We start from the raw sequence: 72089 nt of genomic DNA on the forward strand, positions 1-72089 counted from the left end.
GTACTTCACGATTATGAGTGCCTGATACATTGTGTCTCACACCTCAGTGTCAGACCTGTGAGACGAGCTTGTAATCAGGAGGGAGGGCCATAGCAATTCAGCAGAAATTGCATTCACCTTTTCCCAATGCAGTCTCACATGCCATTTTCTCACATGCCATGCTCAGAGGGTCATATTTTTAAAATGGTACCGTAAAATGTCCTGAAGTTCAGGATTTTGACAGTCTGTTATATTGTGTCTCACACCTTGATGTCAGAAATATGAGACGATTCTAAAATCAGGAGGGAGAGCCCTAGCAATATAGCAAACATTGCATTTACCATTTGACAATGTATTCTCTCATGCCATGTTCAGAGGGTCGTATTTAAAAAACGGTACAGTAAAATGTCCTGAAGTTCCATTGTCTCTCACACATCTGTGTCAGAATTTTTAGACATTTTTATAACCAGGAGGTAGGTTCACAGCAATAAGCAGAAAGTGCGATCACCCTCTGCTCATCCTCAGTTAACCATATATTCTCATATGCCATGTTCTAAATGTCCCATTTAAAACTGCTATATTAAAATTTCTTGCAAAATGCAAGAGTTTGAGATTTTTTATGATCAGAAGGCAAGGTCGTGGAAAATATGCAGAAAGTTCCAGTGAATTTACGTTTTGCCTTTGTCTTATTTACTCGTGGTATAACATGCCAGTTTGTTTTATTGTGAGTTGTGTTTCTGAAATGTGTTTCATACAAAAATGCAATTTGGACAGTCTCTACTTACATATTCCATTTTACTGAGGATATGTACAGTAATACATCTGGATAAGTATTTTTAAAAATGACTGTAGAGAGCCATCTACAGGCGAAAGATGACATAACATCACAGCAGCAGCATTTAAAATGGAATGAGAAACGCGAAGCAGCAGCTGGTGAATAAGAAGCCAACTCCAGCCTCGTTAATGCAATAGCATTAGGTGAGGTGGAAAAATATTTCTTACTCTGAATCTTAACATTTTTATAGGAGGTGTTCTAGGACTTCTTGCCTCAGAAAAAAAACAAACTGCCAGTACATCACTTATTTTTACTCCATCAATAGCAGCAGTGTTATCAGTACTGAGCCCTAAATGTAGGTCCTGTCATCATATAAAAAGTCGAAAGTATCGACTGTATTCAACTGATAAAATGTATCTTCTATGAGAGTTATATCTTTATCCAAAATACATCGGAAACAAATTTGCACATTTTTTTGGGGATCCTGAAGACTGAGAATCAAAACCTTTTTTTCCCTTCTTTCCAGGACCAAGGATTATTCAGATGCAAACATTGTCCCAAAATCAATGTACTTTCCTATCGCTGTTGCTTCTTCAAATCCTTCATCTGAACGTTGATATTGAAATATGATATCGTACAAATTGTGGTTTTCTTTTTAAAGCAAATTTTATGCTTCAAATTAAATAAATGTTATTTATTATGAATATGCCAGAACTTTTTCTGTACTTAAGAGGGTTCTGCCATTTTAGATGTTATGCTGTTCATGTCTGATTTATCAAATGTTTCATTTAAATCTCCCATCATTTCTGTATCAGTCTGAAGGCCTTGCAGTAAAGATTGCAATTCATCCAAAAATGCCAGGTTTCCCACTTGTGATAACAAGGAAGGAAATGTACAAGGAAATTAATGTACATTTTCCCCCCAAATCAACAAAGTTAAAATCAAATACCTCCCTCATCTGCAGGTGGAGAGAATTATATCAGAATAAATACAGGTTTAAAAGTCAGGAGCATTGATAGTCCTATTTTAAAATGACACTAAAATGCTCACAATATATTAAAAAAGCACTGTAAAATGCAAAAATAATTTAAAAAATATTAAAACAAGGTAAAAAGTTAAAAGTTAAAAAGAAATAATACACAGTTATAAAGCTCAAGAATTATCAATGGGAAATTACAATGGGTTGATTGTGTTTCATATGATTTAAAAACATAAAATGTTTTGAAAAAATCCCCTTACAATATGCTAAAAATGGCAAGAATACTTCAAACTGGTGTGTAATTTTTTTTAAAAAAATAAAACAAGTTAAAAATAAATACTAAATGAGTTTAAAATTCAGGAATGTGATTGGTCAGATGCTTATGATGAGTGATGCTGGTGTTTTGTGCGCTTTAGCGAATTCAAAAAAATATTCGATTTAAAAACGGCAAGAGCTCGTATGAAAAAAAAGTTAGTAAGTATCTTTGTTATAACAGCTGCGCCAGATATTTCAGATACATCAGAAAAGTACCTGAACTTGACTGGTTTATATTCAGTTATGTGCATTGGGAACGAAAGGGAGACTTACATGGATTTTATTAGGTTTTAGGTTTTTATTGTCCGAGTTGCCCACTTGACAGATAGATATGTCCTAATTCATGAATTGAGAGAATATTTATTGGCATGGGAACCACTGGTTTTAGCTAGAGATTTTAATTGCCTTTTAGAAAGAGAAGGCAGAATGAGGTGTGAGAGACGGGTCCAATTTGATAAATCATCAATATTATTGCAAACGGTATGTAAAGATTTTAAACTGAAAGATGCCTTCAAACTTCATAGTCAGGGGAGGGCAGGTTTCACATGGCACAAGTCTAATGGGACCCAAGCCTCACACATAGATTTTGTTTTGATACGTGATTTTACTTGCACAACCCCTGTTTTTTTTTTTCTCTGACCATTGTCTACTCTCATGTACACTTTCTATTCCAAAGGCCATTACTGTGGGGAAGGGTGTGTGGAAGCTGAATTTTTCACTTCTGGAGGATAAGGAAGTGACGAGCAGGTTCAGGGAAAGATACAGTGCCTTGCGAAAGTATTCGGCCCCCTTGAACTTTTCAACCTTTTGCCACATTTCAGGCTTCAAACATAAAGATATAAATTTTTTATTTTATGTGAAGAATCACCAACAAGTGGGACACAATTGTGAAGTGGAACGAAATCTATTGGATTTTTGAAACTTTTTTAACAAATAAAAAATTGAAAGTGGGGCGTGCAAAATTATTCGGCCCCTTTACTTTCAGTGCAGCAAACTCACTCCAGAAGTTCAGCGAGGATCTCTGAATGATCCAATGTTGTCCTAAATGACTGATGGTGATAAATAGAATCCACCTGTGTGTAATCAAGTCTCTGTATAAATGCACCTGCTCTGTGATAGTCTCAAGGTTCTGTTGAAAGCGCAGAGAGCATCATGAAGACCAAGGAACACACCAGGCAGGTCCGTAATACTGTTGTGGAGAAGTTTAAAGCCGGATTTGAAAACAAAAAGATTTCCCAAGCTTCAAACATCCCAAGGAGCACTGTGCAAGCGATCATCTTGAAATGGAAGGAGTATCAGACCACTGCAAATCTACCAAGACCTGGTCGTCCCTCTAAACTTTCAGCTCAGACAAGGAGAAGACTGATCAGAGATGCAGCCAAGAGGCCCATGATCACTCTGGATGAACTGCAGAGAACTACAGCTGAGGTGGGAGAGTCTGTCCATAGGACAACAATCAGTCTTACACTGCACAAATCTGGCCTTTATGGAAGAGTGGCAAGAAGAAAGCCATTTCTCAAAGATATCCATAAAAAGTCTCGTCTAAAGTTTGCCACAAGCCACCTGGGAGACACCCCAAACATGTGGAAGAAGGTGCTCTGGTCAGATGAAACCAAAATCGAACTTTTTGGCCACAATGCAAAACGATATGTTTGGCGTAAAAGCAACACAGCTCATCACCCTCAACACACCATCCCCACTGTCAAACATGGTGGTGGCAGCATCATGGTTTGGGCCTGCTTTTCTTCAGCAGGGACAGGGAAGATGGTTAAAATTGAGGGGAAGATGGATGCAGCCAAATACAGGACCATTCTGGATGAAAACCTGTTGGAGTCTGCAAAAGACCTGAAACTGGGACGGAGATTTATCTTCCAACAAGACAATGATCCCAAACATACAGCAAAATCTACAAAGGAACGGTTCACAAATAAACGTATCCAGGTGTTTGAATGGCCAAGTCAAAGTCCAGACCTGAATCCAATCGAGAATCTGTGGAAAGAGCTGAAAACTGCTGTTCACAAACGCTCTCCATCCAACCTCACTGAGCTCGAGCTGTTTTGCAAGGAAGAATGGGCAAGAATTTCAGTCTCTCGATGTGCAAAACTGATAGAGGCATACCCCAAGCGACTTGCAGCTGTAATCGGAGCAAAAGGTGGCTCTACAAAGTATTAACGCAAGGGGGCCGAATAATTTTGCACGCCCCACTTTTCATTTTTTTATTAGTTAAAAAAGTTTAAAAAATCCAATAGATTTCGTTCCACTTCACAATTGTGTCCCACTTGTTGGTGATTCTTCACATAAAATAAAAAATTTATATCTTTATGTTTGAAGCCTGAAATGTGGCAAAAGGTTGAAAAGTTCAAGGAGGCCGAATACTTTCGCAAGGCACTGTATAAGGAATGGCAGTCTTTGTACGACCTGTTTGGCACAAGAGCACAGTGGTGGGAGGAGGTGAAGGAGCGTACAAAAACATTCTTCATAGAGATGGGGAGGAGAAAACAGGCTAGGATACGAAGGGTTGAAAAGGGATTACAAAATAGATTACAGAGGTATGTTAAGTTATTGCAAGAGTGGTGGGACTTCAGTGAGGAAATTAAATAACTAAAGAATTAGCTTTTAAATCTCTAGAGAAAATATTTAAAACATGTTTCAAAGCAAAGTGAAAGAGCTTGAAGAAGGTGAAAAATGTACAAGATTCTTTTTCAAGAAAAGGGTTGCAGGGAGGGGACTAATGTCAGCATTGAAGGGACGAGAGGGGGTTTAGCAAACTTCTACGGAAGACGTAGCTTCTGTAGCTGAGGATTTCTATGGGGAGTTGTTTGGCAAGAAACAAGTGTCTAAGGATTTGTTAGAAAAATTTGTGAAAGTGATTCCAAAGAGTGTAAAAGATTATACTGTTTTATCAAAAGGCCTTTCTGTAGAGGAGTTAATGGAAAGTTTGAAGACCTTCAAAATGGGCAAGACTCCAGGGTTGGATGGTCTACCCATTGAGTTTTACAGGGCCTTTTGGGACATTTTAGCATTAGATCTTTTAACGATTTTTAAAGAATTTGAGGTTTTAGAAGAAATACAGGACAGCTTTAAGAGGGAGTTGTGATTTAACTATTCAAAAAGAATGATCGCACAGACCTGGCAAATTGGCGACCGATAACTTTATTGAATTGTGATCTTAAACTGCTCTCCAAGTGTTTAACGCTTTGACTAAAATCTGTCCTGGGGGGGAAGTCATTCATCCAGATCAAGCTTGTGGTGTGGCAGGGAGGAGGATCACGGACAGCCTGATACTGATTAGAGATACCATAGGTTATGTGAGAGAGAGGAATATTAGATTAGCTGTCCTCAACTTGGATTTTGAGAAAGCTTACGATCGTATCTCTTATGAGTATATGTTTAGAGTACTACAAAAAATAGGGCTTTCAACCAGGTTCCTCACTTGGGTAAGGTTATTATATAAGGGTATAGGAAGTAGAATAATGATTAATGGAAGCATGTCAAATGTGGTTAATGTGAATTGCGGTTAAGGGGTGTTGGCGTGAAAGTATTAAAGTGGGTCTGACTGAGCTCATTACTGACTTCCGTCACGTAATCTCTGTAAAGGTTTATGAGTTTACGAGTCTCCGTCAGTGGCTAAGTGAGTTGAAGGAAGAGCTCCCCCTTGTGGTGTATCAAGAATACACCTAACCAACCATTTTGTTTAAATACTAAAATGGAATTTGAACAAGAGCAAGTAGAGCACTGCTGGAGTTTATAAACTGTGGTAAGAGTAACTGGGAGAGGAAAGACGGTAGGTCAGGAGGGCTAGAGCTCTGCAGGAGCACATCCCTTCCCCTCCCTCGTTTCACTCTCACACCAGGGTCTGTTATACCCCAGTGTGAAATCCAGCCTCCTGCAGTTTAGCTGATCTAGAAGACTATTGATTGAGCTTTTAAGAACCCAGCTGAGCTACAGGGTCAGTCCTGAGAATAAGGGGTAAATATAGGAGCCACACCAGATTTGAGGGAGGGTCTTTAAACCCAAGCGATAACTTGTTTTACAACAGCAGACAATGTACAGAAACACAATCCCCCCATCTCCTGGTTCTACTGGGAACCAGAGGGGCCTGAAGGTCATGAACACTAATATGGGTTATTGCTCCAGGGGGGAGCTGGAGGAAGTGAGATGAAAAGTGTCCAATTTTGTTAAGGGCAGTAAAGCTCATTAGATCTGACTGACTAGTTAAAATGAATTGATCTGCTTTCTAGACAGAAGCCAGTGCTCTCTTCTCGATATCTGGGAGAGTCAGTCAGTGTCAACAGCTAAGCAGTACAAACAGTCCCTCAATGTGTTCTATGATCTGTTTTGTTTCCTGTTACCACATCTTCCAAAGATGACAGTTCAATCCAACCTGGAGTGTCTTGGACTGCTCTGTCTGTGTCTGTGTCAGTAGGAGGTCTCTTGTCCGGCCAGCATATAAGAGATGGTGACCACTAAATGCAGTAAAATTTAGCTTTTGTAGCTGATTACAGCATCTACAGTAGCAATGTTAAGGTAGCTTGGAACCCTTAGTGTGCCCACACTCATAGAGACTCATAGAGACACTGGCCAGTCAATACCAACCTCCAGTCAGCACAGACCCGACACCTCTTGTCTTGGAGAGAAGACCTGGGTGAGACAATAAAAAAGACAGCTCACAGGAGGCATCTAGACTAAACAAATGGCTGGGTGAGATCCCTAAAACAATTCACAAGGAATGACAGCAGCCAAAGATTGAGAGAAAGTAGAATTGTTTATTGAGATGTGAAGACTCTTAGCTGAGGGCCAACCTCCCATAAATGAACCAAGTGGGACCCCAACCAGCAGTGCAGAAAAAACAATGGACATTGACCTAAGTTCATCTGAGGAGAGAAAATGCTTGTTTGAGGATATCAGGATTGGTTTTAATATATGCATGATAACCTTCTGAGGACCAGCGGCCGAGTTGTTTGATAAGATACTCTGGGATGCCTTGTCAAGCAGCTGAGGAAGAGGCCCTGAAGCCAGAGAATTAATCAGGAAATCCAGCAGGTGTACATTGTGATGGAGAAACCAGCCACGGGTCCCTTCTCATTCACAAACAGAGGATCAGTAGGCAAAGCTCTGGTGTGAAGTTGCACATAATGGGATAGAGACTCATATGGGCTGATGTAAGAATGGATTTTGAAATAATATGTAAGGGTGCTAGACCCTAACTGATCAGTTTTGCTTTTCTTGAGATAGAAGGTTAACGTATTGGGAGATAAGTTATTGATCTTGGATAAACAAGGCTTGGAAGAAGGATCAAAGGATGCAGAAGTAGCAGTAAATTCAGAGCATCTCAGGAAGCCGAAGAATGCTAGCATAAGTAAAGATTCGAGTGTGCTGTCAACCCAGGGTGTGCGATAATCAGATCTGAGAACATAAATGCAGGATGCCAGGATGTCTTAGGTAAATGGTGTGCATTGATTTGGAAGGGGTTTCTCGGATCGTTGGAAGCATTTTAGAAAGAGAGTGATTTGAGGGTGAATAAGAGATGGACAAGTCATGCCAAAAAGGAGTTTGTGGAAGAACTGGATGGAGGTATGCCTTAGTAGTGGATACCTGCATTTTGAGCAAGTTTCTATAATGGCAGATAAAAGTGTGAGAATATCAAAAGATAGAAACTTTGTTTGTTTAGAGGTGGAAGGATTGGAAACTTTTCCAGGCAGTCCAGTAAGAGCCGAGAGTGTGAGGAGCAATCCCTGACAGGACAGGATGGCCCAGTGCCAGCTGGAGATAGTGATGGAAAGGATGATTGAGAAGAATGAGAGTTCTGAATAACGAGGTATTGTACAAGGTTTCAAGTATGCATCTGGTTCCCAAATTTCTTTTAAAATTTGCTGCTGGAGTAAGAGAGGAATGGAAGGAGGACGAAACACCAGTGTGTTAGGAGGAGCTGAAAGAGGAAAAGCTGTTCGGAGAAAAAAAAAATCTCTGTTAAGGGGGAATGAGGCAAGAGAGATGGAAGCAGGAGCATGACCAGCAGGTGGTGCGGGAGGGAATGATGGGATAGATGAAGTAGAAGGTAGGGATTGAACAGTTGGAGCTGCCACTGAGCTATATTGGATGGCAGGAGATAGGAGTGACAAAATATTTAATAGGACACCTGCAGGTTGGGGCTGAGGTAAGAGGCTGAGGCACTATTAACTTCTCATGTATAGCATTTGGTCTGTTGCAAGAAAACACCCTCTTTCGAATCCCAGTTAGTGCTTAGGGAAAATCTTTTTCCAATTAATGAGTTGTATACTCTTTAGAGTTTTAATAATTTTAAACTGTGTATTACAGCATGTTAATCATTATACATTTAAAAGTCTGAATATTTTATTAAAGCAAGATTGCTAAGTAGGACAAAAGTACACAACCCTCCACCTTCATCAGAAATATTTTAATTATGCATGAATATTTTATGCATCTGTTACAACCTCAAATGTCTAGGGGTAAAGGGGTGTAACATTTAGGATAATTTTTGGAAGCAGGTCGGTTCTGGTGAGGGACTAGGAAGCGTGATATTAAGGGTCGGTAAAAAAGTGATGATTTTAAGTTGAATAAGTGACTGGTATGAAATAAGACAATAACACATAGGGGTCAGGAACTAGAGTGGTGCCAAAGAAGAGAAAATAACAAACAAAATGGAGCTGGCTAGGAAAGTGAGGGAAAGCTAACCTGACTACAAAAGAAAACCCAAAACACACGGTCTTCGGCATCTTCAACACCCTAGTTAACCTCCACTGTCTGCCCAAAACCATACAAGACAAACAGAACTCACCCGTACTAAACTAGTGTTACTAATACAAAATCAACTAAGTTTGTAGAATTTACTCAACAACCTAAACTAACCTTATACACAAAAGCTCACACAAAAACATGAGTGAACTAGGAATACAAATAAGGGAAAACGAGAGTAATCAACAGGAACAGGGTACAAAGGAACACAAAAGGTGAACATATAACACCTTAGGGCAAGGTAATGGCAAAACAAGGATATACACACAAACAAACAAAAGTACAAAGAAACAAACAGAAACCAACAAAGCCAAAGCAAAATCAAAAGTGAAGCGATAACCAAAGCCAAGCGGAATTGAAGTCAAACGAAAGGCCTCTTCCTTCTGAAAGCCACCATGTTTTATACTGAATAAGATGCACTCTGATTGGCTGAGAAGCTGATTGATGATGACATCATACTGAAACAGTGGTGTAATGGTGGGCCAATGCGGGAGGGAGAACAATCAAAGGTCAGCAGTGTGGAACATAACAAAAACACACTGGGACGTATCAGCATCAAAGTCTTTAACTTGGTAACTTACATGGGTTCTGGTTTTAATGTGTTTGTTCTAACATTATTAATCTTATATTCTGTACTTCATAAAAAGCTATAACGTTTTATCCTTTTCTAAGAATACGTAGTAAGAACACCAGTTTTTGTTATTGTAAAAAGATAAATGTTGTAGTGATTTAACATCACTTGATTACTTGATTGTTATATTAATATGGAATAGTATAACTAAGCAGCTAAAGTATTACAAGTGGACATTTAGGAAACAGTTTGACATTCGTTTCTTTTAAAAAAAAAATTATATTGTCCTTGTAGTTGGTAATGTAGTGAGCTGCACCCAGACGGTTCAAAGTGCGATCAGAGAATTACTTTGTTTCTTACATAGCCGAATATATAAAAATAGTCCACTATTATAGCATGATGTTGGTGTGAGTGTGTGTATCTGGATTAATTATTAAAAGTTATGGTTTTGTGATTTAGGATTTCTTCATGCAATTCTTTAAGTTAAAGGAGGGACAAAGGTTATATATATTTCTAAAAACATTCCAATTTAAATGCAATACAGAATATATTATTAATAACATTATAACAAATTCAGATTCTTGGGCTTGTGCCTTCAGTGCTCCTGCCCCAGTTCACCCTTCAACACATGGGCTCAAACCCAGGTCTCCTGTGTTGCTTAACAGAAGGTTTTTTCAGCTGAGCTACAGAAAACATCCTTCAGTACTAGTGGCTGCAACCGGCTTGTACCATTTGTATGCCTGTCGTTTGTTACAATATTAATAATGAACGACCATCGATGAACTGTAAACTGAAGAGTTAGAGACAACATGTTGAGTCTTGTCTTTTCAGCTTGGAATTTAACCTTTGCAGCGATCCTTTTGGCCATATTTTTTCCATAGCCGGATTAGTAAAAATAGATCGGATTAATAACTGGAGTAAGACGAGATATTTCACACATACTTTGAAACCATACAGCTTTGGAACAGCAGGAGGCGAGATCCATCTGGGAGGGGGGGAAGGTATTTTGTTTTTCCTGCGCAAACCGTATTTGCTACAATACTAAAATGAGTCCCTGAGGCATACCATTCAAATTTTAGAATTATAAAAAATATATCTGTGTTGAGTTTGCACGAGAGACAAAAGGTACCTTTTGAGAAGTCGTGTACTGCTTGCAAAATAGCAGATTTTGACGAACAGCTAATTTTGCTTGAAGAATTTAAAATCTGTCTGTACTGTAGCTTTATTTAGTTTAGAAGAAAGTCACCTTTCTCTTACAAGCGGCTCTGTTAAGCAGAGTTTGTGTTAACACACCACTCCCTTTTGAATGATTTTTAATCAACTTCGTCTGTCAGTGAAAAAAAATGACAGCGGGCACTTTTCCTTCCCCCCTGGTGCGAGGTGATAATGTGGAAAACGTTTTTTTTATTTTACTGGGAGTGTGAACATTGAGTGAGCACTGGGGCGTACAGTGAGACTAACACAGTGAGATTGCTGTGATGGAGAGTTTTAGTAAATATGTTGACAAATATCACAATTTTTGCAAGACAAAATTATATCCAGTTTTGAATGAGCTATGTGACCTTGCCCTGTGAAATTGTGGGAAAGAGGTTTAGTGAACAGCATTACTCACAGTGTAGTGACCATAAACTGTTTTATTACACTGTACAGTATAACAGTGTAAAGCAATGTTTTTTTAATGTTTGTAATCGTTATTCTTGCAAGTACATTTTGTATTCAGTTTGGTTCTGTGTGTCAGCTGGTGTGTCAGCTGGTGGGCAAATATTCAAGGTGAAAATTCTTCCAAAGCAAAGAACACGGCACCAAACTTTTTCGGCTCTGTATGTCTCTCAAGCCTTTTCTCTTTGGCAGTTTAGTCATAAAGGTGGGAAGACGCCTCCCTTCTCCCCCCTCCCCCTTCCCTCTGCCTGCCTGACCTGTTCCCATTTTTAACCATTCTGTGTCTGAATCATAGTGGGTGAGAGAGAGTAGCAAGAGACAGAAAAAAATTAACCCTGGTTTAATTTTATATTATATTTTACCTTCTTTTTTATTTTATAAGTTAATATAGTTTACTTATTTTTATAGTCGGATTTAATGTATATTTGAACACAGTTTTGCAAATTAATGTTTTTACAAGATGCGGAAGTGTAACAATTTGTCACAGTGAGAATTTTAATACTAATTATTGATTACTAATAGTTATGCACCTGATGCCTGACTTTTAGATGTATATAAAATATTGAACTGTGACTTAACATTCAGAAATACAATCCAAAATAGTCTGTGATATTCGTATAGATTAAACTCTTCTAAAATGTATTTAAAAAAATAAAAATGATTAAACTGTATCATCTTTCCATGTGTAATGTCATTAGAAAGTACAACAATGTTTTGTTTAACGATGGTTTCAAATATAAAACTAACTGGTAAGAAAGCTGTTTAATGACAATTAAAAGATTTCAAGTTAAACTAAATGATTGACATTCCTTTTCTATGTTTTAAAGGCAGACACACTCAGTGCCATAAACACTGCAAGCTGCAGAACAGTCTTCTTACAGCACCACCTCTGCTCTGACTGAGCTCAGTGGGTGCACTATTTTCTCAGCTACCTGCTAAGTTAGGTGGGTAGCTGCGTCAGCATGCGTAGGCTGCAAAGGAACAAGTAATAGGTTTATTCCATGCTGAAAAAAAGAAGAAAGAGAACACAACGTTTCGGCCGTGGAGCCTTCTTCAGGTGTGAGAGAGACAGGGCAGTAGGCAAAGGTAAAGTAGCGGGAGAACAAAGGTTGGGAGAGAGGAGGAGTGAGAGGCGGGAGCAGGGGACAGAAAGAGAGGCCAATCAAGAGGTGTGAAGTCAGAATGGGTGCAGAGAGGTGTGAAATGATCTCTGAACCGCTTCAGAGAACACGTCAGGGCTGTGAAGATTAAAGATCTCTCCAAGCCCATTGTTTCTCATTTCACCTCTGACGGCCACGACCACACTAATCTCTCCGTCTGTGTTCTCAAAGACGGTTTTCCGAACTCATACATCAGAAAGACCACCGAAACTAAAATTATTCTGCAGTTAGGATCACACATTCTCCCTTCCCTTAACGACAGATTACTGTTCTTTTAAATTTTCTCCATTCATTGGAAGTTTCATTTCACACCTCTCTGCACCCATTCTGACTTCACACCTCTTGATTGGCCTCTCTTTCTGTCCCCTGCTCCCGCCTCTCACTCCTCCTCTCTCCCAACCTTTGTTCTCCCGCTACTTTACCTTTGCCTACTGCCCTGTCTCTCTCACACCTGAAGAAGGCTCCACAGCCGAAACGTTGTGTTCTCTTTCTTCTTTTTTTCAGCATGGAATAAACCTATTACTTGTTCCTTACCTGCTAAGTTGCTTCATACCATGGGAAGAAATGAGAATGTGATTGTACTGTATCTGTATGAAATGTGTTTAAAATGTTTAATTCAAAAATTTAAAAAATTGCATCTTACACAAAGATTCTAATCTGATCACAAGGAAAATCACCCATTTTTGGATTAAGTGTTTTTAGCTATTTAGATTTTAAAATCATGCAGTGTCTGTTTTAGGCAGACACGTTTTTTCTTATTTTTGATTTTCTTTAAAATTAAAAGAATCAGTTGCCCATCATGCCACACGATATTATGTTACATTTTTATGTTTTTTAGAGACTTCAGAAGGCTTCAACTGATGCATAAAAAATATAGCATAATGCCTTCTCACGTTATGAAGTCACTTGCACCTGGGATCCGGTTTATTCAAACTAAGGTTTCTAAAAATGCAACCAGGTACCGCTTTGTTATTCTCGATTTTAATTACAATCTATATGATTTCGTGTTAAGACTTGAGGCGTCTGTTAAATTGCCCCACTGAATAAAATGTTTTGAATTAAACTGGTTGAACAGTTGACAGTATTCACGTTTCCTTATTCACATTTTTATTCCATTATTAATATAATTTAACATTGAATATGTTATAATAGTTCAGGTGGGTAGCTGCGTCAGCATGCGTAGGCTGCAAAGGAACAAGTAATAGGTTTATTCCATGCTGGAAAAAAGAAGAAAGAGAACACAACGTTTCGGCCGTGGAGCCTTCTTCAGGTGTGAGAGAGACAGGGCAGTAGGCAAAGGTAAAGTAGCGGGAGAACAAAGGTTGAGAGGGAGGAGGAGTGAGAGGCGGGAGCAGGGGACAGAAAGAGAGGCCAATCAAGAGGTGTGAAGTCAGAATGGGTGCAGAGAGGTGTGAAATGAAACTTCCAATGAATGGAGAAAATTTAAAAGAACAGTAATCTGTCGTTAAGGGAAGGGAGAATGTGTGATCCTAGCTGCAGAATAATTTTAGTTTCGGTGGTCTTTCTGATGTATGAGTTCGGAAAACCGTCTTTGAGAACACAGACGGAGAAATTAGAGTGGTCGTGGCCATCAGAGGTGAAATGAGAAACAATGGGCTTGGAGAGATCTTTAATCTTCACAGCCCTGACGTGTTCTCTGAAGCGGTCTCCGAGTCTCCTTCCTGTTTCCCCAATGTAGATGGCTGGGCATTTACTGCAAGAGATACAGTAAATAAGGTTGTTGGAGGTACAAGATGCTGTCTGGGTGATCCGGAATTGTCCTGAGGGGCCTTGAATGAGTGTGGTGGTGGCTGTGTACTTGCAGGTGATACAGCGAGCTCTGTTGCAAGGGAAAGTGCCTGGTGTGGATGGTTGCTGAGGGCGGTCAAGGGAGCTGTGAACAAGGAGGTTACGCAGATTAGGTGGTCGGCGATATGAGATGATAGGTCGATCAGAAAAGAGGGCCCCAATGGAGGGATCATCCTGTAGGATGGAAAAGTTGTGGTTAATGGTCCTGGGGATAGGAAGTGTGTTAGGGTGGTAAGGAAGCACCAAAGGAATGCGGTTGTTATGGCGGGAGTTCCTGATCGGGTTGATGGTCCAAAGGGTGTTTTTGGCTCGGGCAAGGGCCCTGTCAATCACACTGCTGGGGTATCCTCTGTTGATGAAAAATGAGTACATTTCTATAAATCTATAAAAGGTGATTTGAAATACACTAGAATAAGATTGAGACAAAATGGAAGTTATTATATAGGAGAAAGTGTTTTTTTTTTACAAGAAGAGACAGTAAGAGAGGAAGATGCCTTTTTTAAAATATGTCTCAATGGCAAAATTATAATTAAAATAATAAACAAAACCCCATTCTAGTTGTATTTGATGAAATGTCAAAATCAGCTTGAGCACTGTATTTAATGTTGTACGAGTGAATTAACTATTCAGCAAAAAGCACATATACTTTTGTTATTAATTTCAAAGATAGTTCTTTATTTAACAACATCAAACAATAATCAAAAACAGATAATCTGAGGATTCCATCCAGCTGTTTCCTGAAAATAGCCAATGAATCCACTTTAACAACATGGCTGGGTATCTTGGTTTACATTCCCACCTCCCACATTTATATCTTATTAAAAAACACATTAAACATGTTACAGAGGAAAACAGTATACATTCAGTCACAGCGATCTGTCTAAGCTACAAAATAAAGCATGTTCTATTCACAGACATCTGAATTAGGTTAAACAGAAATGGAACAATATTCAATACACAATTTTAAACTTGTGTTCAGGTAGTATGTATCCAAAATACATGACTGAAGTATTTCTGAATGTCATTACAGAGGAGAATATTAAATATTAATTTCAATTTGTATTAAGATTTTATCAGACTTAAATGACTTCAATTTTTTGTGTAATAGCAAGTCCTCTTTCAGATGTGTAGGCAGCCTTCTGACTACAGTGCAGTGTTGTTTAAAGGTTCAGTGCATGGTGTCATCATGATTCACAATAGATTATCCATTCACACAGTTTCCAGAGTCTCATTTCTTTCTTTTGTAGCATTTGTATCGTACACCGTGTCTCTTCTTTTGATGTCTTCGCTTGTCTGATTATCACTTTTGAAATTTCTGGAAATGCTGTAGTATTAATTTGAATGATTTGCATTTATTTTACAGTCATTGAATTGAATGCATTGTGTTGTTTTCCAATTTAGTAGCATTTGATACATTCAATGCAATAACTAACTCATTTATTTACAGTATTCATAAAGGTTCAGTGAATAGAACATGATGAGTGCTGTGCATCGATTAACGTATTTGCATTGGTGGATATTGACATCTTTCATGACAAAGTGTCTTTTAGAAACTGAATCTTACTGTGAACCAAATATGCTTTAAGATTGTTTTACTTCTACATGGAATTTGGGTGGACGAATGCTGTGGATACTACAGTATTTTGAAGTTCTACTGCATTATTTCCTGTACTTTTCGATTTGTGTTTTTTTTTCTTAATTTGTGCGGTTGATCTCTTACTCCTTTTGTAATTTCTTTTAATCATTGTTTTTGATAGGTCAAGCAAGATCTTCAAAATTATCACAGCAAATTGTACTAGTTAGTTTTTGAAACTTTTGTATGTGCTCATCAATTCGATTGAGATCCTTTTCAACATCTGTTATCAAATGATTTATTTGTTTAGCAATTTCAGAACCATCTTTGAATTCCTTTGCTTTATTTTTAATGATTATTATATCAAAAATCATGGTGGCTGCGGCAAGAATTCCACCAGCCACTCTGACAACGCGGCCTGCAACGCTGGCCCCCGCAGCTATAATGTCATCTAAAGGCCCAAGTAAGTTCACAGCCTGGAAGCACTGGCACAGCATATTATTTGCCATATTTTCAATGTAAGAAGCATGATCTTCTCTAAATACTTTCATCATTTGGCCAACATATTCAATTATGTTTTGGAGCTCCCTCATGTGTTTCTGTATTTCTTCCTGAATTTTTTTAGCATCATCTGTCTTGTTCTTGGTAACAAAGTACTTAGTGATATCTGAGGTTAGGACAGTGGCACCACCGCTTACTCCTGCAACAACCCCTCCAACTGTAAGTGCTAAAGAGGCACCAGCAGTAAAAGGAGCAAGTAGTATCCCACCAATAGTAGCAGCTGATCCTGCAATTCCAACACCAGCTCCCACAATGCTGCCTACTGCAGTGCCCTTGTGGGTTTTTTCAATGCCCTCTGCCAGGGTTTTCATAGATCCCACAAAGTTGTCAATTTCTATCTTCTTTTTGTGGTACAGAAGGACTGTGTAATATGTGAATTTCTGTTGAAAGACACAGAAATTAGAAAAAAAAACAATGCATTGTACTAAACATAAAGGAACACAGTTGTATACAACCTCTAGAAGAATCAGAATTATTTTAGATATTATATATTATACAATTAGTATACATTTACAGAATATTACTACATAATAAAACATTGTATCTTATTCGTACCATTTTGATATCTCATGTACTTCGACACACAAAACAGGACCCTGAAAATGGTCCTGTGATCAATGGTTCTTGATCAGACTATATTTAGGTTTCTCATTGCGTTATTTACCCACATCCAGAACATATCTACCAGATTTCATGTGCCTTCAGGTTTAATTTTTTTTTCCAATTTGTGATTAAAAAGGTAAATGCAGTTTATTTAGTTTTTTGATAGCGTACCAACTGCTATCATAATAAAAAAATAAAATATTTATACTGATTTAGATTTATGTGTTTTCAAATGTTTTACGTTAAGATGCAATTACCAGATCTGTTGTGTTCATTTAAAACATCATAAATTACAGTTTTGGAAAAAATGACAAAGAACCTAAAGTATTATTCAGTGAATCCGTGATGATGGTAAGATAGTGATAGTAGATCCATTCAGCTGATTTCTCCTTAGTGTAACAGTTTATGTCTGTTAATTCATCCTCAGAAAAGTATTGACATTCTTCCACAGATTAATTAATGTGAAATTCAGATATTTGTTTTACTTTGTGAGTTAAATGTTGACCTATTATATCTATTATGACTAAACCATATTATACAAAAGCATATACATTTTTTTATTACACTAATATATAAATATGGTGTGCTGTGGCCTCTAAAATATTTAGCTTTTTTCCAAAAAAGTTGGAGAGTAAATTAGGTTCAACCCTGAAAAACTGTAAACTCTAGCTCATGTAAATTCCAATTTCAAAACAATTTCTCCCACAGACTGCAAGATAATTAAAAGCAAAATCTGTGGTCTACTTAATAAGTGACAGTGACAAAACACTGCACTGCAAAATTAGGAGATCATTCAAGTCATGAGACTGTTTCTTAATGTGTTCTTGCATTTCTCCAATGCTTTATGTTATGCATCTTATTTTCCGAAGCAATTTTTGCACATAAGTTTGTACTAGTGAAAGACGTTGTGATTTATATACAGATGCAGCCATTTAAAATGCGCGGGCAATACCGCATTATTTTGTGGTGCGCTTTACGCAGTTTACCGCGAGTTACCGTAAATTCTCCTATAATACCGCAAGCAAAATAATAGTATCCGGAATTTCCTGAGCTAATAAAGCTCAACCTCTCATGTTTGAGTTGTCGCCATCAAAGTCTTTAACGAAGATATCACTAATAGTATTAATAATGAATGACCTTGGACAAGCTGTAAGTGTAAATTCAAAGTATTGTAAAAGTAACACCACAGCATTTCGCAATCACGCATTTGTTTCCAATCATGCAAAGTACAGTAATTTTTGAGAATCGATTCACCATGCCTTTCACATGCTCATAAAAGAGATTGATTTAGGAACATAAACATATTACCATATGCAAACTGTACTGTATATAGTATGTATATGTATATTTAATGTCTTTACTGTGCCCGTTTAAGTATTGAATATTTATATGGAATTTTACCATTGAAGGGAAATCTTAGTGCCTGAGCATAAAAAGAATAGGAGCATACTGTAATGCGTGTGAAGGCCATAAATGATATTAATTTTGGAACTTAAACATACAGTATATGGCTGGTCTCGGTACTTTAAAGAAAACATACAGATGCAGCCATTCAAAGTGCGCGGTACAGACACGTACCAGAGGTAATTGGCTACGGCGTCGCGCATTGTGACGCACGATGACGCGCGGTACCACGGTACGTGATTGGTTGACCAACAGGGACACTCGTGGTCCGTTGGTCTGTCGTAGAAAGATTTACAGTAAACGTCTTTATGGTGTCCGTTTTAGTATTTAATATTTATATGGAATTTTACCACTGAAGGGAAATCTTAGTAGCTGAGCATAAAAAGAAAAGGAGCATACTGCAACGCGTGTGAAGGCCATAAACGATATTAATTTTGGAACATAAACATACAGTATATGGCTGGTCTTGGTACTTTAAAGAAAAAATACAAACCAATATTCCATTTCTCCCTAAACATTTTAAGCATCGAAGTCTTTAACTAACGTGATACCGGAGTCAACAAGCATACTTTTAGAATTTGATTAAAAGGGAATATTATATGGAATTGCGTATCTAAAGAAATTAATAACGATATAATTATATTCATGTACCGCAACACAAGAATAATGCACGCTGTACATTGTCTGTTGATAATGTTTCTGTAGTGCTTTTTCAGCACTCTGCATGTGACCTTGCTGGTGGTGCAGTGGATTAGGTTCTTGACTCCCATGTCACACAGTCTGTGATTGAATCCCATGGGAGCCATGAATTTCCTTTAACAAACATTTCTTTGAAAAAATGAAACGTTTCCCTGCGTCAGAGATTAAATAAAACCTCACTCGCACCAAACAAATGTATATTTCTAAATATCACAACATGATCGAATTTAAGTCATTTTAATAACAATGAATAGTCACCTAGGCATTACAATATAAACATTTATATTGATTTAAATCGCGTTTTGATTTAAATCGCAAACGCGGGTTTAAATATATGTGTTTTTTGATTCACAATCAGACAAATGCAACATAAATTGATATCTTTGTCTTCTAAGTATCTTAATAAACTTTCAGCATAGCTTTCTCCCCGTTTAGATTTATTTTTCTTGGGATCTTGGGATCAAACGTGGAAAGATTAGATTGTAATCGTTTTTATTTTTTAAATACATTTTAGAAAAGTGTAATCTATACTAAAAAGCTGTACACCACCTGCTATAAAGATACATATTGTAATACTTTCAAGTTCGGATAGGACAGACACGAGAACTCAGACTTGCGGAGTTAAAGCAAATTAAAGCCTTGATTTTATTTATCACCTTTAAAAGTGGCATCTCAAAGCAAAGTAAATACCCAACACTGATTGTATCCATCTGTCATGCTAATAAAGCACCTTGAATTGAATTGAATTGAGGGAGAGAGGGGGGAGGGCGAGCGAGAGAGCCAGGACAGACAGGCAAATAAGATACACTCCACAGACATTCACAACAGCGACATATCATAAAACGTTTGCACATATAGTTAAGGTATTACTTGGTTTTCAAAGTGCAATGAAATACAATATTGTTGTTGTTGCTGTTATTGCTGTTTTTATCCTGTAAGGCGTTTTGAGAAGCCACCTTTAAAGGCGATATATAAAAGCGCTGATTCTTATGGCATGTGTTCTGCCGGGGATTAAAAAATGTTTTTTTTTAATCGCGTATCTAAGGAAATAGCAGTATAACCTTGTTCATGCACAAACAGTGGCATGTTACATTATTAATTTGGGTGTCTCCTCTTGCCAGAAAGCTCTAAATTGCATTTTGAGTGCGTTTTTTGGCTTTTTTAAAATTGCAACCCATAAATAAAGCTGATACTGTTTAGACTTTAAATTATTTAAACTGTATTACAGCAGCACAATGGACAATGCAACGTAAATTGCAAAAATGCACTTGGAATCTGTCCAAGCCCTACTTTGTCAGGCATTTTCTTTTACTGCAACGGACATAAAAACTTCCTTGCTTTTAACAGAGCGTTTCATAATTTCTAACTACGAAAATTATTTAAACTGCGACACTTATCATTCAACCAGAGCTCGAAATATCACAAGGATCCCCAAGAGCACAGCAAAGACTGTATTAAAAGTATACTAGTGACAAACTAGTATACTTTAGATCTTTTTTTCTGAACCGGGGAAAATCTGATCATGTTTCTCTATAACAATAATAAAAAACATTATTTTACATATCACCTTTATGTGATATCACCTTAAGGACAGCACATACAAGGGTTAATTGCACAATGGACCGCGCAAAGAAATTTAATATAGTCTTCTTTAGGTGTGAGGGCAGGAGTGGATCGCAGAAGGCATAATCAGCAAATTAGGAAAACAAAGAACAGGACAGGTGAGACGTTTATCCAGAGAGCAAGTGATCAGAAATAGGAACAGCTGTTACGCCCAGGTTTTACGCTCTCTCTGCTGAATGAATAAAATAATTTTATTAAAAACGCGTTTGCGTTTGTCTGGGTATTTACTCTGTAATCTGTGGTTTACATCTACTGTATTGCTTTGAGATGCCACTTTTAAAGATGATATGTAAAATAAAGTTTTTTATTGTTATAGAGAAACATGATCAGATTTTTCCTGGTTCAGAAAAAAGCCGATTAAAATCTGTAATCTTTCCACTTGTATGTCATCGGAAAATACAAGAAGTTTCTGCTTTGTGTAAGGATGGTATCAACAAGTAATCTAAGTGGTGAGAAAGCTGTGCTCCTCAAAGCGCTTTACAGGATAAAAACAGTAACAACAATAGTGTTAGGCTGGGCAAACGATTTTTTTATAGAAATACAAAATGAGATATAATGATGTGTTCCGGCTAAGACATTAACGAGTACAACCCCTCTCTCTGCGGGAGGGCTGGCTGTGACGAATTAAACCGGTTTCACAGGTATTTTCAAAGTAGAAGGGGGCGAGATTTCTAGCGAAAGACACCTCCCCCTCCAAAACCAAGGAAGTACAGTACTTACTAGTTAAGAAAGCTAGGCTTCTCAATGAAATCGCTTTAACATGCTAATGCGTTGGTGTAACAGTCCGGGCGTGGCAAGCTTTTAATGTCAACTCGACTCGATTGGAAGACAATGAACATATTCTAGCCCTAAATGAATTAATAGCAAACATGGTTTACATAAAAGACATTTTTCCAAGAAAGTTTATAATAGTTGAAATCTGAGCCTAAATAAAAAGAAAAAGCATTTTCAGAGAGCAAGTACGCTGTGTTTATGTAGAAAAAGTGATTAGGTTTATAAGCAATGTAATTACTTATTCGTTTAAAATGCTATATAAAATAAAGTTTATTATTAATTTGCTGGACAGAGTGGTGAACATTATGGATAAGACAAAGATAACGATCCTGATCAGTTTAGAAATCTGTGTACGCTGTAAGGTTTTTACTTCTTAAACTTTTAAAATACACGTTTCGAATAGAAAGAAATCATCTTCCTGGTACAGTATGTATAGCAAACCAGCACGTCTTTTTTCTCCAATCAGAGGGGTTAGACGCTCGGTTAAAAGCAAAGGAGATTGTCTGTTATAGTGGACATAAAAACAAGAGTTCGCTGGCATTATATCCTAGAAGACACAGACCGGCACCAGACCGGGAGAATGCCCGCAGTATAAAAGAAAATGCCTGATGAACTAGGGATTGGACAGTTTACAAGTGCTTGTACAATCGATGGAAATGTTCAAATAAATGTGCAAAAGAAATAAACAAAATAATCATTTATTTTTTTATCATATTGGCTAGCTAATGTCCTCTCTTTGCTAGTTAGTGGCTGTGTTTCTGCGTTGGGTAGCAACGGGTGACTGTTCTCAGGCGGAAGATGTAAACAGCTTAATTTTCGTGTTAAATAATTTTTTAAGATTAAAATTCATCCTATACAGCAATCACATATTTGGGTACCGTTTCATAAAACTTTCATGCTTAAAATGTTTAGGGAGAAATGGAAGACTGGTGTGTATTTTTTCTTTAAACTACCAAGACCAGCCATACACAGTACAGTTTACGTACATACAGTAATGTTTATGTTCCTAAATTAATATTTAATTTAGATTAAACCTTTAGACCTTCAGATGCGTTATGCTCCTCTTCTTTTTATGCTCAGCTAATTTGAAATTTCCCTTTAGTGGTAAAATTACATATAAATATTCAAAACTAAGCGGATTAAAATGTGCACAGTAAAGACATTAAATGAAATAAATCTTTTCACTACCAACCAATGCACCACGAATGCCCCTGTCGGTCATTTTGGCCAGCCAATCACTTACCGCGGTGCCCTGCGGTGGCTTGTGGGTAGATTACCATACCGCGGGTTTGTACCGCGCATTTTGAATGGCTGCATCTGTATCAATAGTACCACTATTCTGTAACAGGTCTTTCAGTAAACCGGTGGACCAAACAATTCAATAAGAAGTTTTTAATTTAATGACAATTACCTTCAAGGAGTCTTTAAGCAAAGGGTCCAGGTGAAGGGTGCCAAGTTCAGAAAACACAGTCTTGCTTATATCATCAGACCCTAAATGAAAACATTTTAAGTGCTTTACTCCAACAGCATAAAGCACGTTAAAAAAAAAACTTAGCCTGTGAATATCAATGTTTAAAGATGTACACAATCTTTAGAAAATGTGTCTTTATAAACACATGTGTAGTTCTCAAGTGAATGACTGATACCTTTTATGTTCATTAAGTTCAGTGAGAATTTCAGAAATTTTAAATTATTTTTGTTTTGGAATCTTAATGCATGACAACCCCTGTAATACAGTACAAGCACCAGTAAAATATAGCAAAACTTTGTATTCATTAATCACAGTGTTTTGTCGATGCAATATACAACAGGACAGGATTATTAAAAAAATGAAAGGTTAGTTCAAATGAAAATAATGATTGTATAATTTTAGGACAGCACTAAAAGTCAAACAAATCGGATACATCTCATACAGTTTTGGATCTTGGATAGAAAGAACATCTTTGCATGTACAACAGGAAAGACTAAGCTGTCAGAAGTGAAATCTCTTTGTATTCTGTGAGTCCTAGAACCTAAATAAATTGCTATTATCTCACACCAGAAAGGAGAGATTGTTGAGTTCACATTCATGACATTCATATCACATGAACTGATAAAGGTAATTCTCTAGAACAGGTAAACCATAGCACAGTGTTGAAGGTATTAGTGCTTAATGTGTAAGCCTTTTGAACTGCTTTTCAATTGGCTTGAAGGAAGGCTTGCTTAAAACATTAGACTGTGTCTGGGATCTACTTCCATCGGATTTCAGCTCTGCCATCAGTAGGAAAGAAAAACTGTAAACTAACAACTAAATATTTGAACAATTTTTTTTTTGGTAACCAGACTGAGATTCTGTGTCCCCTTCTCCACAAGATATACTGAGTTAAGGAAACTCAAGACCTGAAGAAGGCTCCACGGCCGAAACGTTGTGTTCTCTTTCTTCTTTTTTTCAGCATGGAATAAACCTATTATTTGTTCCTTTGCAGCCTATGCATGCTGACGCAGCTACCCACCTGTTTTTAATACATCTACTTAAGAAAGTTAGGTGTTAGCATAAACTATTAGTAATCAATAATATTAAATTTAGCACTGTAATAAATTGTTGCACTTTTCTCCACATCTTGTAATACCATATTTTTATTGTTCAAATGTACATTAAATCTTTCTATCATAAAATAAGTTAAATACAAAATTAAAGAAAAAATAGGGTAAATATAATTCAAAATATTTTGCTAAAAATGTTAACTGTTTATAAAAATAAAATGTATTAACTAAGGAATAGGATGGCACAGTTGTTAGTGTGCTTTTTGTATGTTTTTTTATAAATACATAAATACAACAGTAGTACCAGATGTCTCAGTGGCTCTCAAAATTAAATTATGCATGCAAACCTGTGAATTAGAAAGATAACTAAGATATCCATCCATTTTTAACGGTGGTGAAGTGGTTAGCATTGCTACCTTGCAGCACTGGGGCTGTAATGTAGGGCACTCTGAACGAGTTAAACTTTGATGCAGGAAAAATGTATTTCTATACATTCTATATAAATGTAAGCTATACTGATTCTCCCCAATGTAGTGCAGTTAAAAAAATATCTCTGATGCAGTTCCTAAATTAATATAGTTTATGACCATCACACGCTTTATGCTTCTCTTCTTTTTATGCTCAGCTACTAAAATTTCCCTTTAGTTTCCCTACCGGCCATGTAGTACACAGCATTGTGGGATAATCGTTTATTTTAAAGGGAACATAGAGAAACTAGGAACTAGAGAAATCAAGAAAGGCTTTTTTCAATACAATTAATAGATGCACATCCTGTTCACTAGGTTATTTAACTCCACACTTAGCAATCTCCAATATGTTCAGAATTTGATAGCCAGAATCCTGTATTACTTTGAGATGCCAGTTGTAAAGGTGTTATATAAAATAAAGTAATATATTTACAGTAATTTAAAGTATATATTTAAAGTAATAACTTAACAATATATGTAAATGTTTTATGATATGTCTTTGTTGTAAATGTCTGTAATACAGATGCAGCCATTCAAAAGTTTTTTTATACATAGCATTCAGAAATACAATCGAAAATAGTTTTGTGGTGTATGCGTAGATGAAACTTTTCTAAAATGTATAACAAAATTAAAGACGATTAAAATCTGTAATCTGTAATCTTTCCACATGTAATGTCATTAGAAAGTACAATAAGTTCCTGCTTTGTCTAACGATGGCATCAAAAAAGAAACCTGTGCTTGATGATAATAAAGGGACTTAGAAGTCAAAGAAAATTATTGACGTTGTTTAATTTTAAACACTAAGTTATGAATGCAATTGGTGCTTCACAGCCATTGTGCATTATTGAGCTCTGCGCTTTCTCCTTTCCAATGCTACCTCTCCCTCTGACACAGTGCAGTGGGCAGCACACTGTTTTCAGAGCCTCTGATACGGGAAAAAAAACCTGCTGATCTGTTCTACATACCAGGAAGATAACAGAATATTATTTTTTTTAATCGAAACGTGTGTTGTGTTTATGAAATTCGTGTATTTTAAACGTTTAATTAAGTAGTAAAAACCTTACAGCATAAAAAGAGATTCTAAGCTGATCATGAGGAAGAAAAATCACCCATTTTTTAAAAGTGGTTAATAACTATCGAAACCTGTTTTTTAAGCTTTTAAAGTCGTGCAATGTCTAAGTAGGAACACAACATTATATCTTGTTTTTGATTTATTTTTTAAGAATTAAAATAATCATTTGACCAGCCTAATTTTAAAGACCTCTTTTTGTGAAACTTTTCACAGCCTGTACAAAAAACTATATACACAATACTGCTGACAGCAGGAAAATTCCTATTCTTTACTCAGCAGCTTATTAAAAACAGCCCCCATGGTGTTCAAACCGATTTTCTTTACACAGAAGACTGACACAGCTTCGCACTGTGAACCTGTTTTACTAAGAAAACATGTGTCCGTGTGGGAAGGTGGAGTGTCTTTTGCTGGAAGACTCATCCTATCCTACTTTGAAAAAAACAGTGAAACCGGTTTAATTCGGCACAGCCAGCACTCCTGCAGAGAGAGATGTAAACCGCGCAGCGCCAGGCGAATGCACAACGTTAATGTAGGGCTTTCGGGCTCATGTGGATTTACGCCCTACAACCTGTGGTACCACTTTGTACATACGGTACGAACATGTGATATTTAGCAATATAAAAAATGTCAATATACTGTAGTGTCCATAATATTTGCTATTTTAGTTTTTCAAAGAAATGTTTATTTGTTAAAAGAAAACTCACAGAGATTGCTGGATTGAAACATCCAACCTCATGCTTACACATCAGTCACTTAAGCTGTCATGCCGCCAAGGCAAATCATAAGACATGCACTGAAACAGCAATACACATATCAATATAGAACTATAGCTATACCGTTATTAATTTATTTAGATACACAAATCCATTTTATATTCCCTATTTATCCAATTCTAAAAGTATGCTTTTGTTTATCCGATAACGAGCGTATTAGCAAAGGTTAAAAATATCAATTTTTCACGAAGTATATAAATGTACAGTAATATGGTCAGAAGGAGCAAGTAAAAACATTTCAAAATAACCACATGTACTGTAAGACTTTGATGCTTAAAATGTTTAGGGAGAAATGGAATACTGGTGTGTATTTTTTCTTTAAAATACCAAGACCAGCCATATACAGTACAGTTTACATACAGTAATATGTTTATGTTCCTAAATTAATATCGTTTATGACCTTCAGATGCGTTATGTTCCTTTTCTTTTTATGCTCAGCTACTAAAATTTCCCTTTAGTGGTAAAATTCCACATAAATATTCAATACTAAGCAGATTAAAATGTGCACAGTAAACAGATTAAATGATTAAATCTTTTCACTACTGACCAATGCACCACGAGTGCCCCTGTCGGTATTTTTGGACAGCCAATCACGTACCGTGGCATATGCCGAGGTGGCTTGTGGTTAGTTGCGTGCTGTACGGGTTTGTACTGTGAACCTTGAATGGCTGCTTCTGTATATACTGTATACTGTATCATATAAATATACCACGATCCTTGAGCAGAGAATTAAATTTCTGCTGCGCTTGTGGAAGACACAAGACAACTTAAAGTCAATTGCTGGTCCGCAGTCATACCAAGCAACAGTTTAAAGGTACAGCCTTGTGGAAACAAGTTTAAACACTGAGTTTAAACACTCAAGTGCACAAAGCACGTCAGGCCAAAAACTAAGAGCACCATGGGAGCTCATTCTTTGTGTACTGAAATGTTCTTAAAAAAACAGACGTAAACTGTAACAATTGATAAAACAACTTTAAAAGTATTGTTTTCAATTAAATTGAGCCGACAATTTAACTTACTGTGAAACCTGAAGTATTCTTCTCTGATCTTCTTTATGCTCTTCATTGTTTCATTAAATATTTCTTTGTCTTTGTGATTCTGAAGACCTCTAGTGTATTTATCCTTTAGATTCGTAAATCTTTTCATGCAATTCTTTTTACAAAGTTCATTCAGCCATTGGTCTTTCAGTTTCTAAGTGGAATGGTAAAATTTGATGGAAATTCATGTTTTAATAAGCAAAGAAAAGGGAATATAAACAATAATTACAGGTTTCCTAAAGTGCTTTTCCTAAAGTTTCAATTAACAATATGTTTGCTGCTTCAATGAAGATATACACTTTGTTCTTTCCTTTTTCTGCACTAGACCATATCTACTAAGGCATACAAAACCATAATGTCACTTTTCCCTTTATTTTATTATCAAACTTGTGCATCTATGTATTCTTTTTCTGTTAATGATAAATCAATTTGAAAAACTTTTGCGAAATGTGATACAACACACAGCATGGCATGATGAAAATTAATTTAGGAGGCGAATGTTACTTGGGAAATATTAGTGAATGTGTTGCAATGCATTGCTGTTCCTTAATGTGACACAGTTGATTTTAACCTCTGGTACTCTAATTCTCTATTACATCACTTCCTAAAGATCAGTAAATACGTCTGTGGTTGTCTGGTTTTTTTTTCCTGGACTACTGATGGCATGAATGAGTCTTGCTGTTAACCAGGCAATTTGTTTTACTCAAGCAGGGCAAACCTTCACCATTCTTGCATCAAAAAAACCCATGTATTTTGGCTTTTTATACAGATTTCTAAGGAACTCGTTAACATCGGTCATCTGTGCTTTGAGCTCAGTATTTTGCTATCCCAAAGAACATATAACACACCTATCTGCTGACTAATTAATATTCATGTATGCAATGAAGTAGCTATTAATGTAAAACCTAGACACTTATACTTTCATTGCTCTTCAATAAACAGTGTAATTATTTTCACTAGATTAAAAAATTATTTAGGAAGATGGGAGATATTCAGGTTTTCAGAAAATATTAGCATTTCAGCCTTATTGATATTTATATGTAGCAATTGTGTATGCTTTTTATAAACAAAGTAAACAAGTTAGAACTATTTAACAATGAAATCAAGTACAGTATTCATTCTCTACTGATATTTTAATTTAGTATTTAGTATTTAATGACAAACTATTTTTTAGATTTACCTGTAACTCCTTCTTCTTTAATTCCTTTTGATTCGTGCCGCTGGTATATTCCAGTTTTTTCATGAACTCCTCAATTACTTTGTCACATTTTTCATTGTAGTCTTTGCACAGTGCATCTTCATTGTGTGGAAGGTGAACTTCCATCTCTGTTACAATATTTTCCATGTTATCTTTTGCTAATAGAAATGTTTTGTTTATCCAGGCCTCATTCATTTCCAGAGCAGCTACTGTCAGACAGACATTGTCTTGTTTGTTCAGCATGTTGATGTAGGAGCGAGCCAGCTCCACAAAGGCTTCACAGAGGGGAAAAGAGTAATGTCAGGTGGTGATATGTTGAGATTAAGCAAATGAGAACAAACAAAATGTGTATATTTATACTGAAAAACCATAAAAATACAACCAGTAATTACTGGAACTGACAGCACCTGTAATGCTTTTAATGCCTCAAACACTTAATAAAATAATGAAAAGTTCTTTGTAATATTTCCTGGATTTTAAAAATATTTAATAATATTACAGGGCAGTAAACATTAATATTTATCATGCTTTGTGTGAGATCCATATTTGCACTTTGAGGCATTAAGAGACACATCTGATTGACATTCCCAGACATAAAGTTGGGGCAACATGTCAAAGGAAATTAAAGACCAAGGGGCTGAGTTTCCTTTCTTCACTGAATGAGTCCAATACTGGAGAACCTTTGTGTCCTCCAGGTGCTGCTGTCAGTGGCCACATGGACTTTTTTGATATTACAGAAGCATTTCTTTCTCTCTGGGAAATCTTCTTCCACCTGGTGAAGGGGGTGAGATTACATTTTGACTTCTTCCCAGAAGATTGCTTATATCTCATTTCTTATATTCTCAGCAGTAAAATAAGTGCTGAGACGAGTTTTTACATTTGGTTAACTGATTTTTCAGAAATTAATAAAATTAGTTTTTAATGTAGTTTACATTAAAAACAAAGATGGATTTTCCCTCAGCTGCTCTAATTTGTGAGCATTCCTGAAGTAATTTCCTTAATTAAAAAATACACATTCTTTCATTAACACACTTTTCATATTATTACTATCAATATACAGTAATGAAACACATTAGTATTGCAACAATTGCAGTGATAACATTCAGAATTATTTGAAACATTAATGATGTAAAAATTCATTGGTTGTCCCTGTTTAAAAAAAACACATTCTGCATGAAAATGTAACAAAGCAAATATGTATTTTCAGGAAAAATATCACATCTTTCACCAGAAACTGAGGAATAAAAATGAAACTGCAATTAGAAATCTGCAATGTAATTATTCGTTCTTTGAATTCTGATGAGGACTGCATTTTAAATTCTAGTTTCTTCAAAGTATTATAAGAAGAAGAATCATACATACAATCACAAAACATTATTGCTACAAAATGTGACAATTTTTCCTTACTATTATTTATTTAATGTATACCAGCACTGACATCAGTTTATATCAGTGTATATACTGTAAACGTAAACGTTTTCTCCTCCTTGCTCATGAATTCATTCCTCCCCCTGTCTCCACCTCTGCACCAGCCCCTCAGCCACTCTTCTCTGAACTGGGCTTACAGTTTCCTCACCCTATAGCCTGGGAACATGGGTTCAGCCAAGTCTCTCTATGCATTGACATCTTAGTTTACTCATTTAATGATCACTCTTGAATACACTATATACTTCTGGGGAACCAAAACCATGTGTTTTATTTTATTACCTCCCAGTATAAAATAGGTTAATTTGTCCCATAAATATGCTAAAACAAAGGATGAAAATGGAGACATTTTCAATGTGCCAATGTAACAGACCCCTCCCTCCACCCCAACATCCTTTGCAGCAGGTTCCTCTGGCTCATCCTTCAGTAAGGAGGCAACACTAATCTCCGACCAGCACTGTCAGTTCCTCAGCCAGGTGTACTGTCCAAAGTGTAAAGCCAAAGTGCTAAAAAAAGTGCTTTTTTACGTCAGCTCATTCCATTTTTAGAATTTGAACAAGAAAATCAAGAGATGTAATTGACAACAGTCGCATAACTGAATATCCACTGTCATTTAACAGAGCTGCTTGTGAAGGCTTTACCTCCTGGTGTGCAGATGAGACTTTTCACTGCCTTGGGAGCAGACTGTTTATCACGAACAGTGGTCACAAAGGTGTTGAGTGATGTTAGAAAGTCATGGTCTAAATCTTCATCTTTCATTTCCGGGAGTTTTCTGAAGAAGAATCAAGTACATATGTTAAAAACACTTAAGTAAGCATGCTCTTATTACCAAACTTACATATAATAAAGAAATGTAAATAGAAATTATAGTTTACTTAAATTTATAAATTATAGTTTACTACTTAAAATGTGGATCCATCAGGTAAGATAGAATAGGATTTTAGGAACAGTAGAATGTTATAATTATTATAATAATTAGAGTGATAATTAATATCATATTATGATGTCAGGCAAATCAAAATAATAGGGGTACAGGGGTAAGACTAAGTGACAGAAAACAAAACTGTTTAGCAGAGGTGAAAAGCAAATAAGGAAGAAAAGATGATCTATGAATAGATTGTGTCTCACTTGTTTTTTCCTCACCAAAACAAATCCTAATACATTAGCAAGGATGTGAGGGGACAACAAAAACAGAAGGTTTGAGTTTGAGAGGAAATTACAGACAGAAGTAAGCAGAGTCTGTTGAGTACAGATGATATTTGACCCTTCCTTTCAAATACTGTACACACACTGGAAAGGAGAAATTATATAAAGCACAGCAAACTTTCAAAAACAAGAACAAAATGTTTAAGTATTTGGCAATTCCTGAATAGTTTATTATATTATTATATATAAATAAAAAGTATACTTACTTGAGCGCTTTCCCAAGAGCTGGTTGTGGCAGAATATGAATTTCTGTTTTGTCAAAGACTTCCTTATATTTTGTCTTTGTTTCTTTATCCAAGGCATTCAGAAACTTGTCCTTAAACTTATCATGATCAAATTCTTCAAACTGGAAATCTCTTATCAGTATATAGAACAAGTTCGGAAGGTAATCTTTAAGTGACTTATTTTTCTCCTCACTGACGAGAGACATCTGATGTACAACTTGTAAGAGGCAGCTGTACTGGGTTTCAGGAAAAAAAAAAATCTATGACGTCACATTGATAATGGCCTTTGATTAAAAAATAGAGTTTAACATTGCTGATATTTTTAAATCACTGAACAGTCCTTCGGATGAGACGTAAAACCGAGGTCCTGACTCTCTGTGGTCATTAAAAATCCCAGGGCGTTTCTCAAAAAGAGTAGGGGTGTAACCCCGGTGTCCTGGCCAAATTTCTCCATTGGCCTTTACCAATCATGACCTCCTAATAATCCCCATCTATGAACTGGCTACATTACTCTGCTCTCCTCCCCACTGATAGCTGATGTGTGGTGAGCGGTCTGGCGCACTATGGCTGCCGTCGCATCATCCAGGTGGATGCTGCACATTGGTGGTGGTGGAGGGGAGTCCCCATTACCTGTAAAGCGCTTTGAGTGGAGTGTCCAGAAAAGCGCTATATAAGTGTAAGCAATTATTATTATTATTTGAAAAATTCTTAACACTGCATCACTTACAATAAGCACTTGTCCATTTCAGAGTCCCAGGAGAGATGGATCCTACCCAGGAATCAATGTGCAAAAGGCAGGATACACCCTGGACAGGACATCAATCCATCACAGGGCATACACTCACACCAGGGCCAACTCTACCAAACCACTTGGTTAAGCACCTGGAGGAAACCCATGCAAAGAGTATGCAGAGAGCACCCCAGGAATTACACCAAGGGCCCCAGTGCTGCAAGGCTGCAATGATAATCACAGTGCCAATGCACCACCTGGTTTAAACATGGATAATAATATTTTCTTATTTATAATCTCTTTGTTAGTCAGAAACAATAATTTTGATATTTGTTTTAAATTCCAATATAAGTCTTCATTGTCCTTTTTTTCCTGTAATGTCCTGTTGAAATGCTCCAGAAATCTGATTTTGGCTTTTATTTTGGCTTTTATTGGACTTTTGCAGTTCTAGATAATTAGATTGTTTCAGTTTCAGTTTCATATGATTAGAATATGATTAGAAGCTGTCATAAGATTATAAAAAATATTTTACAGCAGACTTCATTAACACTCTGACTGCACATATGTACTTGTGGTTCAGTACTGAAAGGGGTGAAGTGAAGTGACCCAGCAATGATATTAACTAATTCTCCAATTAGACAACTCCACACAGCTGGTACAGTAACAGTACTGGGCATCATGGGTGACACAAATCAGCATAAACAAAGATCACCACAGCTCACCCCAGAATTCACTTTAAACTGAAAACTAAATCTGCTCATGAAATTGGAGGATTATGTAAAGCTCAAGATTTCTTTTTTAGTAATTTATATTGTTGTATAGTTTAAAATGTTTTCTTCCCAAGGATACAGAATTTCTTCAATAGCGCTTCTGTCGATACATCCTTTGATGTTGAAGATTATACTGCTGGACAGCAGTGTTGTCAGTAAAAATATAGTCTTATCAGTTATGAGCCTATTTTCACAGTCATCCAATCCCTCAGTATCCAGAAGCAGGAGACAGGCATTTGTGTGGAAAGGGTGTGGTCTGGACCACATCCAAATGCCTTTGGTACATCCTTCCACTCCATGTCCAACTTTGAATCCTTGGTCTTCATTAAAGAACCGAGACAGCAGGTAAGACTTTCCAGTCCTGTGCTTACCCACAATGCCAATCACCTCTGCAACACCTGTCATTCCTGACAGAACTTCAGCTGCCCTCTCATTGAGTACAACTTTATCATTCTGGATCTCAATGAATATCTGTGGAGTTGCCATCATGCCTATTCTGCTCCTGGTAAAATAAGAGAAAACTAACTTAAGAATACATTAACTCATTTTTCACTATTTTATACTATGTGAATTTTGTAAAAATTCTATAGGTTCTGATTCTTATTAATTCATTCAGGATACCTGTGCCACAACAAATTGACTGTAAAAACATGTATACGTACTATAGCTGTCAACAGTTAATGTATATTGATTAGTTTTACACATTATCACAATTCCTTGAACCAGCAATACAAATTGATTCTGAAATTTGCATTATAAGTCAAAGTCATAACTTGGAAGTGATTATATAATGGAACAGTGTTATAAGTTGGTGACTAACTCCTGATTCAACAGCAGCTAGGCAACATTCATTATTTTGTGATCACAAATAACTTAAGGGAGTAGACAGAGGTCTGATTTATGCAAGATTATTTGCAACCATGAAGTCAGCTCTGACTGGATGGCATAAAAATGTGACCTGTGGGAAAACTGGTTTGCCTATGGTTATACTCGATTAGAGCAATACAAATATGAAAAATGCCATTTGGCTAATTTTCCCATTTGGTAGTTAGTTAATTGATCTGGGGACTCATTCAGCTGTTTCTTGAAAAATAAAGACAGGTGTCACATAGAAAACAAAATAAATTCACCTCCCGAATCACAACCCAAATCTCTAATCACCACCAGAGGGCCCCACACGAGAAAACCAATATCACTCTTCCCTAACAGCCAAGTGAATATCTCTCTAATCATCATCACCTTTAATTAGGAGCATTATATTAAAGGCTCAAGTGGCTACTCTAGCATTCATGCCAGGACCATGAGCCTTCAGCTCAGATAATCCTCTCTTCTCTACTTCAGAGAAATAAAATCCTTAACTGAGTTTTAACATTTGCCCTAAAAACCTTCCGAAAAGCTAAGTATGGACCGACTACAAGCTGACTTTCTACTTCTGTCTGGGATATTGAGCCTGAAACCGGTGAAAGGTGTCGCTAAAACCCACACAATGTCACACAGGCTGTTAAATTTAACCATATTACTGTCTAGCTTGTTCCACACTTTGCTAACAAGTCTGCATGCCTGCATCTCTGAATAATGGGGAATTTATTATTCTTTGAGTTTCTACAAAGGCTAGAAGGACTGTGAACCTCTCTCAAGGAGAGATAAGAATTGTACTGAAACAGACATAAAACCATTTAGCCAAGAACAAAACAGGGCTAGTGATTCTCAAGTCAAGAGAGGTGATTTCCCAACACCTGACACAAGGCCATAATTTAAGGGCCACTACTTAGTAAGAAATGCAAGAAGGACTTTTTTTAAGATTCATTTTAAAGGAACTGACCAAACATACCTTAAAATCATCCATAAATAGATATTTTATTTATCACATTTAAAAGAAACAGAACCAACTGCATTAAACTAAGAGAAACAATGGATATCTGAGCAAATGCCTGTAACTACTGTATCACTTGTATGGTCTTAAATTAAAGAGCAATTCATAATTAAACAGATGGAACAGTTGGAATCCTGGTTACAACAAGCATTACTGTAAGGATTTTTCAGATTTTTCTGATCCATCAACATCGATTGAGGGTCCAGGTTTGAGTCTAGTGAATACATGAGGATACAATCCTCTCCAATTGCTTGTAAAGCAAGTCAGAATTTTGACCTATTAAAATTGCATCCTTCATTCTGTATTGATAAAAGACTATATTAAGTACTGGATGTGTTGCCACATGTTTCATTCCCTTACGAAAGCTTAAACCTAAATTATTAAATTAAAATACAATATAATTAATCATTATCATTTCAGAAATAAACAGGCTGTACTTGTTTGGTATCAAATGAATGGGCAAAGCATGAGTAGGTCAGAAATCTAATAATCTAATATTAACTTTGTAAATTTTACTCAGAAGAAGTTTTGAGTTTTCTCAATTATTGGATATTTTATCCTGTCTTTCCTGTTAGAAGCAATAAAAATTTCTGAAGGCAAGATATGCAAATCACAGGTTTGAACTGGCCAATCAGAACCCTGGAAGAAAAGACTCTGGTATGTCTTTGTCTGAGGCTAATCAATAGAGCAAGCCAAGAGCCACACTTTGGAAGTCTGGAAGTTTTAGAAGACCTTAGGTCCTACTAGTGGATGTCAAGTCTAAAGGAAGTCAGCAGACAAGGGAGAAGAAGTAACAAAGAGCTCAGCTAGACAAGAGGAGTAAAGTCTGATCCACTGCTCCACCCACTCCAGCCAGCAGCCCATCTACATGAGCTCCACAGCAACTCTGGATCAGCTTCTGAGCAGAGTCACAGCAGTCTTCTACTTAACAAATCCGCACCAGATGATGCCTACTTCCCCGCTATCCAAGACATAAGCAATACGGACGCAAAGCTTTTTTAGTTTGCACTGTTCCTTAATATATATATGTATTTATTAACTTTGTGTTTGGTTTATCTTGATAAAGACTTAATGTAACATGATGCCTTCTGCCTCAAATTAGAATTTGACTTTGTTAACACTACTCTATAACTTAGCAACTTGCACTTTTCAAATTCTCTATTTCCAACCATTTCCACTTTCCTTTCCAAAGGCCTTTGTTGTATTAATTGTATTTCTAATAAACTCATCTGTTTTAATAAACTGAAGGAATCTGGATTTGAATTCACACAGATCAACCTCACCTTTATCTTGAATTAGGAATATTCAGCACAGTGGTAATTATCACATTAAACTGGCTGTGTTTTCAGAGGATATGGTCATCTAAGGGTTGGTGTGGTGATAAACACCAGATCACAAGACCTGTTTTATCCTTCTATTGGTGTTTCAGTAACCTCGGACACATGGTTTTGGTCTTGTGCTGGAAAGTGCTTACAGCAGTGCCTAACCTTTAGTCACATGTGCTGTACATGATTTATTGAAGATTCAGGCAACCCTCCAAAACCATCTGATGCACAGCTTCCTGTTCTCAGCTTTACATATACTTCCATGTAGTCCTCACTTGTGTCTTCTAATTTGTATTTAATTGTGATGAATTTGTCAGTACCTTTGAGGATATTGAATACTTTATCAAATCCCCTTGATCTTCTCTGTTCGAGACATAAAGGCTTTGGTCCTTCAGTCTGTCAGTGTAGGACATTCTCCTGAGTCCCAAACTGTATCTGGTAGTTATCAGACCTAATTCTAACAGGAATATATATATATATTGTTGTTGTTGTTGTTGTTGTTTTAGTGTGGTGACCAAAAGTGTACACAGTATACCAAATGAGGCCTTACTATTACTATATTATGTGATTTTAACCTTTTAGTACTCCTGTTTGTCATATGTCCAGAGGCCATTTCCAGATGGAATAATGTCCCCTGAAACATTCTGTATTAATTTTGTAAGTACAGACAGTTGAGGCCTGGTTGACAGCTTAAATTGAAACTAATATAACATTCCCTGATTTGCATTCTGCTCTAATAGATGTATAATCTAACATTTTGTTTTGCCTTTCTTTCTTAATGTTTTTATTATTTCCAGGAATTGTCTAGAAGATATGTGCTCATATTATCCAATGTGTATACATTGCGTGTTCATGACTCGCTTGTGAGCATGTTTCCACACCTGTCTTTTCCTGATAATAACAGCAGAGCTGACCCATGTAAAACTATCCTCACTGTGAGGAAAAGGACTGCTTACCTTCCTCTTCTCAAGAAAATATGTTACACAGGCTCCACTGTGACTCTGCCATGTAGGAATGTTAATTAATTTGGGTAGTGTGGTGTCATATGAACAGTGACTCACACACCTGGGAACTGACAGGCAGCTGTAGCACCAGACAGTTGCACAGAGAAATTCAATATAAAAATTGCACTCTCCATTCAACAAGATATATTAACATGTCCAACAACTGCATAGCTGCTTGTTTTAATTTTCATAGTAAGGGACACACTGTCACAACTACAGGAAGGGCTCTGTTTCAGTCTCACTACATTTGTTTCCACTGTGCATTTAAAACAGCCTTAAACTTTGAATAATACAATTTTATCTGTCAACATTGTAGTATGTACTGCATATTTCCAAACTTCAGTATCTCAGATTTACTGGTTTAACCGTAATTAACAATAAAACAGGATGTTTATCTACTTACATGGGATCTCACTTGTTTAATGTTTTGATAATTTAATATCCTTATTTTTAACTTAATCTCAGCAAAATGTGTTTCCAGTGCTTTGGGTTTTACAAAAGAAACACAAATCTGGAAATAATTTCTCCTGGTGGCATAACTCAAGGGACCAATTGTATCGACCCCAAAGCAGCGAACCAACTGGAGTTCAGCCTGTGCAAAACTAGTGAGCAAACTTAAGATCAAATGCAATGAACATGGCTGAAATTTGTCCACAGCTCCATTCTGAACCTGTCCTGAATTACAATGAACCCAAAGTAACAACTGCTGCCCTCTAGATATTATTGTAGTAGTAGATTAATTTAAACCACCTCTTCACAGGTTTTAAGCAACTCAGTAGCGGACTAAGCACGGGATCCCATTAGAACTTTCCTGAACATAGTGGAAATGATACCTTCACTAAATGATGAACTTAGCATCTTTAGCTTGACATTTATTGTAAAATTTACCTACAATACTTGAGGGGCTTTCCAGACACAACAATTATTTATCAATACAAGTATTTATTAATAAAAGTGTAATCTGTTAATAATGAAGTTTAATATCTATCTTTATCAGTAGCTGTACTACAGATAATGCATGTTTAACCTAACACTAACCCTTTTGTATGTGATAGTTAATTTTTCAGATAACCAGGGGAGGGAAGAGAACTGAAATCAAGGAAATACAAATTGAAATGGAGTGTAATTCTTACATGTGTTCTGTTACATCTGGGAGTTAATTGAATAGATTTGTTGTATTTTTCTTTGGGATTTGACTCTTCACTTGTGTTTCTCAGGGAAAGCAGGGATATTGGGGATGCAAAGAATAAGTTGTACTGTATAGGCAAAGGTATGGGTAAGTTAAAGAAAAAAAAAACATATTATTAAAAGTGATAATCTAAGACAATTCTTTGGAACAGTGTCCTTTCTCATATCTGTGGCTGTGGTCCAACAATAATGGTGTCGAAATGTGCGGAAAGATTTGGAGACGAACAGGAGGCCCATCCAGTCGGTAACAAGGTTGAGCAAGACCGCACATGCCGCAGTGACGGTGCTGTTAATGGAATAGTACACAGACCACATGAAAGGCAAGGAAAAGGTGGTTTTAAAATTTCAAGATCAGAGGAACAGCAATTAACTGAAAAGATCTGTTACAGAGCTCTAAGTTTTCCTTTTTAGAGCTGTAAATGTAACTTGTTTTTGTAGATCAAATCCACATATTGATGTTAATTCTATTTAAAAAATAAAATGACTAACGCTGTTGGACATTAGATGATGCTTTGTGTAACATTTGTTTTCACTCAGCTGTAAGGAAAATGCACTACGCGCCTTTATTTTAATTAAAAACTCTTAATGTAGATGAGTTGTACAACAAACATTACAACAAATGCAGCCCCTGAAGTTGCATAACACTTACGTTAAAATTATTGCAGACACAAAAGTAGCTTATGCCTATTATAACACCGAAATAGCAATGTGTTTGCTTTATTTGTCTGAAGGATCTCTGTATGAATCAGTATAATTTATCAATGGAAATAAAAACTGCTATAATACATGTTCAAGCTTAACACGCACCTGCTATTATCGTTTGTTCGTTTGTGATTAAATGCAATTGAGTATCTCATAAGCAGTTACCTTCTTTGGTTTATTTCAATATAAATGCCGTTCTTAAATTCAAATTAACATTAAATTGCCAAGAACATTCAGTTATATATTAACACAAGACAGATAAATGAATAATTATGGCTGACATATTAACGCACTGAACAGACTAATTGAAAAGCTCTGATTCAGAGCACCGGCAGTTCTTGCTAATTTGAACAACAACGATGCTGAACCCTCAGCAACGTACTAAACACAAGTTCATTTGGTCCCCAGCTTTTTTTGGTCCCCAGCAGTTTTCGTTGCATCTGAACTCAGAGCTGGAGATGATCTCCTGATAGTACCGCATTAAGTACTCCGGAGCTTAAGCAGAGCGTGCTAAATCTGAAAGTTCGTTGAAATTGAATGATCTTGACACAGTGGCCTGTCTTGTAATCATGAGCCGAAAAGGTCGAAAGACACATCCTCACAATAAACACCTTTGCATTTCTGGGCACTTGTGCCATCGTTACTAATCTATTCTATCTGCGCTTCCAAACTATTCAATGTTGAGATTTTGACAGCTACATTTATGTATATGAAATACTATGAAGGCAAACATAGGATTACTGGGACTCTTAGAAGCAGAACTAGAAGAAAGCAAAAACATTATAGGAGTCCCATTTACTAAGGTGTATTTGCCTAGATTTTAGTTCACTTCACTCCATAGAATATTAATCTACGTCACAGTATGTCTCCCAGAAATCTATCACAAATGATCAAAATGATGACACTTGCTTCAAGACTGGAATACAATTTCAGTTTTATATTTCAATACAGTATATTAACAGTCACTAATGTTTAAATTAAGTTCATATTAACGATATTATTTCAGTAATGCGTTTCTCCGTCATTCAGAACTTTCCCTTGCGATCTGCTTAGCACTGTACTAACTTGGTTAGTGTAGTAACCTCTAGACGGCAGCAGCTGTTTGTGTTTGTTGCAACAGAGGATATATTTTAGTGCAGAGATAGCGACTAATTTCAGCTGCCAAGTCCTCTGCAATTGGTATTAGGAGTGATTTCCTTCGCTTACCTTTGTGCTGGAATTGGTCAGTACGATTCAATTTCTGTGCGGTTCCCCTCTGGTCCTGACCACAGCTCAGTTCTACAACGATGATCTGGTGTGCACAATAAATCAGCTATATTATATGTTGCTTTTAACCACAAAAAAATGCATTTGCGTTAGTCAGTTAGGTTAAATATTTTTATATCTGTAGCTTCTCCGATAAGAGGAGAAATCAGAAATGATAAAATGTCTAATTTAAAGCAAACAGATACCCATTTCTCTAACGTAAATGTGGGAGGAGACACTTCTATGGATTTTGTATTGTTTCAAAGTATTTGAAAATGAAATTAGAACATTTCTTGAATCTGTTTAACTGGAAAAAAAGATTGACTGGAAAAAAAGATTTTCAGTCCTAATCAGATTTTAATTTCCTCGAGGGCCACATTTTCTTCGGAAGAAAGGCCAGATGGCCAGACACAGGGAGGGTAGGTATTTTATGATGGAGGAATACGTAATAAACAACACAATTTACACTTATAATAAATTAAATGAAATCCCTTATATTGTAATATTCAAATGAACAAATAAAACTAGAAGAAATATTCACATACATGTGTGCAAATTTAATGCGATATTTGGAATTGCTTCAGTGACAGAATGTCTGTTTCATCTTTGTAAATGTTTGTTCACACAAAATGTGGAGGCAGAAGACAGAAAACTTTAGAAAAGTTGCTCGTGGAATGTTCTTAAAACACCTTTCAGGCAGTGATTTATGTTTAACAAATCATTTTCCTTAAACAGATCCCTATACAAGTCATTCGCAGCAAAGTCAATTACTTCGAGCGGCAATTCAGGCTGAAGATCTTCAACTTCACTTGCAAAAGGGTTCTTGAACAATCTTATGTTCTGTGAGATACTGTTAAAATCTTGAAAACGGTCCTGAAATTTCTGCTTCAAATGTGAAATCACATTTAAAGTGAACGGGATCGGAAAAGGTTCGGCACATTCATTTCTGTACTTTTCACAAGTTGCGAACTGAACAAAATTGTTTGCTGCCACTTGTTTGTCCAAAAAGAATTATTGTCTGAAGAATTTTTGTCTGAAGGATTTTACGAGTGAAAACAAATCTGAAATTATAGAATTTGAAACAAATCTGAAATGATAGAATAGGTCGTGTCCTTTGAGTCATGAAAATATCGAATTCTGTGCGTAATTCACTAAATCTCTAGCACTTGGGTTTGCTGATCCAGCGAACCCCTCAGTGGTACGGAACGTCCGGATATTCACTTTCGATTTCAGATAGGAAGTTTTTAAACTGACGATGATTAAGGGAGGACTATCGTATAAAATTCACTGTCACTATCCATTACTTCAGATAATTGTAATTTTTTATCGCACAAAGCCTGCTGATGAAAGATGATGAATACAGTGCAAAATAATCGTTTTTTCCCGGGTCTTCTGTGCGACGAGCAGTTGTATTAGATGACAGGTATATTTGTTCGAGCAAAGCAACTTTTTCTTTGTATATGCTGCCCATCAGTAAATGGTTTCCCTGCCTTAGCTATGACGTGCTATTTTGAAACTCGCCCTTACAATGGATTCTGATTGTTGTGATCGCTTTTTTAAATATTTCACGCTGATAAATTAAGTTTTTCTTCAGTGCTTCTACTTTATCTGAAATCATTTTGCCAATCACATCTGAGTATTTCTGTGCTTCGTATCGTAATGCCTTCGGATATTATACTCCTTGAGAACAGCGACGGTTTCTCTGCGTATTAAGCACAACGCTTTATATTGCTTTCAATCACGAAATAGTTTTCTCATTAAAAATACGGCACTCTTCGTCAACATTTCTCCACTTAGCTGACATTTCGATGTAAAAAAACAATGCAAGAAAACTCAAGCACAACAAACGTGAACCTGAGGTAAAGGTTATTTAATTTAACACTTGCGCGTAAGCATGTAGTGGTGACGCTTTCCTCTGTTCTCGGGCCGGATAAAGATACCGTAGGTTGGAGACACTTGGGTTAATCCATTCGATCGCTGCATATTGTTAAATGCGGTGAACTCAGCGTTCTGTATAATGCGAGTCTGTTTAAAACCGTTCCTACAGCTGTATCTGAACAGGAGGAAGCGACAGTTACAAGCTGTACAGCTCTATCCTGTCCGGCGCCCTTTATCCTGGAGTTTTCGATAGTTACGTTTAAATCTCCTGTCAGTAACAAAAAAAGCCTAGACTCCAAACTAATCTCATTTCTTGTACTTGAAACAGGTCCAGAGTGGGGGCTCTCTCTGTTAGTTTCAAAACTATTATTAGTTCAGACTAATTTAAAGCAGAAATCTAACATGCCAGCAATCTGCGCCACACGATACCTCCTTGTCCGAAGGCTGTGCTGAGTTTGAGATTGTGACTGATCGAAACAAATGATCATCTCACCTGTATCCTCCGGTCCTCCTCTGTGGTGCGAATCGGTAAGGTGGTGAAGGGGATTACCGCGCTGGAGTTTTATAAACACACATTTCCTTTCACTTTCGAGTTTTATCATGACTAGAACAGGGAGTAAGTAACTATCCTTCCTTTCACTTTCAACTTTTCATACTGATAAACTATTCGCGGAAATCCCAAAGAAAGAAAACTTCCTATAGAGACTACTACATTTTTCTAATATAAAACTTTGAAATATAAGCACTAAACAGTTAATCAGAACAGGTTTTAGACTACTTTGTATGTTAATTGAATTGTTTCCATAAAACACCTGCAATTGAGACAACTCACATAATCTGGTTATATTAAAGGGTCTGAGGTGCAGCTCATAAACCTGTCTAAATATTGTTGGATTGGGATTGATGGGTTAAACTAGTGTAGCGCCCTTGCCCAGTGATGAGGAGGAAGTTTGGAGATACTGTGGAAATGTCTATAGAGATAGGCCCCGTAGAAATGTGCAGTACATAAAATATGTCAGTTTACTTTGACTTTATCCTGTCCATACAGACAAGATTATCTTATTCTCAGAAACCAACCACACAGTGCTCTATAACCACCAATGAGGGCAATGTCTGACTGCTCTATACAGGGAAAGGTGTGTCTCAAATCTTTATCTGTACCTGGAGACATACTGTATCACCAACAGCCAGTCTCGTCTCTTCTGTTACCTCTAGCATACCTCCTGTCTGACATGATGTAATTTTTTTAACCCTGTGTAGCGTACATTTCTTTACACAGAAAAATACTTAAATTACAATTGCAATCAGCTAACTCCCGTCAGAGTCCTGACTCCTATGTAACAAACAGTTCTTTCCGGACCCTATGCGGACGACACAGTCCGACGGAGTGGGGAAACACTGGGGAAACGTCATGCAGGAATACGGGGCTGAAGACAAGGGGGCGTGTCCAAGGTGCGCTGGTGCACGGGGGAGGTGTGGCCGAGGCGAACAATCCCAAAGAGTAATCCTTAGAGTATCCAAAACACACGAGAAAGTCCAAAACCAGGAGATCCATCAAAACACGAAGTTAAAACCACGAAGGCCGGGTCGGAACCGGCGGACAGGGAACAGGAACTGTGTTGGAATGTGAGGTGGAATGATGAGTCCTCCGGGGCCGTGGCATAACAGTATGGAGTTTTCTTTCAGCAAGTGAGTCTCCTATTCCTGTGAATTGTGTAGGTCCACATATTAATGCCTGCAGGTTTTCAGTGTGACTGGATTGTTCAGGTGGGTGTTGGTGCTGTAGTGAGTCTCACCTGAGAACCGCTCTGACTCATCTGTAATGGAAAGGAGACTCTGGGGTCTCAGGTGCTGGGTAAGCTAAGCTATCTGAGCTGAGACCTGGGCCGTTAGAAATAACGGACAGACAGGATAAAGTGAAAGTTTAAGCTGTCCTGGACTGCTAATTAAAATAGTTAACACCTCAGTACTACTGTAATAATTTCAGAGGTGAAGCTCAGCCTTATTGTCATGGTCACTGCTAACTGAAGTGATAAAAACCCACTATGGAGGAATACAGATGCAGCCATTCAAAATGGGTGAGGTATTTCGCGGCATACCCCGGTGGGCGTGTCACAGTATCACGCAGTATCACGCGGTATCACGTGTGTCACGTGTGTCACGTGACTAACTATCCGGCGTCGCCTTGTAAAACCGCCAGGGGGAGCTTAACCTCTCATGTACAGCATTTGAGCCTTTAATTTGGAACTGTGTATTACAGCATGTTAATCATCAGTCATTAAAATGTTGGTATATATTATGAAAGCAAGATTGCTCAGTTGGACAGAAGTACACAACCTACCTTTATCAGAAATATTTATGCATCAAAGCCTTTACTGAAGATATTACTAATAGTATTAATAATGGATGACTTTGGACAAGCTGTATACTCAAAGTATAATTTCTTTAGCACATTTGTACAAGCACTTGGAATCTGTCCAAGCCATACTTTGTCAGCCATTTTGTTTTACTTCAACGGGGCATAAAAACTTCCTTGCTTTTAACAGGGCGTTTCATAATTTCTAGCTACGAAAATGATTTAAAATGCGACACCTATCATTCAACTAGAGCTTAAAATATCACAAGGAAAAATACACACCGGTATTCCATTTCTCCCTAAACATTGTAAGCTTCGAAGTCTTTAACTAACGTGAAACCGGAGTCAACAAGCATACTTTTAGAATTTGATTAAAAGGGAATATAATATGGAATCGCATATCTCAATAATTTAATAACGGTATGATTATATCCGTGTACTGCGGCAGAGCTATGTAGGGCTGTTTCGCCTGCCTGATCATGTGAGCTCCCTTGTAGCCTACTGGTCTAGGTGCGTGACCACCAGCTGGTAGGTTGGGTGTTCGAATCCAGCTGGTACTGGACTTTTCATTTTCATTTTTATTTATTTATTTTTTAATCGCGTAACATAAACATATTACCGTATGCAAACTGTACTGTATACAGTATGTATATGTATATTTAATGTCTTAACTGTGCCCGTTTAATTGAATTTAAAAAACATATTTAACACGAACATTAAGCTGCTTACATCTTCCGCCTGAGAACAGTCACCCGTTGCTACCCAACGCAGAATGGTGATTGGCTGACACCATCTGACACCCCTCTGATTGGAGAAAAAAGACGTGCTGGTGTGCTATACCAGGAAGAGGATTCTTTCCATTCAAAACGTGTATTTTAAAAGTTTAAGAAGTAAAAACCTTACAGCGTACACAGATTTCTAAACTGATCAGGATCGTTATCTTTGTCTTATGCATAATAATGTTCACCGCTCTGTCCAGCAAATTAATAATAAACTTTATTTTATATAGCGTTTTAAACGAATAAGAAATTAGATTGCTCATAAACCTAATCACTTGCTTTTTCTTTTTATTTAGGCTCAGATTTCAACTATAGATCGTATTATTAATAACCATAATAACAACCAACCAACAAAAACAACCATATAAACATAATGGTGGTGCTGGACCTTCCAGTTTTATTTATTTATTTTTTAATCGCGTAACATAAACATATTACCGTATGCAAACTGTACTGTATACAATCTTAACTGTGCCCGTTTAAGTATTGAATATTCATATCTAATTTTACCACTGAAGGGAAATCTTAACATAAACATACAGTATATGGCTGGTCTCGGTACTTTAAAGAAAAAAATACGCACCAGTATTCCATTTCTCCCTAAACATTGTAAGCTTCGAATGAAACCACTAAATAAAGACATAAATATAGAAATCTTAAGATTTGTTTTATTTAATGTTGGTAGCAGGATGAACTGTCAGAGTGTATATTTTGTCGCAAAGTTGCTACAAGATGTTAACAGTGAAAAAGGTATTTAGAAATGAGTTATTTCAAGATGAAAAAGAAAACATACACGAAACATGGTTTCATTACGACCAGAATCGTTCTTGAGATATTTTTAACTTGATTTACAGTATTTGAGAGGTATGTCTTAACACCGATACTACAGTGCTTAAGTACTGCTCACGTATATGTTTCTAGGTTTATATTATGCATTTCATACGGTCAAATTACTTTTGAGCAACTAATAAGAAGCGCGAAACGGTATGCGTTTTACTTTCGTTTTGTGCTGGGACCCGTGGATTGATTAGAGATATCAAGTACATACAAGTCATTTTTTAAATGTTGTAGTTCGTCTTGAAAAAATGTTACGAGTACATCATCTATCAACAATTACACAGGTTCTGTTTCCATATTGCGGATTTTGGTTAGGTACAGTATTATCAAATCCACTGGCGCTGTGTGTTACTTTACTGAGTCCCAATCTGTGATTGAAACCTGTAAAACCGGTTTAATTCGTCACAGCCAGCACTCTTCAGGTGTGAGGGTCTTCTGAATGAAACGCTAAAATGTTTGTGTATATTCTAATGGTAGTGGGGGCAGGGTGTGTGGGAACAGGTTTGTTCTTCACACCTGAAACATTTTCTCTGAAAGGATTTTCTTCGAAGTTTAACCGATCTTGTTACAGCATGTTACAGTTTACTATTATTAACCATATTCATTTTAAGTGCTTAATGTAAAATCTTGTAAAAATATATTTTCATTGTTCAAATATACATTAATATACATTAAGTCTGACTATCATATAATAAGTTAAATACAAAACTAAAGAAAAAATAGGGTTAAATATAATTCAAAATATTTTGCTAACAATGTTAACTGTTTATGAATAATAAAATGTATTAACTAAGGAGTAGGATGGCACAGTTGTTAGTATGTTTTTTGTTTTGTTTCTTTTTCATAAATACAACAGTAGTACCTGATGTCTCAGTGGCTTTCAAAATTAAATTATGCATGCAAACCTGTGAACTAGAAAGATAACTAAGATTTTAATACTAATTAAATGACCGCGGGCACTTCCCACCCCCCCCCCTACATTCTCAAAGTAGAACAGACTAACCTTCTAATGAAAGACGGTCCACCCCCCACGGACAGTAAAAGTGCCCACAGGCACTTAAACTTAATATGGTCAGTAACGGTAAACAGTAACATGGTAAGAAGGAGCACGTACAAACGTTTTCGAAATAACCACATGTAAGACTCTGATCCTAAAAATGTTTAGGGAGAAAGTGGAATACTGGTGTGCTTCCAGAAGAATCAGTATGGCTCAGAGATTAAATAAAACTTCACAGACATTAACGAAGAGCATAACGCGTGTACTGTATACACTGCAAGTACAACCCAACTCTCTGCAGGAGTGCTGGCTGTGACGAATTGAACCGGTTTCACGGGTATTTTCAAAGTAGGAGGCGAGATTTCCAGCGAAAGACACCCCCCCCCCCCTCAAAAACCCAGTAAATACAGTACTTACTAGTTAAAGGCTAGGCTCCCGACTACGGCGAAAGGAACCCTTCTTTCATTAGAAGACAATGAACATATTTTAGCCCTGAATGAATTAATAGCAAACATGGTTTACATAAAAGACATTTTTCCAAGAAAGTTTAGCCTTTGTCACTAATGAAACCACTAAATAAAGACATAAATAGAAAAATCTTAAGATTTTTAAAATACATGACTTTGCTAAAATTTATTTGAAAATAAAAACAATTACAACCGCCAGGGGAGAGAGAGAACAGGGGAGGGATGTTGGTTTTGCATAAGGGGCGGGGCTATGGAAAGTAGGTATGTTTGGGAATGTGTAGTTACATGTTCTGGCTGTTTGTGAATTATCGTTGTTGAGTATGGAGTGTTGAGGTATTGATTTTGTGTAATGCTTTATGTTGAAAATTGAGGTGGATTTTGTTTATGATAAACAGGATAAACTGGGATGGGAGGAAGGTTTGGTTTTGCATAAGGGGCGGGATTATGATAATTGGATGACTTTGCGAGTGTAAAATGGTTTGATTATTTGATTTTGTATTGTGGTTGTTATCTATGTTTTTGGTTGGTATTATGTTTATATGGTTGTTTTTGTTGGTTGGTTGTTATTATGGTTATTAATAATACGATCTATAGTTGAAATCTGAGCCTAAATAAAAAGAAAAAGCAAGTGATTAGGTTTATGAGCAATCTAATTACTTATTCGTTTAAAAAGCTATATAAAATAAAGTTTATTATTAATTTGCTGGACAGAGCGGTGAACATTATTATGCATGAGACAAAGATAACGATCCTGATCAGTTTAGAAATCTGTGTACGCTGTAAGGTTTTTACTTCTTAAACTTTTAAAATACACGTTTTGAATGGAAAGAATCCTCTTCCTGGTATAGCACACCAGCACGTCTTTTTTCTCCAATCAGAGGGGTGTCAGATGGTGTCAGCCAATCACCATTCTGCGTTGGGTAGCAACGGGTGACTGTTCTCAGGCGGAAGATGTAAGCAGCTTAATGTTCGTGTTAAATATGTTTTTTAAATTCAATTAAACGGGCACAGTTAAGACATTAAATATACATATACATACTGTATACAGTACAGTTTGCATACGGTAATATGTTTATGTTACGCGATTAAAAAATAAATAAATAAAAATGAAAATGAAAAGTCCAGTACCAGCTGGATTCGAACACCCAACCTACCAGCTGGTGGTCACGCACCTAGACCAGTAGGCTACAAGGGAGCTCACATGATCAGGCAGGCGAAACAGCCCTACATAGCTCTGCCGCAGTACACGGATATAATCATACCGTTATTAAATTATTGAGATACGCGATTCCATATTATATTCCCTTTTAATCAAATTCTAAAAGTATGCTTGTTGACTCCGGTATCACGTTAGTTAAAGACTTCGAAGCTTACAATGTTTAGGGAGAAATGGAATACTGGTGCGTATTTTTTTCTTTAAAGTACCAAGACCAGCCATATACTGTATGTTTACGTTCCAAAATTAATATCGTTTATGGCCTTCACACGCGTTACAGTATGCTCCTATTCTTTTTATGCTCAGCTACTAAGATTTCCCTTCAGTGGTAAAATTAAATATCTACAACGGGCACAGTAAAGACGTTTACAGTACAGTAAGTCTTTCTACGACAGACCAACGGACCACGAGTGCCCCTGTCGGTCAACCAATCACGCACCGCGGTATCGCGTGTCATCTTACCTGCGGTATCTGTACTGCGGTGTCTTTACCGCGCACTTTGAATGGCTGCATCTGTAGTTAGTGCTGTTATCTCAGCTGTAGAATCTGGATGCTGTGGTCAGTCTAATGGCCAGGGATGGTGTTCGTACAGATCCCTGTATAGAATAGACTGTACATTTTACTGTAGTACTGTAATATTGAATGTAGTAAACTGTCATATAAGTCCACCCAGTGGTGTGGAAACTTACCTGCTTTTTAAACCAGCTTCAGAAACTATGATGCTGAAGTTTTTTTAAATGGCGATAGATACAGGCCCTGTAGTAATATACAGTATTTCAATAACAGCTGTTTACTTTGGCCTTATCCAGTCAACCAGTGGGGTGTTAACCTGGCCATATAGACAAAATTATCTCATTCCCAGAAACTGACCATGCAGTGTTCTGTAAATACCAGTGAGGACAGAGCCTGACTGCTCAGTACCGGGAATGGCGTGTCTCAAGTTTTTATCTATAGCTGGAGACATACTATATCAACAACATGACATGATGCAGTTGTTTTAACCCAGTGCAGCATACTGCCCTACACACAGAAAAATTAAAAATAGAAACAGCTCAGTCCCATCAGAGCCCTGACTCCCAAAAGTCCCTTAACACATCGTTCACAGCAGCACTCAGGGAGGATACTAGCTGAGACAAAACAGTCTGTTTCTCTGAATGGAAAAGGCCCTGCAAAATATTTCACAGTGCTAAACCACTGCTAGATCAAGGTCTAAGTACAGTCTGACACTCCTCACCCCGAGCTACACTTTAATAATGTTCCTGTTGCTTGTGCGAACTAGAATTCCTTTCCTCATCTGTTACAGGCAAAATCAAGAACATCTCTGAGGCCATGATGGTCAAAACCATCCTAATCATTAACTGAACCCAGTAAATATTTTATCAAGAGCCACTAAGAGGACAAAGTCCTGCCCTTCAGATCACCAGGAAGAGAAGGAGAGAGAGAGATTGCTACACATACAGATGCAGCCATTCAAAATGCGAGGGCGATACCGCATTATTTTCCGGTGCGCTGTATGCAGTCTACCGCGAGTTACCGGTAAATACCGCTAGTTACCATAAATTCTCCTATAATACGGCAAGCAAAATAATAGTATCCGGAATTTCCGCAAGGTGGAGCTAATAAAGCTCAACCTCTCGTGTTTGAGCTGTCGCCATCAAAGTCTTTAACGAAGATATTACTAATAGTATTAATAATGAATGACCGTGGACAAGCTGTAAGTGTAAACTCAAAAGTATTGCCCTGGTCCACATTCATTTTTTCATTGACCGTCTTTGTAAAAGTAACACCACAGCATTTCGCAATCACGCATTTGTTTCCAATCATGCAAAGTACAGTAATTTATGAGAATCGATTCACCATGCCTTTCACATGCTCATAAAAGAGATTGATTTAGGAGCATAAACATATCACCGTATGCAAACTGTACTGTATACAGTATGTATATGTATATTTAATGTCTTAACTGTGCCCGTTTAAGTATTGAATATTTATATGGAATTTTACCACTGAAGGGAAATCTTAGTGCCTGAGCATAAAAAGAATAGGAGCATACTGCAAAGCGTGTGAAGGCCATAAACAATATTCATTTTGGAACTTAAACATACAGTATATGGCTGGTCTCGGTACTTTAAAGAAAACATACACACCAGTATTCCATTTCTCCCTAAACATTTTAAGCATCGAAGTCTTTAACTAACGTGATACCGGAGTCAACAAGCATACTTTTAGAATTTAATTAAAAGGGAATATAATATGGAATCGCGTATCTAAAGAAATTAATAACGATATGATTATATCCGTGTACTGCGACAGGGCTGCGTAGGGCTGTTTCGCCTCTCTCTTCATGTGAATTCCCTTGTAGCCCACTGGTCTACGTGCTCGATTACCAACTCACGGGCTGTGTGTTCAAATCCAGCTGGTGCTGGACTTTTCTTTTAACAAACATTTCTTCAAAAAAATAGAATAGCAATATTATGGACAATCAATTGACTTTTATATTTCAAAATATCACAACATGATCGATTCCAAGTCATTTTTGATAATGATGAATAGTCACCTTCTTCCCTTCTGATAACGGTCCCTGCTTCTGCTTCCTGCTTCTATTGTGTGTGTGTGTGTAATAGAGTAAATTTTTATAGAGAAATGGAGGCTGGACAGTATGCGTTACAATATAAACATTTATATTGATTTAAATCGTGTTTTGATATAAATCGCAAACTCATTTTTTATTATGTGTTTTTTTAATCATAATCAGACTAATGCAACATAAATTGATACAGTATTTTTGTCTTCTAAGTATCTTAATAAACTTTCAGCATAGCTTTCTACCCGTTTAGATTTATTTTCCTTGGGATTTTGGGATCAAACGTGGAAGGATTAGATTGTAATCGTTTTTATTTTTCAAATACATTTTAGAAAAGTGTAATCTATACCTGCCCAGACTGTACGCCTTCCTTAACCCCGCCCTGACCACTTTCACTCCTGTCCTGCTCTTCCCCATGCACCCCAGCCGGGCCTCTTTGGCCTCTGCCCGGGACGAATGTATATTTTGATCTTTACACCCGGCGTGGCACCGAGGGAGCGTCTGCATTTATAACTTAGTTTTTAAAATTAGTCAAGCAATATGAAGCATCTCCTTTTACTTTTAAGTCCCTTAAATACATTGAGCACAGCTTTCTCACCACTTAAGATTACTTTTTGATACCATCCTTACACAAAGCAGAAACTTTCCGATGACATACAGTACAAGTGGAAAGATTACAGATTTTAATCGTCTTTAATTTTCTTACGTTATACGTTTTAGGAATATTTCATCTAAACAAACACCACAAAACTATTCTCGATTGTATTTCTGAGTGTTATGTTACATCTACAGTTGTTCACTGCTTTAAATACATTGAATTAAGAAAGTTAGATGTAGCACTTTAGATCTTTTTTTTCTGAACCAGGGAAAATCTGATCATGTTTCTCTATAACAATAATAAAAAACATTATTTTACATATCACCTTTAAAAGTGGCATCTCAAAGCAAAAACGTAGATGGGAAAAACAGTTAAAAGGGACAAAAGTAAATACCAGACAAACGCAAACGCGTTTTTAATAAAAATGCTTTTATTCATTCAGCAGAGAGTGAGAGGGACATCCAGCAGAGAGAGACACACACACACAGGTTTCCATTGACAAAAGTAATTGTTTTTTTACATTCCTCTTGTCTAACAGGAATGTTGTGTTTGTGGACAGACTGTTAGACGAGAGGAAAAGAGCACCTCCTTCTACGAAGCATTTCGTTGATCTGATCACGAATTATTTTCCAGTCGCACAAAGTAAGGGTTGAGAATCTCCGATTCACCATGCTACTAATGGTTTCCCGGAGATTGCAAGGCAAGGCACTTTTGCCTCTGGACCCATCAAAATTTACAGACGTGGTCCACCCCCAGTAAATTTCAAAAGTCACAAGATTTCGAAACATGAGGGTGGCGTAGCGGTCGGCTCTTGTTTTCCCGTCTATGCCGATGCACTGCAAGTACAACCCTCCCTCCATCTCCTGAGTGATGGGTAGCAGTTGGACATCTGGGAGAATTATTTTTCCCACTGGCGTCTGTGACTTCTGCTGTGCTTCCTGGGGGGAGATAGATGACGGGGACAGCATCAACCAATTCCCATGCGGTGGTGAACGGAGAGGCCGGGATGGAGTGTACTGAGGCGGTGTGTGCTCTGCGGGGGGCAGAGCTTCCGCCAGGAATTGCAACCTGCGCGGCGGGGAGAGGCACTTTTCGAGAGACAGCTGCTCAACTGTTTGACTGCTGGAACATACTGTCTCCTTCCTCTGCATTTTCAAGAGTGTCTCTAGCCTCCCAGTCCTCCCCAGTAATGCATCGTACTGCTCCCGCTGCTGCCGAATTGTCTCCACACAGGTGCTGCTTCTACAGGTTGGCACCCTGGCCAGTGGCCGAGAGCAGAGACCCACGGCCTGTGGCAAAATAACATAATTCATGTAAGAAATAAAGTCACAGAGTAGTATTCATCAGTCGCGGAACAGAAGTCAAAATAAACTTTTCTTTTTTTCCGTCTTACCGCTTTCTTTTTTACTGTCCTGGTGGTAGATCGTTTCGCCCGTGCGGTGTTTTCTTGAAGAACAGGCTACAAAGAAATAATTATAATTGAATTTAAAATTCAAAACGGCAATAATACCTTGTAATATACGCTGTAATCACGTATTTCAGATGAAGTCTGCTGTATTTGCTTACCCTTCGCTCTTTGGAAGCTGGGGCGGCAGAAGCACCCCGTCTCTTCCCGTAAAAGGTCTTGGTCTCCATACTGTACTGTGGTCGCTGTAGTGCAGGTTCGCAGTTTTTTTTGTGATGGGAGCTCACCCAATCCCTTTGTGTATTTATGCTATATTCACATGTACGGCTAGAATGTTCATTGTCTTCCAATGAAAGGCGGGTGCCTCTTGCCGAAGTCGGGAGACATTAGAGGCTTGCCACACCCGGACTGTTAAACCAACGCATTAGCACGTCAAAGCCCATTGAGGAGCCGGGCGCAATAATTGTTTTGTCCCTTGATTTACTGATCTGCATTAATTATGGAAATCGAGTTCCTGCTCTTTGCAGACAACCTGGTCCCGCTGTCGCCCACAGAACAGAGGCTGCGCCAGAACCTGGCGCTGCTGGAGCAGCACTGTCAGACCTGGGCGCCGACAGTCAATCTGGACAAGACCAGAGTTATGGTTTTCCAGAAAAAAAGCCAGACCTCAGGGAAACAGGTACAAATTCACACTTAACAACACATTAACACCAAACAACGTTTGTATTATATTCCCTATTAATCAAACTCTAAGAGTATGTACCGGCTTGTCCACTCCTCCTGCCCCTCTCTGTGTACAGTAGAGCCTACTGTCCAGCCAGCACATGTCCACAGACATTCACAACAGTGACTTATCATAAAACGTTTGCACATATAGTTAAATTATTAGTTGTTTTTCAGGAAGTTAAAAAAAAAACACATGAAATACTTATCCAGTCTCTCGAAATAAAGTTATTTTTCAAGCAATGCAACAAACGTCTGGCAATGTGTTTTTTTTAATCCAACATTGACAGCCACATCTTAAATCTTGCCAGTCAGCTCTTTTTTCTCTATTTGAATTGTGGCTTACACTTCGCACGACTTTAAAAGCTAGAAAGACAGGTTTCGATTCATATTAGCTGGCGAGCCTTGTTAACAAAAAAACAGACAATACACAGGGAGGGGGAGGTCAAGCCAGAGAGAGAGTTTTTTACCCTCTGTCTAAAAACCCAATAACCCGGGGCTGAGACTCTGGGGGGATCATTGCGTGGTACAGAGCGGAGCTCAGTCAATTCTTATGGAATGTGTTTTCTTTCTTCTTTTTTTCAGCATGGAATAAACCTGTTACTTGATTCATATGGATGCCTGGTTCCGCCGGGGATTCAAAACATTTTTTATTTTTTTTTTAATCGGGTATCAAAGGGAATAGCAGTATAACCCTGTTCATGCACAAACAGTGGCATGTTACATTATTAATTTGGGTGTCTCCTCTTCCCAGAAAGCTCTAAATTGCATTTTGAGCGCGGTTTTTGACTTTTTTTAAATTGCATTTTGAGCGCGGACAGCACATACAAGGGTTAATTGCACAATGAACTGCGCCAAGAAATTTAAAATAGACTTCTTTAGGTGTGATACAGTCTTTTAATACAGTCTTTGCTGTGCTCTTGAGGGTCCTTGTGGTATTTCGAGCTCTGGTTGAATGATAAGTGTCGCAGTTTAAAGTGTCGCAGTTTATTTATGGGTTGCAATTTAGAAAAAGTCAAAAACCCGCACTCAAAATGCAATTTAGAGCTTTCTGGCAAGAGGAGACACCCAAATTAATAATGTAACATGCCACTGTTTGTGCATGAACAAAGTAATACTGAGATTTTCCTAAGATACGCGATTAAAAAAAATAAATTTTTTGAATCCCCGGCGGAACACATTCCATAAGAATCAGTGCTTTTATACAATATATCGCCTTTAAACACATATATTTAAACACGCGTTTACGACTTAAATCAAAACGCGATTCAAATCAATATAAATGTTTATTTTGTAACGCATAGGTGACTATTCATTGTTATTAAAAATACTTAAATTCGATCATGTTGTGATATTTAGAAATATAAATTTGTTTGGTGCGAGTGAGGTTTTATTTAATCTCTGACCAAGGGAAACATTTCATTTTTTCAAAGAAATATTTGTTAAAAAATAAAGTCATAGTTACCGTATAACATGGGAATCAGCAAACTAACCCACAGCGCTGCCAGCGCAGTCACATGCTGAGGGCTGAAAAAGCACTACAGAAAAATTATCGACAGACAATGTACAGATTTGATAAAGCTATAAAATAATGTAATTAGGCACAGAACAAGTTTACAGCACAGTACAATAATAAATGCTGACCATGACTTTAGAAGCATAAATTACCTTACACTCAATTTAAACACAGGCTGGCTTTAGCCCTCTAAGCTGGTTCATACAGAAATGTAGAGAACCAGGCTCAGAACACACAGCTTCATTAGCAAATACATATGCAGGACAACTGGAGAAGACGTTTTACAGTGGATGGATTTTTAGAAACATCCTATCAGTGACATCACTGATGTCAACTCCTAGGTAACTCTCGTGTGGATAGTTTCACAAGAATCAGACAAAGGTTTAAGCATCGCTTGTTCTAGATAAAACTGCAAAAAAAAAAACAACAACCCATAATGTACTTCTTTGCGGCTCTGTTGGCCCAAATCATATATTCACAACGTGAAATTAGAAAATAATATTATGTAACCAAAATCCGCAATATGGAAACAGAACCTGTGCAATTGTTCACAGGTGATGTACTCGTAACATTTTTACAAGACGAACTACAACATTTAAAAAATGACTTGTATGTACTTGATATCTCTAATCAATCCACGGCGATATAGTTAAAGCAGAGTCCCCGCACAAAACGAAACTAAAACGCCCTGGGCATACCGTTTCGCGCTTCTTATCAGATGCTCAAAAGTAATTTGACCGTATGAAATGCATAATATAAACCTAGAAACATATACGTGAGCAGTATTTACGTAGTATCGGTGTCAAGACATACCTCTCAAATACTGTAAATCAAGTTAAAAATATCTCAAGACCGATTCTGGTCATAATGAAACCATGTTTCGTGTATGTTTTCTTTAAAGTACCGAGACCAGCCATATACTGTATGTTTATGTTCCAAAATTAATATTGTTTATGGCCTTCACACGCCTTACAGTATGCTCCTATTCTTTTTATGCTCAGCTATTAAGATTTCCCTTCAGTGGTAAAATTCCATGTGAATATTCAATACTACAACGGGCACAGTAAAGACGTTTACAGTAAATTTTTCTACGACAGCCCAACAGACCAAGAGTGCCCCTGTCGGTCAACCAATCACATACCGCGGTACCCCGCGTCATCTTGCGTCATATTCCGCCAAAATGCGCGACGCCGTAGCCAATTACCTCTAGTACGTGTCTGTACCGGGCACTTTGAATGGCTGCATCTGTATAAATTGAATTGTTCTATTTTTCAGGCTTGCATATCATATTTCAGTTAAACCTTTTCTTCTATAGTAATTTCATTTGATATTAAAATTAGTCCTGATTTAAGAATTTTATAATAAGTTTCAGTTTCAGTTTAATCATGCCCAGAAGCTACCAAAACTGGTAACGTTCACATAATGTGTAATGCAAAAGCAGCAGTTGGGGTGGGAAACAAAAGGCATTTCTTGGTATGAATCCTAAAACTTCATAGATGGCGTTCTAGGACTTCTCGCTTCAGATAAAGCTGTCAATACATCATAGATTTCTACTCAATCAATATAAGCAGTGTTATCACCACCGAACGCTAAATATAGATCCTGGCAATAATTCATGAGTTGTTTGTTAGAAAATTGTTTATGGTTTTTTTTTAACATATTTTCAATACCAGACAAAAAGTCGGAAGTTTCAATTTCATGCAACTGATGAAATCTCTCTTCGATGGAAGTTATAAGTACAGTACATCCAAAATACTGCGGAATCAATCAAATTTACATGTTTCTTGTGGATCCAGAAGATCATTTTGAGACTCAAAACATGCCTGTCTTTTCTTTTTTCGAGGACGAAGGAGTAGCAGCAGGAGTAGCAGTTATGGCAAGAACGTGTTTAGAGTTCAGCACTTCTCATTTCTAATGCAGAGCCATCGACTCAGAAAGCACCGCCCGCGATAAAAGAAATTGCAGAATTGGTCTGTTCATGCTGCCTACAGGCTTTGAATTGCTGGCATTTTCTGCAAGCGTTCCTTTTTGAGGGTTCATGAAATTCCTCACATTTGAGCCAACACTAAAATATTTCATTCGGGGTCGCCTAATTCATAGTGCAAACCGAATCTACAGGGGAATGCTGTGGCACATGAAGCCGTTTGTTATTCTGTTGTGAGGTGTGAGGGGCGGAATACAAATCCAGTTGGTGAATAGAAAATGAAACAGGAGTCACTTCTTGAGCTACGAATTCCAAAAAGTATGAAAACCTGTGCATTTTAACAGTGCAGAATACTCACAAATTGCACTGAGTTGCTTGCTTTCTTCTGCTGCTTTTATAATTCAGTCATTCACTGTAGCACTGGAACAATTCAAGAGAGCTAAAAGCAGAAGCTGTCAGGAGTGGGATTTGAACCCACACCTCCATTTGGAGACCAGAACACCCAAGCCAGCTGGAAAGACACATGTCCTTGAGTCTGGCGCCTTAGACTACTCGGCCACCCTGACAAGCGAGAGCAGGTGGTGTGCTGAATGCACCAGTAGTTGACTAAACTGAGTTTCCATCCTGAAATGATTTGCTTGCGAAGAGCCAAGTTGCCTTGAATGGATCTTGGAAAACAAATATATGGATGGATTGTTATTCGGTTGTGAGTTTTGAGGGGCGTATTATAAATTGAGTTGGTGAAAAGGCGCTTTTTGTTAGTCTGTCGGGAGGCTGCACAAGGTGTTTAGAGGGAGAACTTCTAAAAGGCAGGCTCTCTATGTTTAACATCAAGAAAGATTTTTTTTTTCTCAATGGAAATGCTCTTTGGCGCTACGTAAATTAGGGAACAACGTCTGCCGAGACCACTTTTGAGCCAGTGCAAATAGTAATGTGCCACCAAGTACATTTAATATTGGCTGTGGTAGCGAGCTGCTTTTGTTTGTGAAGCTTTTACTTCTTTATGCTGAATCATCGGCAGGAGTAGCTTATTAAATCTTTTCTCATAGCGCTCCATCAAAAATACCTTGTCCATGTTCAAAAGAGATCAGGGGATCTACTTCATGCTTTCACATGGCATACCTTACACGAAAGATTTAAATGGGGAATTAACTGTGCTTCTTGATGTTGTTCCTGTGGTTGCCTTGGTTACAATGGTGAACGTTCTTCCACGTTCTGCTAGAGTATCCACTGGGTGGGCTTTATCAATTGGCTCGGATAGGTCATCAGTGCTCCGTCTCCAGAAAAATAATCAGCACTGTCTTTTTTCTGTGCGCATGACCGTCTTTTAAAACATATAAAATCACGAGTTCATTGATTTCTCCAAATAACAACAATACATTTTAACCCTTCAATCCAATAGTTTTACTCCAAGTAAAAAGCAGCGCAATATATAGAGAGATGATATTCAAAGATTTCAACGTTCTTATTGGATTGCCTGTATGCAGATATCGCTCAGAATTGCTAATATGATTTTAATTCAGTTTTTCTCTACTACTTTCAGAGTCTTTTATTGACCTTGCTGAAGCAGAGAAGTGACAATCACAAATGCGACCAGTTGTGCAGCTGTTTCTGGTTAATAATAATTAATGCAAAATAAAAAACAGCTCCTTGCATTAAGAGCAAGAGCAACCAACGCACTCGCTTGTTGAGTTGGGTATTTTCCGAGCTACTCTTCCTTAGCTGTGTAGAGGTTTGATGGGTTTACTGAGACAATTACTGAGACTGAGGCAGTAATCACGAGGTGGTTCGTTGTGGCTTTTAGAAAATCAATCGTCAGAACAACTAACAACGCACACACACGGGTTCAATACACGAGATACAGTGATTAATATAAATTGTGCACCAAAAATATACCAGTCTGCCTGGATACAAGCGGCAGACCTTACTGTGAGGGTTATCAATATACAAGGTACAGTGCCTTGCGAAAGTATTCGGCCCCCTTGAACTTTTCAACCTTTTGCCACATTTCAGGCTTCAAACATAAAGATATACATTTTTTATTTTATGTGAAGAATCACCAACAAGTGGGACACAATTGTGAAGTGGAACGAAATCTATTGGATTTTTGAAACTTTTTTAACTAATAAAAAAATGAAAAGTGGGGCGTGCAAAATTATTCGGCCCCCTTGCGTTAATACTTTGTAGAGCCACCTTTTGCTGCGATTACAGCTGCAAGTCGCTTGGGGTATGTCTCTATCAGTTTTGCACATCGAGAGACTGAAATTCTTGCCCATTCTTCCTTGCAAAACAGCTCGAGCTCAGTGAGGTTGGATGGAGAGCGTTTGTGAACAGCAGTTTTCAGCTCTTTCCACAGATTCTCGATTGGATTCAGGTCTGGACTTTGACTTGGCCATTCAAACACCTGGATACGTTTATTTGTGAACCATTCCTTTGTAGATTTTGTTGTATGTTTGGGATCATTGTCTTGTTGGAAGATAAATCTCCGTCCCAGTTTCAGGTCTTTTGCAGACTCCAACAGGTTTTCATCCAGAATGGTCCTGTATTTGGCTGCATCCATCTTCCCCTCAATTTTAACCATCTTCCCTGTCCCTGCTGAAGAAAAGCAGGCCCAAACCATGATGCTGCCACCACCATGTTTGACAGTGGGGATGGTGTGTTGAGGGTGATGAGCTGCGTTGCTTTTACGCCAAACATATCATTTTGCATTGTGGCCAAAAAGTTCGATTTTGGTTTCATCTGACCAGAGCACCTTCTTCCACATGTTTGGGGTGTCTCCCAGGTGGCTTGTGGCAAACGTTAGACGAGACTTTTTATGGATATCTTTGAGAAATGGCTTTCTTCTTGCCACTCTTCCATAAAGGCCAGATTTGTGCAGTGTAAGACTGATTGTTGTCCTATGGACAGACTCTCCCACCTCAGCTGTAGTTCTCTGCAGTTCATCCAGAGTGATCATGGGCCTCTTGGCTGCATCTCTGATCAGTCTTCTCCTTGTCTGAGCTGAAAGTTTAGAGGGACGGCCAGGTCTTGGTAGATTTGCAGTGGTCTGATACTCCTTCCATTTCAAGATGATCGCTTGCACAGTGCTCCTTGGGATGTTTGAAGCTTGGGAAATCTTTTTGTATCCAAATCCAGCTTTAAACTTCTCCACAACAGTATTACGGACCTGCCTGGTGTGTTCCTTGGTCTTCATGATGCTCTCTGCGCTTTCAACAGAACCTTGAGACTATCACAGAGCAGGTGCATTTATACAGAGACTTGATTACACACAGGTGGATTCTATTTATCACCATCAGTCATTTAGGACAACATTGGATCATTCAGAGATCCTCGCTGAACTTCTGGAGTGAGTTTGCTGTAAAGGGGCCGAATAATTTTGCACGCCCCACTTTTCATTTTTTTATTAGCTAAAAAAGTTTCAAAAATCCAATAGATTTCGTTCCACTTCACAATTGTGTCCCACTTGTTGGTGATTCTTCACATAAAATAAAAAATGTATATCTTTATGTTTGAAGCCTGAAATGTGGCAAAAGGTTGAAAAGTTCAAGGGGGCCGAATACTTTCGCAAGGCACTGTATATAATCTCGAAGAGATGCAAACACAAAGAGATACACAACAGAGAATATATGTCAATATATATCGTTCGGTTACCAAATCGCTAATTAGTGTTATTACCCACTGTTACTCTAAACTCGGAAGTAAATGCAATACTCATGAATTAAATTGATAACAACTTGTGTTGATTTACAATTGAATTCTCGAGACGCAATGTAGAACATGGAGTTTACTTATCCACTGTGTATGGATTTGGAATTTCCAGGCACGAACACCAAACCAGCTGACAGGCTCTGTTGCAGCCTCGGTTCCAGCGGTTGTCCAATGGGCGTTGTCCCAGCGTCCTCTGGCTACCGGCCAACCAGTCGAGGTGCAGCTCGGAGTTGGACGGGCGGAGGAATCTAACTGCGGCGCGCAGGGCAGTTGTTGCTCCGAGGGGATCTACCAGCAGTCCGGCTGGCTAGTAGAAAGTATCTATGCACAGAGTGTGACCGCAAGTCCTCACAAGTCACTCTTTTGCCCGGGAAGAAGCTGGTTCGTTCCCGGACCAGCGCTGCTTCTGAATAAGCTATTCAGGTTGTCGACGGGGGTCCAACTGTAGGCTGCCATTGATCAAGCAGAGCATTCACGTTGGTAGAATTCTGAGTACGTACGGGATCCTCGGCCTCGCCCTTAGAACAAAGTCCAAGTCCCAGTGCAGACAACAGCAGTTGTCACGTGATTGTCTCTGAGGATGCGCGAAAATGGCCAAGGAGAGCCCCGATCTGAGCTTCCAAGTCCCAGTGCAGACAACAGCAGTTGTCACGTGATTGTCTCTGAGGATGCGCGGAAATGGCCAAGGAGAGCCCCGATCTGAGCTTGCGCTCCCTTTTTGACCAAGACACAGATGTGTGTTGATTGGTTGAGAGTTTGGCGGGCATTGGAGACCCACGTGGTGTTACCACGCCCTGCCAATCCCTGATTGGTTGATCAAGGTGAGATATGAGTCACTTACTCCTGACACTTAGGAATACAGTCCAGATGTCCATTCAGCACTCCCTAGACAGATAGGCGCCAATGGATGACCATTGATCATGATAGTTAGGCTTAGCTAAGTGCATCTCCGTTTAAGAGCTGTCCCTTATCAAAAGAAAACATCTTAAATCAGCCTGCATGAATTCTTTCTCAGTGGCTGCACCACAGAGAGGGAGAGTGAGATGGGGCCTCATTTAGGAAAGCTCAGCAATGCTTAATTCTGTCTTATTAACAAGCATTGCCGCTACAGCTGTAAACTTATTTGGTGAGCATGGACCTCTGAGAAGGAGTCTGAATCCATCAAGAAGACAGGAATTCTAATATCGCACTGCCGTCTTGTGTACAAAATATTTGTTCAGCTCTAACGTCTGTGTGCGTTGACAAGGCATCTCAAAAGGACGTATTAAATAAGAAAATTATCCTTTCTGTTACCATTCCTGCGGTTGGAGCGTTGTTTCACCCTTTTACGTTCTACAATATTTACAGACAAGGTTTTATCACTGGAGTTGTGAACAAGTGTGCATCAGTCCATGAAAATCATCAGTACTGCTGTTTTACTATGCATAGTTTAATCAAGAGCACTAAAAAGATGCAAAAGATGGATTGTGTTCTGTGAGCACCTGCACATCTCTAAGTCACTTCCACAACCTTCTATGTCGGGGATGTTCAGATGCAGCCATTCAAAATGGGTGAGGTATTTCGCGGCATACCGCGACACGCCCACCGGGGTATCACGCGGTTCACGTGTGTCACGTGACTAACTATCCGGCGTCGCCTTGTAAAACCGCCAGGGGGAGCTTAACGTCTCATGTACAGCATTTGAGCCTTTAATTTTGAACTGTGTATTACAGCATGTTAATCATCAGTCATTAAAATGTTGGTATATTTTATGAAAGCAAGATTGCTCAGTTGGACAAAAGTACACAACCTACCTTTATCAGAAATATTTATGCATCAAAGCCTTTACTGAAGATATTACTAATAGTATTAATAATGGATGACTTTGGACAAGCTGTGTACTCAAAGTATAATTTCTTAAGCACATTTGTACAAGCACTTGGAATCTGTCCAAGCCATACTTTGTCAGGCATTTTGTTTTACTTCAACGGGCATAAAAACTTCCTTGCTTTTAACTGGGCGTTTCATAATTTCTAACTACGAAAATGATTTAAAATGCGACACCTATCATGAAAAGAAAAAAATACACACCAGTATTCCATTTCTCCCTAAACATTGTAAGCTTCGAAGTCTTTAACTAACGTGATACCGGAGTCAACAAGCATACTTTTAGAATTTGATTAAAAGGGAATATAATATGGAATCGCGTATCTCAAGAATTTAATAACGGTATGATTATATCCGTGTACTGCGGCAGGGCTGTGTAGGGCTGTTTCCCCTGCCTGTTCATGCGAGCTGTCTTGTAGCCTACTGGTCTAGGTGCGTGACTACCAGCTAGCAGGTTGTGTGTTCAAATCCAGCTGGTGCTGGACCTTCCAGTTTTATTTATTTATTTTTTAATCGCGTAACATAAACATATTACCGTATGCAAACTGTACTGTATACAATATGTATATGTATATTTAATGTCTTAACTGTGCCCGTTTAAGTATTGAATATTCATATCTAATTTTACCACTGAAGGGAAATGTTAACATAAACATACAGTATATGGCTGGTCTCGGTACTTTAAAGAAAAAAATACACACCAGTATTCCATTTCTCCCTAAACATTGTAAGCTTCGAAGTCTTTAACTAACGTGATACCGGAGTCAACAAGCATACTTTTAGAATTTGATTAAAAGGGAATATAATATGGAATCGCGTATCTCAAGAAATTAATAACGATATAATTATATTCATGTTGCAAAAGAACTGCAACGGACATAAAAACTCCCTTGCATGGTTTCATTACGACCAGAATCGGTCTTGAGATATTTTTAACTTGATTTACAGTATTTGAGAGGTATGTCTTAACACCGATACTACAGTGCTTAAGTACTGCTCACGTATATGTTTCTAGGTTTATATTATGCATTTCATACGGTCAAATTACTTTTGAGCAACTAATAAGAAGCGCGAAACGGTATGCGTTTTACTTTTGTTTTGTGCTGGAACCCGTGGATTGATTAGAGATATCAAGTACATACAAGTCATTTTTTAAATGTTGTAGTTCGTCTTGAAAAAATGTTACGAGTACATCATCTATCAACAATCACACAGGTTCTGTTTCCATATTGCGGATTTTGGTTAGGTATTATCAAATCCAGTGGCGCTGTGTGTTACTTTACTGAGTCCCATGTCACATGGTCTGTGATTGAAACCTGTAAAACCGGTTTAATTCGTCACAGCCAGCACTCTTCAGGTGTGAGGGTCTTCTGCTCAGAATGAAACGCTAAAATGTTTGTGTATATTCTAATGGTAGTGGGGGCAGGGTGTGTGGGAACAGGTTTGGTTGAAATTGCATTGGAGATCTATGTTCTTCACACCTGAAACATTTTCTCTGAAAGCATTTTCTTCGCAGTTTAACCGATCTTGCTACAGCATGTTACAGTTTACTATTATTAACCATAATAATTTTAAGTGCTTAATGTAAAATCTTGTAAAAATATATTTTCATTGTTCAAATATACATTAAGTCTGACTATCATATAATAAGTTAAATACAAAACTAAAGAAAAAATAGGGTTAAATATAATTCAAAATATTTTGCTAACAATGTTAACTGTTTATGAATAATAAAATGTATTAACTAAGGAGTAGGATGGCACAGTTGTTAGTATGTTTTTTGTTTTGTTTCTTTTTCATAAATACAACAGTAGTACCTGATGTCTCAGTGGCTTTCAAAATTAAATTATGCATGCAAACCTGTGAACTAGAAAGATAACTAAGATATCCATCCATTATATTCCATAATATCCATGAAATATATGGCGCCAGGGCACCTCACCGTGTCAGGCCACCAGTGTGTCACACATATTTCAGCGCCATATACGCGATTAAAAAATAAATAAATAAAACTGGAAGGTCCAGCACCAGCTGGATTTGAACACACAACCTGCAAGCTGGTAGTCACGCACCTAGACCAGTAGGCTACAAGACAGCTCGCATGAACAGGCAGGCGATACAGCCCTACACAGCCCTGCCGCAGTACACGGATATAATCATACCGTTATTAAATTCTTGAGATACGCGATTCCATATTATATTCCCTTTTAATCAAATTCTAAAAGTATGCTTGTTGACTCCAGTATCACGTTAGTTAAAGACTTCGAAGCTTACAATGTTTAGGGAGAAATGGAATACTGGTGTGTATTTTTTTCTTTAAAGTACCAAGACCAGCCATGTACTGTATGTTTATGTTCCAAAATTAATATCGTTTATGGCCTTCACACGCGTTACAGTATGCTCCTATTCTTTTTATGCTCAGCTACTAAGATTTCCCTTCAGTGGTAAAATTCAATATCTACAACGGGCACAGTAAAGACGTTTACAGTAAGTCTTTCTACGACAGACCAACGGACCACGAGTGCCCCTGTCGGTCAACCAATCACGCACCGCGGTACCCCGTGTCATCTTACCTGCGGTACGTGTCTGTACCGCTCACTTTGAATGGCTGCATCTGTACACACATAGACACCGCATCCACTCTTAGGTACAGATACACTATAACTAACACTAATGCAGATACTGCCAATATTACAACACTAACACTATCATCAAACCCTATCATTGTTACTAACACTGACAAAAACAACTACTAGACTAATAATATGTATAATAACAGTAATACTGTCATGAAACCTAACATGATGATGAGTGTTAATACTCTGACACTAACAGTATAATTATCACTAAATTTAACATGAAAACTAGCATTAAAACTAAATTTAAAAGTATCTATCATCACAAAGTCACATGTATACTTGTATTATTAGTAAAACTACCAGATATACTCTCACTAATATTAACATGAATACTAGCATTAATACTGAAACTATCAGTAATGTCATGATCATTAATACTCACATAGACACTACACACAGTCTATTTCCCTGCACTACTTCACTCTTGCTTCCTTCCAATAAGGACGGAGCTGCGGGAGAAAGGGCGTTATAGATGATCGCTGTGAAGAGCTGCTGCTGTGCTTTGACATCTGAGCTCTGTGGAAAACGATCTCAATACAATTCTGAAAAACGCGACTCCCAGAACGCCAGCCGAACAAGTCTCCACAGCCGAAGCTGTATCTGCTAGGCGGCGCAGTTGTCGTGCACAAAGAAGGCTTTGAAAAGCATCAAAAGCATGTCATTCCGAGTTGGTCGTTTGTGTTTTCCGTTCAGATGTGAAATACCGGGAGACAGAGAGCGATGTCTTCCTCGTTAGAGACCGTGGTTTGATTCCCCGACAGCGAGTTGCTCTCCTTCTACCTCCTTATAGAAAGGACTGCCTTTCACTTCTTTGCATTTTCTTTCACAGCGTCGTGCACCTTTTAATCACTTTCAGAGCCTGTGCACAGCACACGACTCGACATCAGGATGCGCATTGAAGTGACAGCAGGAAGCTTTGCGACATGCACTGTGCAGATCCCATAGATCCCCACACTAGGAATCCCCAAACAGTGAGCGTGGCCACTGTGTTTCCACCCGGTTTTGAACCAGGGACCTTTCGCGTGTGAGGCAAACGTGAGAACCACTACACAACGGAAACGATGGGAAACCATGCACAGTGACCCAGTGCTGAGCTTCGCCAATGCTATTCAGCTGCTTCCAGTGCCTTTGTTGGAGTGCGCCGATTGACCGTGCTCACCAGAGACCAACACGCCTGTCATGGACGGAGCAGGAAAGGCGGCGCCACATTCTACAGCCCTCTCCACACAATCGACGCAATCGGGCTACTGAAGTGGAGAAAATCTCCTCTCCAGAAAGTGCAAATATCATCTTGGAGAGTATAAATCCTATTGCCGAAGGTCAACACTATCTACCAGAGTCACCCCTCCCACCTCCTGCAGGTTTCCGAGCTGCAGTGATGATCACTTCGGCTCACAAGCGAGAGGTCCTCGGTTGGAAACATGCGCCCCTTCTTCTTGCACGTTTTGCACATGATCGAGTGGTTTTAGTGTGGCTCCTTCGTACACGGTGCTGATCTTTTGGAAAGCAGGAGGCAAAACTGACACATTCCCATACCGGGAAATGAACCTGGCCCGCCTGGGTGAAAACCAGGAATCCTAACCACTAGCCCATATGGGAGCATGCAGCCTTCTTCCGTGTGTCATGCAAGCAAACTGTAATTGCTGTTTGCACTTAGAGTGTCGAAGGGTCGATGTATACTGGGGCTCAGTTGAAATGCAACATCAGGACTTTTCCGACTCCTGTCACACGAAGAGAGCACAGCCTTTTCTGCCCTGCACGTGTGTATTGGTAACTCGCCGTGATTGTATAGTGGTCAGTACTTTGCGTTGTGGCTGCTACAACCCCGGTTCGAATCCGTGTCACGGCAGAATAGGGGTGTCTGCTTTTACTACTTGCACAAATGAAGGCAAAAAAAAGCCTATCGATGTGAACAAACGGCGGAGTACTGCCTGAGTGGATCGTTGATGAACGACAGAGGCCACTCCGACCTCTTCTCGGTTTTCTTCAATGACTTACTAAGGATCTTCTTCACATTTGCCCATGCAGGGGAAGCCAGTTACACCAAAGCAAATGCAGGAAAGTGCATTTCAAGCAGAGACCAGTGCATTTCAAGGAGGGACCTGTTTACACCGAGAGTGGTCGGAGTATGGAACAATGCGCCAAATGCTGTTGCTGTATACGATTCTTGATTAGATCTTGGGCTCACTAAGCAGGTAATGACAGGTACCGCTCGCTCCCAATGCTCGCTCGAAGACAGCCTTTTCCATCGGCCAGGGCCCCTGGCACTTTACTGTCATTCCCATTCCCTCCGTGCTAGCCTATCCCGATCCGTGGTTACCGTATATCCTGGATACCGATGCAAGTGACTTGGGGGTGGGCGTGGTGCTGGCACAGGAGGGGCCAGATGGGAGCGGGTAGTTGCCTACTACAGTCGGGCTTTGAATAAGGAACTACTGCGTGACCCGTCGCGAGCTTCAGGCCATACCTATTCGGGACCCGATTCCTGTTGAGGACCGACCATGCGTCCCTCACCTGGCTGCTCCACTTTAAGGAGCCGGAGGCGCAGATGGTGCGATGGATAGAGGTCCTGCAGGAGTATGACTTCACTGTTGTGCACCGTGCTGGATCTCGCCATCTCAATGCCGGCATTCTCTCGCGGCGCCCCTGTGAGGTTGCGGACTGCCACTACTGCGCCCGGTGGGAGCAGTGTGAGGGAGCCGTCTGCAGAGTGACGGAGGCGAGCACCTCGGCCACAGCCCTGGAGGGGCTGCTGGGGGTGGGCATGTCAGACCTGGCACAGCAACAGGCAGCTGATCCTGACGTGGGGCCGGTGCTCCGCTGGAAGGCAGCAGGAGCGCGGCCTGTGCGAGAGGAGCTCCCCCAGCACCCAAAGTCCGTCAAGGCCCTCTGCGTCCTGTAGGAGGCCTTGGAGGTAAAGGACGGGGTGCTGCGCCGGGGGTGGCAGGTACCCTCCAGTGGCGAGATATGGTGGCAGCTGGTGGTGCCACAGTCGCTCCGCGCGGCTGTGCTCAGAGTGGTGCATGGCCAGCCGGGCATGGGGGATTTCGGCTGTAAAAAAACCCTGCAGCGTCTCCGAGGCCATTTTTATTGGGGTCTTTGCCACCGGGACGTGGGGCGGTATTGCCAAACGTGTGCGGTGTGCGTGGCGCAGAAAGGTCCCCTCGAGTGCTCTCGGGCCCCCCTCCAACAACACCAGGTGGGGGCTCCTATGGAGCGGGTGGGGGTGGATGTTTTGGGCCTGTTTCCGCGCACCGAGGCCAGAAACCACTATATCCTGGTAGCAATGGACTATTTCACGAAGTGGCCGGAGGCCTATGCCCTCCTGGACCAGAGTGCCCCCACGGTGGCCGATGCACTACTGGAGGGGATGTTTGCCAGGCTGGGGGTGCCGGAGGAGTTACACAGTGACCAGGGGCGTAACTTCAAGTCCCAGGTCTTCGCCAGAGTGTGCCAGCGCCTGGGGATCTCTAAGACTCAGACCATCCCGCTGCATCCCCAGAGCGACGGGTCTGTGGAGCGGTTTAATCGGACGCTCCCCACCCAGCTGGCCTCCCTGGTGTCCTGTCACCAACGGGACTGGGACCGCCACCTCCCCCTCGAGCTCTGGGCTTATCGGACCACAGTCCAGGAATCTACCGGGTGTACCCTGGCCTCACTCATGCTGGGCCGGGAAATGCAAACCCTGGTGGACCTGGTCTTCGGCCCGCCGCCCGGAGACGAGTCGGCACCACCAGCTGGACCGGACTACGACCGGACAGCTTAACCCGGACCCATCTGACTCAGGCGGGAGTCCGGCAGAAGCGGCACTACGACCTGCTCTGCAGGGGGCCTGCCTTCCTGCCCTGGGACTTGGTTTGGGTGTACAGCCCGCACCGCCGCAAAGGCCTCAGACCTAAGCTGGCGCCTTTGTGGGAGGGGGCCGCTGAGGTCCTCAGGGTGGTAGGCAAGGACTGCTACCAGGGGAGAGTGGTGGTTCTGCACCGAGACCGCCTGGCCCCCTACTGGGACCGGGAGGAGGAGCCCCGCGGGGAGGCTCCGGAGGAGCAGCCAGGGCCGGAGCCGACCGACAATGGGGTGACCGCGGGCCGCCAGCAACCACCGCTTCGTAACAGCTGCTCACGCAGAGTTCCACAGCCTTTAGCCTAGTATGAGTATAGCCTGAGGGGGGTGTTCGATGTCGGCGGGACGCCAGACGCTTCAGGTGGGGACAGTGTAACCCCCCTGGCCCGGTGGTGAGGAGGAAGTGCACCTAGGCACTCATGGTACCGTGGAGCAGGTTGGGAGTTGTAGCCGGGGAGAGTCTGAGGGTCAGCTTGATGACCAGCAGCTGACTCTGCATATGTGAATAGTGTTATAGTAGTTTTAGTGTCCTGTGTAGCCTTATAAGTGTATAGCCTGTTCTTAAGTAATTACCACCCTAAATATGTGAACGTGTTCCATCAGTCTCCTCATGTGTGTGTGTATGTCCTGTGTTTGGTTTTGTGTGGTTTCGATAAAAGAATAAAGCTGTCGCTTGGTTAACTATCACGTCGCCACTTGTCCTTTTCCTGAGGGAACCTGAAAACAGTACAGTATTATAGCATGAACCCCTGACGATTTTCTTGATACGTTTTATGTGCTCGTTTGTATTGTATGTATTTTTGTTGTTCAAATTAAAAGTAAAAGACACAACTTTCCGGATGCGGCTGCTGTAAAAATAAAATGACATCAAGGGTGCTGTACGCAGAGGTCTGAAACCTGCTCCACAGAAGATCTTTATCCAGAGGTGTTAAAGAAGTCGAGATCTCGCCATGAGAGGGGAAGCATCTCAGAAAAAGCAGGTGCAGTTGGTTCCATGGTCATAACGCCACTAAGTCGGGCGACAAGAGCAAAACCCACCCGGCTTCCTCCGGGCAAGTAATGAGCAATAATATTTCAAAATTACAGTTCGGATTTATTAGAAAACTTCACAAGCATTATTAGGTTAGGACTGTAAAATTGTTTTTTAATATCTTGGTATATTTACCTTCATTTTAATATAGATATAACCATAAATGATGTTAAGCATATTGAACTTTTGTCGTACTTTTTAAAACATTTTAGCTGAGGACACACGGCGACTATTATACCTTGTGATACATGCAAGACATCTGTAAACGAAGATGTAATTACAATAAAATTGGCAATTAACAGAAAACCACAATTTGTATAATATTATTCCTCGATATCAATGATCAATTGAAGGATTTGAAGAAACTATCAAAGAAACAGCAGCAATAGCAGATGATTTTGGTTTTGAACCCATCTTTACACCTCAATAATCCATTTGTCCTCGAAAAAAGAAAAGACAGGCATATTTTGAGTCTCATAATTATCCTCTTCTCGATCCAAAAGAAACGTTGATTGCTTCTGTACTTTTTTGGATTTTCTTACGAAGATCTCACGAAGTATTGCCAGGATCTATATTCAGCGTTCGGTAGTGATAACACTGCTGATATTGATTGAGTAGAAATCTATGATGTATTGACAGCTTTATCTGAAGCGAGAAGTCCTAGAACGCCATCTATGAAGTTTTAGGATTCATACCAAGAAATGCCTTTTGTTTCCCACCCCAACTACTGCTTTTGCATTACACATAATGTGAACATTACCAGTTTTGGTAGCTTCTGGGCACGATTTTCCTAAACTAAAACTTATTACAAAATTCTTTAAGATGAACCATGTCCAAAAATTGTAAATCAGGACTAATTTTAATATAAAATGAAATTACTACAGAAGAAAAGGCTTAACTGAAATATGAATAAGACTATGCAAGCCTGAAAAATAGAACAATTCAATATTTATAACTTATTTTTTTATTTTTTGAGAAATGGGCTCACACACCGGAAGACACTAACGTTTCTCTTCGTTAGAGTATGTGAATAACAGTTTAACCCCAAATGTTTGTAATTGTGATTCTGTTCAAATTAAAAAAAGCATCTATCAATAGTAAGAAATTATTAAGAAAGTAAGAAATTGTGTTATTTCATAAACTGTAAGACATGAAGACATTTACAGGTTATATCCTTTGCTTTGTCTTTTAACGCAAGCGGTCAGGATCCAAGCCCATGTTCGGACGGTTGTGTTTCTCTTGTACTCATCAAATGTCATTGTTTTGTCCGTCAGTTCTTTCCCGAGTTGTACCATGGATATTTTATACCATCAACACTTTTCATGCTCTTTTGCATTTTTCTTCACATACGGAAAATAACTCAAGGCGTTCTTGTCACTGTGCTACACAGTACAGGACACGCAGTGAGGAATTCGCTAACATAAGAGATACTCACATAAAGTGCTTTTACTGACCATATTACAAATCACAGGAAGTAAGGTCTTAAAACATTGGGCAGTAGTGGGATTTAAACCCACGCCCCTGAGAGAGTGGAGCCTAAAATCCAGCATATTAGACCATTCAGCCACACTACCTCTGGCCCCCTCTCCTTTCCTCACGTTGCTGAGTATAGGTGCCTTCATGAAATTGAGCCAGGTTTGAATCCCAGCCAATGCATCTCCAAATCTTTTCAATTGAATCTGTGATCCTGTAGCACATCCTCTGAAACCAGCAATCGAAAT

The 72089-nt window shown here is 38.7% G+C and overlaps 1 protein-coding gene and 1 non-coding gene across 3 annotated transcripts; both read right to left on the reverse strand.

Moving 5' to 3' along the window:
- Positions 1-14649: 14649 nt before the first annotated feature.
- Positions 14650-42522, reverse strand: LOC148663489 (guanylate-binding protein 5-like). 2 transcript variants are annotated; one of them, XM_088631381.1, is made up of 9 exons: positions 42374-42522; positions 39964-40048; positions 32745-33167; positions 31148-31396; positions 30377-30507; positions 28293-28585; positions 27095-27266; positions 22652-22731; positions 14650-16517 (listed from the first exon to the last, which is right to left on the reverse strand). In XM_088631381.1, exons 3-9 carry the CDS (start codon positions 33152-33154, stop codon positions 15762-15764), a joined length of 2091 nt encoding a protein of 696 aa, XP_088487507.1. In that variant the 5' UTR covers positions 33155-33167; positions 39964-40048; positions 42374-42522; the 3' UTR covers positions 14650-15761. The 2 variants fall into 2 exon arrangements, with proteins under 2 accessions (XP_088487507.1, XP_088487509.1); XM_088631383.1 differs by lacking the exon at positions 39964-40048.
- A 15213-nt stretch (positions 42523-57735) lies between these two features.
- On the reverse strand, positions 57736-57848 carry trnal-caa (transfer RNA leucine (anticodon CAA)). The gene is made up of 2 exons: positions 57811-57848; positions 57736-57781 (listed from the first exon to the last, which is right to left on the reverse strand). It is a non-coding gene; the product is annotated as a tRNA-Leu (tRNA).
- Positions 57849-72089: the final 14241 nt, after the last annotated feature.

The sequence above is a fragment of the Lepisosteus platostomus genome, chromosome 5 (genome assembly GCF_059453375.1).
Source record: "Lepisosteus platostomus isolate fLepPlt1 chromosome 5, fLepPlt1.hap1, whole genome shotgun sequence".
NCBI lineage: Eukaryota > Metazoa > Chordata > Actinopteri > Semionotiformes > Lepisosteidae > Lepisosteus > Lepisosteus platostomus.

Bases quoted from the DNA above. Each gene is read 5' to 3' on its own strand.
- LOC148663489 (XM_088631383.1), bottom strand. From the start codon at position 33,154: ATGATGGCAACTCCACAGATATTCATTGAGATCCAGAATGATAAAGTT. The intron at 28,586-30,376 runs GTAAAGCCTTCA...CCCTCTGTGAAG, and splicing joins TCTCATCTGCACACCAGGAG to CCTTTGTGGAGCTGGCTCGC. The intron at 16,518-22,651 runs GTAATTGTCATT...GTCTTTCAACAG, and splicing joins TGCTTAAAGACTCCTTGAAG to AAATTCACATATTACACAGT.